Here is a 72,089-nt window from a genome sequence, read left to right as displayed (position 1 = left end):
GATCAGTGTCTCCTCAGCAAGCCTGAAGGTTGCCGTATCCCCAGCGGAGTTGTGATTGTTTTCCAAGTCTGAAGCTGTCTTCCCAGCAGAGGTTGTGTTGATGGTTTTTCCCCAGCAAAGGTTTGTCTTTCCCCAGCAGGATGGGAGTTGACATGGTTATAAGATCCCCAGTACAGTTCCTGGAGTTCCCCGGTGTTGTCTCTGGAGGAGACGTGTGTTTATGCATTCATCATTTAGATAAGCATAGCATATCGCATCATTAGTGCATAGCATTCCCATGATCATGGGGGCATTGTGTAAAAATAAAAAAAATAAAAAAACTCATGCATCAACATTGCAAACATATCCATTAGCCCTAGGCCGTGGTGATCAGCTGAGTTTGGGTTGTTGGAAAGAGTTTAGCATCGCGCCATTGGATCGGTTTCAGAATTGGGTTCATCAGCATGATTGAGAGGTTGGTGTTTTCCCAACAAGTGATTCCTCAGTCGAGTGGGTATCCCCAGCAGTGTTAATCCCCAATTGTTAGCGTCTTGCCAGCTTGGGTCTGTTTCCCTAGCGGAGGTGGGTGTGTCTGGTCTCTCCATATAGAGCCAACCCCTTAAGCAGAAAGTGTCAATCTTTTCCTGCCATTTCCCCACTGAGATACATCCTCGTGGATGACGGTTGCTTCCGTTCCCTCCCTAATGGGATGGGTTTTCCCTATTGAGTTCTTTCCTCATTAGGATGAGTCTTGATTCAGTCTGCCTTTTTGGATCGATCCTAAATTGGCTTCTTGTTGACTATCTCTTGTGCTGCCCTGGGGCATAAATGAATAGTCGCTCACTAACCGGCGCTCATTCATTTCATCCTCAGCGGAATTTGTTGGCTCCTACCTACGAACCGGTAGCTGTAAGTCCTTTCTTTACGGTCTTCTACCCACTACCCGGTGGTTGTAAATCCTTTTTCTCACTCTGTCTCTCAGCAGATCGTTTGTTGGCCTCTACCTACAACCCGGTAGTTGTAAGTTCTATCTTTGTGGTTTTCTACCTACTAGCTGGTAGTTGTAAAATCCCACTTTCATCCCCTTGGTGGAGTTAACCCTGTGTGTTCATCCTATGCATGACTGGTTACTTTTCCGTGGTTTTCTGCCTACTAACCGGTAGATGTAATCCCCTCTTTGCAGTTATCAGTATCCGGTTTGTGATATTGATATTCTTTCCCCTCTGGATACTTGCCTTGATCAAGCAGTATTGCCCCCATTGGGTCTTCCCTTTCTTTTTTGGATACTTGCTCCGAATAAGCAACTTTATCCTCTTTTGATTGGTCATCTTTTGCATACCTAGTCTGGTACCCAGATGCCTTTCTTTTCGGTCGATTATTCATTTAACAACCTACAACCCGGTTATGGATAATCTTCCATGCGAGTGTATTATCTACGTTTTGACGGCTATAGATAATATGTACTTATGTTTTTCCGGTATTCAGACCGAAGAAGTTTCCGACGATCAGGTCGATGTACTTATGTCTTTCCGGTATTCAGACCGAAGAAGTTTCCGACGATCAGGTCGATGTACTTATGTATTTCCGGTATTCAGACCGAAGAAGTTTCCGACGATCAGGTCGATGTACTTATGTCTTTCCGGTATTCAGACCGAAGGAGTTTCCGACGATCAGGTCGATGTACTTATGTTTTTCCGGTATTCAGACCGAAGGAGTTTCCGACGATCAGGTCGATGTACTCATGGCACTCAGGCCAATTTTCCGGTATTCAGACCGAAGGAGTTTCCGACGATCAGGTCGATGTACTTATGTTTTTCCGGTATTCAGACCGAAGGAGTTTCCGACGATCAGGTCGATGTACTCATGGCACTCAGGCCAATTTTCCGGTATTCAGACCGAAGGAGTTTCCGACGATCAGGTCGATGTACTCATGGCACTCAGGCCAATTTTCCGGTATTCAGACCGAAGGAGTTTCCGACGATCAGGTCGATGTACTCATGGCACTCAGGCCAATTTTCCGGTATTCAGACCGAAGTGGCGTTCAGGCCAATTTCCGATTCTCAGATCGAAGAAGTATTCCTCCTCTCCGTTGGTGTCGATAAACGTCGAGTTTTTCCCAATCATCCGTTGATGATTTGGTTGTGTTCACTCTCCCCAGTAGAGTTTCCTCCTCTCCGTTGGTGTCGATAAACGTCGAGTTTTTCCTATTCGTCCTATGACGCCTAGTTGTACCTGTCCCCATGTGGATTTACCTCTCCGTTGGTCTTGGTAAACGTTGAGTTTTTCCCATTTCGTCCGTTGACGTATGGTTGTATCCCTTCCAGTCATTCGATAACGTCTGGTTACCTCTCCGTTGGTCCCGATAAACGTTGAGTTTTTCCTAGTTGTCCGTTGGCATCTAGTTGTGATTGTTGTTCCCGTTCACCATCGTTGTGATGTCTGGATGTGGCCGTACCCTTTGAAAACAAAACCAAAAAATACATACCCGGCAATAAATATCAAATCCCAGTGGACGTTTCCATTGGTGGATCCCTGTATTGTGCAAATTCTACGGTTCTTGGTATTCAATCCCTGTTTACCCTGAAAGTCTGACAGCCGTTGCTCTCATCCATTCGGGTTCCCAGCTGATTGAATAGGGGCAGCTGTAGCACCTCAAATTTGCACCCATCATTGTACATACATTCTCATATTAGGTCATAGCATAACATGGTCCACTGCATAGCATTGCATTGTCCCAGTTGCCTCAAGTGCAAGCCAATCAAGAAATTAGGCCAAACTGGTCAGGAGATCAGTCAGTCAAGCAAGCAAGCACAAATTCCATTGAGCCAAGGCCTTAGGGTTGGTCCAACATGTTCACATGACTTGAGGATCCATTTGAAGTGTTTTGGTCAAGGATTGGATGTTCAGAAGTCATCAGTCAATGCACAGTCAGTCAAAAACCCTAAAAGTCAACTGTTGGTCAACTGCCCATTTAATCAGTGATTTGATGATGGAAATTGGTTTGAGAGGTCTCATTCATGTCCATATAGTCCTCATATATCATGTCAAACACCATCATGGAAGAATTTGAAGCCAGATCAGAAATTTCCAAAAAAACGGAAACTGGACCTGTAACTGAAACTTACCAAAAATGGAAAGTCTTGATCCTCAAACTTACATCATGATACAAGCTTCAAATGAATTTTTGCCCAACATGAAAGTTGAAGATCTTGTTCTCCCATTTCCAAAAAGTCCAAGAACACTCAATTCCCATGTATGGTTGGCAAGTTATGATCGAATCATTTTCAGAAATTCTTGAACTTCAAAAGGCCATATCTCCCAAACCATTTGGCCAATTTGGGTGGGGTTTTTTCCTACAAGTCACATTTGATCCCCTCTTTCCAAAAATGTAACTTTCATGTACCAAAACTTCACCAATCAAAATGGCATTTTTGAACCTACTTGAATTAATTTTAAGTAAGGTGAAAAAGTGAAGTTTTAAAATAATCATTTCCAATCAATTCTACCATTCAAATATGATCTGAAAATGCATTTGAGACTGGTTGGAAGCCCATTCTTGTGCAGTACATGTATCCATACCTAGTTGCTTGAAATTTGGAAAGAAAGTACACTTATTCAACAACTACATCCCACATATCCATGGACCTTGATGCAAGTACCACAAAAACAGCAGACACACATCATTTTCTGTCATGTTACAAACCCCTAGCAGCTGCAAAAAACCAGCAGAAAAACCTTGGTTCACTCACTCCCTAAAGAATTCATTTTTTGCATTTCTCAAAGTCTGTCCAAAACTCCAAAGAGACTAAGCCTTGCCTTGCCTAAAACAACCTCCAAGCAACATGGTGAACCTTTTTTAAACTCCATTCTTCAACTGTAAGAGCTCTTGGTGGACTGTTCTTTCCAAGCTCCATTAATGGCAAAGTGAGATTGAAACCAAACCAAGCTGTTTCAAGGCAAACCATCTTCATCATTCATCATTGCAAGCTTGGAGCTTCATCTGTTTTAGGCCAACAACATCAAAAAACCTCCAAATCACAACTGTACTTCAACCTTGGTGAGTTTTTCGAGTTCCACTATTCTTAAAACTATTACATGCTTTAGTTAGGTCTTTTCATGCTGAGCTTAACAGTGGTTGTGGTTTTAAAAATGATTGAGTATTTCCAAAGATATGTTGGTTTGAAGTTTGGTGATTGAAACTTGTTCTTGCTCGATACTCTTTGTTTAGCATGATTTAATGGTTATTGATGTTGGATTATGTATGTACATGGCTTGATGGTCACGATGGTATGCGCATTTCTTGTTTCTGAAAAAAATGTTCATCAATGGTGATGAACACCACTGTAGCAAACCCTAAGCTTCAGCCCAGAACGCGTTTTGCCTTGTTTTTCTGTTTTTGCAGGCCGTGTTACTGTACCCGCGCCTCAGCCAATAGGAACATTTCGTTCCAGCGTCCAAAACGGCGCGTTTTGATAAGTGGACGGCTTATTTACAAAAATGCCATGGCCGGACCACATGACCTATTAAATCCATGTTGTTTTTTCATTTTATTCCATTTTTGATCACCAACTTACAAAAATCATAACATCTCCAATTTTAATCCAAATTTAATGGGATTTTTTGCATTAGCTTCCTCATGATCTCTACTTTTTTATCACATTTTTTCCAGAATTTTTGGATGGTCGAATTATAAATGGTGCTAGGGTTTGTGACATGTGTTCCTTTTTTGCACACTTTGCCAAAACATTTGTGAAATGGTGATACTTTATCCAATGGCTCCCAATTGGTTTGTGCTTAAACTAGACACACTCATGGTGATTTTGGTATAGAGTTTGTGAATTTATCATTGATGGTTTGTGAGTTATGATTTTTTGAATTAGGGTGTGACAATTTGTGTCACACCATTGATGTCCAACTTGCTGATTTTTGTACCCATGCTTCTTGACCTCCAATTGATCTGATTTTTTGCATGAACCTACTCTTGTATGTCTAGTTTACATGTGAATTTTCTTGGAATTATTTGTGGCATTTCCTAATTGTTTGAGATTTTCTCCCTTTCTTGGTCATATGTTGACTTTTTGTGACACATGTTCCCATTTCATTTGTGAAATTCTCATACTTTATTAGATGGACATGAAATTTTACATGAGATAACTAGACATCTTAATCTTTGCCATGGTTTTGGTCCCATTCATTTATCATATGCCATCTCTGATTTATGAATTTTTCAAGTTGATGCATGTTTGGTTGACTTCTTTGAGCATGTTCAAAATTGCCTTGACTTTCTGATTTTCATTGACTACCTTCCACTTGTCCAAATGAGATGAAATTTTACATGCTTACCATGCTATGTGTTAGGATTGATCATGATTTATTTGGTGATTTTTGGGAAATGTTTGAGATTGCTTTTGAGTTAAGTCTTGCTGTTGACTTCTATGAGCTTCTAAATACCATGTTTTGACCTAATTTGTTCATGAAATGATGATGATGATTGATATGAAGGTGAACCCAATTGGTTGTGTTTCTTAATTGTTTGAACATGATTTTGGATACTTGCCCTTTGCTGTTTTGACTTTTTCATTCCTTTTTGACCCTAGGCTTGTCCTAGTGGTCCTGATACTCACCTTTGAGCTCATGTTTTCAGGTTGACCAACAAATGACCAATGAGGCCAATTCTTTTTTGATTGAGCTTGCTTAAATATCATTGTCTAACTTGTTTGTTTTGTAGGTGGCTTGGCTCACATGCCTTAAGCCTTGTGCCTTGCACATCCATTTGCTTCTGATTGACTGTTGATTCCTATTTCCTTTGTTTTAACTGGTGAACTGTGTACTGATCTGTTTGACTATTTCAGGTACCATTAGTTGCTTAGTTCTTTGAACTTGCTTTGCTTTGCTTTAATAGCAATTTGCATTGAGGTATATTTCTCATCTTCATGTAGTCTGGAAGACCTGGCCTGTTACTTGGCCAGGCAACTGTCTGAAGTCCTCCTTAAGAGGCAATGTTTGTGGATGTTTAATTTTGTCCTTGCATAGAGTCAAAGTCCTCCTAAGTGAAGAGGCAATTGGCAGAACCCAAGGGATATGCAACCTATCCCCTGCTATTCTGTGTGTCTTCTGCTTTGCTCACACCACTGTGTCGATGCATTGTAGATACAAACCCAAGATCTTGTACAATTGTACAGTTGAGTCAGTTTTAAATGTGTAGAAGGGTTCCCACTTTCTGAACCCACACATTCTTGTCTTAAGCTCTCCCAGGCCAGGGATAAGAGCTGTGAAGTCTTATCTTCACTCACCTTTCATCTGCTTCACCTTAGTCTCTCAATGGCAAGGTTAAGAGCACATTCACCCAGTTCCAGGGGTTTGTTTGTTGAGGTTGATATGACCCCTCGACTAAAACCTAACCTTTGTTTGAGCCACTTGCTTGTGCATAGTGTGTGCTATCTGTGCTTGTATGTTTGTTTGACTTGCTTCCTGTGCAAGTTAGGGTTAGTTTAGACTTGCTTCCTGTGCGAGTTAGGTTTTGCTTGACTTGCTTCCTGTGCAAGTTAAGTGTGTGTGTGGCTTGCTTCCTGTGCGAGTCATGACTAGGATAGGCTGGCTCCCTGTGCCAGTTAGCTAGAAACCTTAACTTAGGGATGATTTTGCATGATAACATCTAGGCTCGAGTCGTAGTCTCCCTAGTTGTGTCTCCCTTTGTTATCTGGTTAGGCTAGTCCCTTATCCCTCCGTAGGGGAACTACATCGCCCTGATCTTCATACCAGATGAAGTATGTAGGCAGGAGATTGAGCTGATCTCTCCGGGCGCCCTTTTTCTTTTGTGTGTGTTGTCTGACAATTGCTAGGCTCGAGTGCCTGGCTCCTTAGCAATTTGTTGTCTGTTTGTTTGAGTGTGTGCTTGACAGTTATAGGCTCGAGTCCCCGACTCCCTATTAACTTGTTGTGTTGTTGTGTGCTTGGAAGTTGATGTAAGTCCATCGAGTGACATTAGGGTTCCAGTGTGCGTGTGTTTGGTTCGGATGCTGATGTAAGTCCAACGATTGGCATTCAGGCTCCACGTTTGCCTTTGTGTGTTTGTTTGTGTGCGTGTCAGCCGAGCTACGAATGCTCTGATTCTTCTCTCGTCCGAGAAGATACGTATGCATAGGATGCGATATCCTAGCGAGCATGTGTCGTTTCCCCAGTCCGAACTACTTCGACTCTGATGTCTATGCCTGATAGACTAAGTAGGCCCAGGATGCGGTATCCTGCCGAGTCAGTTTCAGTCTTGTTTTCTTGTGTCTCTTTCAGCCAGTGTGTGTGTGAGTTTGAGCAGTGTTTTAGCAACCATTTTCCTTCCTTTAGTGCGTGGATCCCGTAGAGTACTACGGATGCGTAGGGGTGCTAATACCTTCCCTTCGCATAACCGACTCCCGAACCCATTCTCTTTGGTCGCGAGACCATGTCTTTTCCCAGGTTTACTCTGAGCGTTTCCTTTCCCTCTTTTGGGATAAATAACGCACGGTGGCGGCTCTGTTGTTCTTGTTTTCCCGCCGGTTTTTCGCGTGATGCGACACTTACAACTGTTGCCTTCAATGACCTATCGATGACCCTACAATGACCCTTTTACATCCAAAGGATAAAACTACTTACTTCTCAATAGTAAGGACAGTTTTACCCTCATAAGGATAGGAAATGCCCATAACGACCTTAGGAAGGTATAACTCTCAATTACTGGATCATAACCTAAAACATTTTCCACTCCTCACACTTTGCAAGTCCTAGAAAATCACCACTTGGTATACATTCATACTAGAATCATTACCAAGTTATATTTTTCTAAACTGTTTTTCAAAATCAAACGAGATAAATACTTTGTATACATTCATACGAGAATCATTACAAAGTTAAACTCTCTTTTCGAAACATTTTTAAACAATTCACCAACACTTTTCAGACAAAAATATAAGTGATCCAGCAATTAAGAGCCCATGGATAACCATGGATACAAAGGGTGCTAATACCTTCCCTTTGTATAATGTACCTCCCGAACCCAAAATCTATTGAGGTCTTTCCTGTTCTTTTCCACCTTTCCTTATTGGATAAAAGAAAAGTCGGTGGCGACTCTTGCTATCCGCGACATTGCGATAAAAAGCAAAATACCCCAAGTCAGTTCACCGTATGACAATAACATATTTATATTTTTGATATGGATTAACCATACTTTCTCGAAAATTAGATTTGTTGATAGCAAAAGTAATCTTGGGCTCAAGAGCCTTGTCAAATTTGGCTTTTAGGTTTCTTACTTCACCTTGCCAAATGTAACAAGTATCACACCCAAAGTTCATCATTCTACTTTTAAGGTCCTCATAACTTGTTTTTGTGCTTTCCACTATAGAAGCTTTAAGAGCCTCAAGTTTTTGTTCGAATTCTTGAATTTTATGTTCCAAATGAGAAAAAAATTTCTTATTTGAGGCAAGCCTTTTAAAGGCTTCTTTTGCTTCATAGTGTAAAGTATCAAAAGCAGTTTGCAATTCATTATGAGACATACTAGAGGATTTTTCATATTTAGCATGTCGTACCTGTTTCTTTTTGTTCTTTTGATGAGCAGAAAGACATAGATTTGCATTTTCATCTTCATCACTAGAGCTTTCATCATCAGAGGAGTCGCTATCGCTTTCCCAAGCGATGTATGCTCTCCTTGGCTTTGATGGTTTCTTGTGTGATTTGTATGAGTCTTTTTCTTTTGTCTTTTTGTTCATCGGACAGTCCGGTTTGTAGTGACCCGACTTTCCACACTTATAGCACGACCCTCTAGTTGTTTTTCCTTTTGAGTCATCATTTTTGGAGAACCTAGATTGCTTCCGGAAGTTTACTAAGTTCTTCTCGGAATGTTGGATGCCGTTCTTTCTCACGTAACGGTTGTAGCGTTTGACGAACAACCCCATATCTTCACTCTTGTCCTCTTCTTCTTCGTCACTTGATGAATAATCACTTTGCTCTTTTGCTTGAGACTTTGAGGAGGAAGTCTTTAGAGTTATTGATTTCTTTTCGCTCACCTTTGCTTTGTCTTTCTTGTCTTTCTTTTCGTGTTGTTCCAGGCTTAAGAGAACTTGTTCGTGCTCTTGTAGTTTACCGAACAATGTTGTCAAGTCCAATGTGGTAAGATCATTTGCCTCTTTTATGGCGGTCACTTTCGGCTGCCATTCCCTGTTAAGACATCTTAAGATCTTATTAGTAGCAATATCATTGGAAACAGACCTACCAAGTGAATGTAATCGATTGATGAGATGAGTGAATCTCTTTTGCATGTCGGCAATGGTTTCCCCTTGCTCCATGAAAAAGAGATCAAACTCTTGTGTTAGTGTATTGATTCTAGCCAATTTAACATCGTTTGTCCCCTCATGGGCAATTTGTAGTGAATCCCACATAGCCTTAGCAGTAGGACAATGGGATACACGATAGTATTCATCTACGCCTAATGAGGAGATTAGAATATTTTTGGCTTTCCAATCATAATTGTATTTCTTTTCATCATCATCGGTCCATTGTGCTTCGGGCTTAGGCACAACTTCGTTGTTCTCATTGGTCATGGTTATTTGAATTGGACCATTGAGAATAACATTCCATATTTTTCTATCTATGGAATTTATGTGCACCCGCATACAGTCTTTCCAATAACTATAATTTTCACCATTGAAAACGGGAGCTCTATTATAAGCCCCTTTAGGTTCGTTAGCCATTTTCTATCAACGTTGTATTTTGAAGCACGGAGTGAACCGGAGCTCCTGATACCACTTGTTAGACTATGGCACGGATCTAGAAGGGGGGGGGGGTGTTGAATAGATCCCAATTAAAAACTTGAGTCGGCGCTACCAATTTAAAAGAAAATTGGTTTTAAAAAATTGTTTTAAGTGCGGAAGCAGCCGAGGAAAATTTTAGTCTAAAACGAACCGTTATTGAAAAACCGGATATGCGTTAAGCTAATGGAGTAGAGATAAAATGAAATACTAATTACTACATGTTTGCACACTCAATTGATATATTTCACTAACTAGCAAGCCTAGTTCCAATGATCCAAAATACCAAATTAAACGGGATGTAAACTTAAGACAACTTTGGCTTATGCAAATTCACAAACACTTGGTGTGCATACACTCCAAGAGATATTTGAGTTGAGTAAGTAATTCAAATTTATCTAGTATAATGCACTATTGTACTTTGTATTCAAACAACAGTTTCAATCTCTTACTCAACTTATATCAACGTTTGGTAAAATTGCTTAAACTAAAATCACTTAATTTTTAAGCTGAAAAACAGATTATGCAGAAAATTAAAGAAGACAGAGATTTGATGAGGCAGTTCCCCCGCCGTCCTCGCTTCGGGGTACGTCTGCCCTCAATTCTAAAACTAGAATTGAGATGATTAATTAGATATCACCTGTGAAATTTAATCGTTTATACAAGGGTTGCAAAGCATGTAAACAACAGAACTTCCAATGTGTTGAACGATGCTTCCTATCCTTGCTCCTTGATTCAAGATGAATCAAGACCTTCGATCGTTGATGCTAGACCTCCGATTCCAGCCCCTTTGTTGAAGAATCTTCCGTTCTTCAAACCCTCGGCCCGGCTGATCTCAAACACAACGAGTCGAACCCGAATCCTTCATTTCAATGCCACCGAATCCGCTACTAGACTGATGAAGACTTTCCTCTTCTCAATCACCTTCGCTCGGCTGAATATTGAAGAACGATTCGTCCAAAAACCCCCAAACACAAACCCGTATTGGAGGACAAAACCCTAACGGTTTTATTCAAGAAAGAACCTGCCACAAGATTCAACCCGAACTGGATTCTTCGATCACAGCTTCGAACCTTATCACCTTTGCTCGATCACGAACCACATCAAAAGTAATTGTTTGCAGATGATGAGTTGTGAAATGTTGAAGATGAAGATGATGAGTCTTGGACACCTTTTTCACACTTTCTTGTTTCCTTGAACACTTGAACTCAATTAGCAAATGTTGGTTAATAAAAGTGTTTTAACTTCTATATATAGTAACAGACAAAACCAATTAAAAATAACAGAATTTCAAATATTGGAAATAACTCAGAAAACTGAGTTTACGCACGAGCGGTCGACCATAGGTCGGCGTGCGCTGAGCCGTGAGTGATGCGCCGACCCCTATGGTCGACCCATGGTTCTATGCGCTGACCCAGGATTACTTCATTAAGCCATGCGCTGACTTCTGGTCGACGCAAGGAGTTTTTGCGCTGACCCGTGAGTTATGCGCCGACCCTTATGGTCGACGCAAAGGAGCATGCGCTGACCAATCTCAGTTCTGCTGAGCTTTGCGCTGACCCGTGAGCTTTGAGCTGACCCCTATGGTCGACTCAAGGCCTTCAAATTTGCATAAAACTGTGTTTTGTGATTTTCATGCATTTCGTCATGATTACACTTTGTCCACATATGTTTTTGATCATTATAATAGGTTTAGACAAACGTAGAAAAGGATATGGTGGATAATGTGTTTCATTTGTTTGTAGACGTGCATGATGGTCTTTTGTCATCATCGAAACTTGCGATCGTATGTTGTCTGACTCTTTGTCTTTACAAGATCATCGTCAATGGAGTTACACAATTAGGGACAGAGGCTACCGATATTCAAAGAGCTACACACAAAGAAGAGAAGAAGAAGGATTACAAAGCCCTATTCTTGATTCATTCGTGTGTTGATAACGATAATTTGAGAGAATTGATCGGTGATGGAAAACTTAGATTGAGTTATTGCCGAAGCGAAGACCAAGTCGCGGATTTGTTGACAAAGGGTGTGACAAATGATGTGTTCAAGAGGCTGAAGAAGTGCTTGAGCATGACGGACTTGGAGCAACTAAAGTGAGGTGATGTGTTAAATGCAATTAAATTTCTGTTATTACCGGCTAGTTTTCCAAAAATAACAAAATTTAACTGTTGGGTCACTTTAGTTATATTTTGAGTTGTATTTTGTTATTCTCTCAATGTATAAATACTCTGGTAATATTTCCAATTCCAATTAATGCCAAATTTACTATTCATCCAATATCATTATGTTCTCTCTATTTCTCTCTCAACTTCATCTTCCCCAATTTCTTATCTTCCACCATTGTCAAACCTTCAATTTGAGTTTTTATGTTCTAACAGAATGTTCCCTAATTTTAATCGCTTTAACTCAGCTTATTTGTTAATTCGCGTCATCGCTAACCAAATGCTTAATTTGGAAAACAAGAACATAATTCATACAATATCGTTAACGCTTGATTGATTGTTACTCTAATCAAATGCGAATGATAATCCGTTTAGGGAATTGAAATTATAATAGCCAATGATAAGTTAGGAATCTGAATCAGTAAGATCAACTTATTTTCTAATCACTTTTTATAATCAATTATTCTCAATCGAATCAAAATCTCCTATTTCATTTTCTTATTTGATTAATTTTGTCAAGAGTAAGTGCGATATGACTCGAGGTATCCGTTTATTAAATTTTTTTCTAAACTCGTTTTTGACCCATATGTATTACCGGATCACCAAAATATATAAATATTTACAAGTGAATTATGACACTTTAATTATTAAAATTATCTTTTAACACAACACTATATTATTTTCTCCCAAGAATAATAGTATAATAATATTATACTAATCCTTATGCATTTTAGAATTAACTTACAAAATAATAAAACCAAGAAAAAAAACTATATTAATAACTAAAATAGTACTCCACATTGTATTCTGTATTAAGTATTTGTATGACGAGTAAAATAAAGTAAAATAAAATAATAAAGAAAAACTAAAGGCGAAGAAAAGGAAGAAGAAGCGAGAAAGGAAAGGTATTGAGATACAGTAAATGAAAGAGTAATTCCGAATCAAGTAGTGATTAACAAGAATCAACAATGGAGTGTAGCACTCATGTCTCACTCACACTGTAAAATTAATTTTTAACATCTCTCTTATTTCTGTATGAAATTCCATTTCCGAAGCATTTCCGATCCAGAGAAAGAGAACCCTTTGTGACAGCTGTATCCAGAGAAAGAGATTTATAGATTAGATTTTTCGTGTGGTAATTGGTTTCTCTCTTCGCAAGTGGCGAGATCCATCTCGCTCCCACTCGCTAGGGTTTTTGATTTCGCGAGATGGCGACTTCATCTTCTTCTTCTTCAGCGTCGACGTTGTCTACGAGTTCAAGCTGGCGCGAAGGAATGTCCTCCGATAACGTTAAAGGTTTAGTTCTTGCTCTTTCTTCGAGTTTCTTCATCGGTGCTAGTTTCATTGTTAAAAAGAAAGGTTTGAAAAAGGCCGGTGCAAGTGGTGTTAGGGCAGGTATAATTTGTTCTTTCTTCGAATCTTACTTTAATTTCAGTTTTCAGTCTTCGATCCGGTGAATTGTGGTGTTGTAGTTTTGTTTTTATGGCTTTGAACTTTACTTGTTTCGTGTTTTTAGCATGAGTTGCTAGTCATGTTACTTCATTTTCGTAGTTTTGGATTGTGTAGAAACGGATTATTAATTTTTCTTAAGATCTGGAATCTTGGAGGTTTTACTGTTTGAAACTGGATGAGTTGCAATGCCAAGATATTCAGGTGTTTGTATTTATTTTAGAACATGGATGGATGTAGTCCGTTTGGTAGATTAGGTGTTGTCTTTGAATATGAGTTCCGGTTTTGGAGCTCTTTACAATTGTTTTCTTGTGCTCTTTGACATGGAGTAATGAGTGATCTGATTATTTTAGAGTGTCTCAATTGTCATGGGGATAATGTAGTTCGTTGTGGTCTGATCTTGGTGCTAATGTTATAATACAGTGAAAATAGAGTTTATTGTGGCCTAAAATGTGAGGGGTTTTATGTTGGCAGATTTGGGTTTATAGGGGTTGGATTGAGAAACTGCCTAATTTTAGCCTTGTCTCAATTGCCATGGAGAAAATGGAGTTTGTTGTGGCCTGATCTCGATGCTAATGTTAACATATAGTGGAAATGGAGTTTGTTGTGGCCTAAAATGCAGTGGGTTTCCTATTGACATATTTGAGCATATAGGGGTCGAATTGATAAACTGCCTAATTTTAGCGCTGTCTCAATTGTCATGGAGAAAATGGAGTTTGTTGTGGCCTGATCTCGATGCTAATGTTAACATATGGTGGAAATGGAGTTTATCGTGGCCTAAAACGCGGGGGGTTTCCTGTTGACATATTTGAGCATATAGGGGTTGGATTGATAAACTGCCTAATTTTAGCTCTGTCTCAATTGTCATGGAGAAATTGGAGTGTGGCCTGATCTCGATGTTAGTGTTAAAATATGGTGAAAAGCTGTCTACAAGTTGAACAGTTTTCATGTCATTTGTTGCTACTCATCAGTATAGACATCTTTTATGTTCCACAGATTAAGTATATTATGTTCAAATGAATTGGATGCCTGTCATTTCTATTGGCTAAGCCTGGTTTATATATAGACTGGTATTCGTTATTTGCCTCATTTGTGTTTCTAGTTTATACCCAATCAAATCATGTGCAGTGGTAGCTAACTCTCAAAGTGATTATCTTTCGCAGGAAGTGGAGGCTACTCATACCTGTATGAACCACTTTGGTGGGTGGGCATGATAACAAGTGAGTCATTCACTATTCTGTTTATTGTGGATTGATTGCTAAACTAGATGTTGGTCTTTATTTTCGTTAACAACTGTCTGTGCAACATCTTATTGTCCGACCTGATGACCTCAATTTATTATTTTTCTGTCATCCCCATAATTCCTTTTTCAGATTATAGTCATTTTACTTAGGCAGAAAGTAATGTAGCTGTGGATCTAAACTTGCTTAATGTTAGCTCCACGTAGAACCCTAAGAACTCCAAATAGGGTGTTCTTCTGTGTTTTTTTTTCTCATCCCTGTATGATTTATTAACTCTTAGCAAAAAGTCACAAGTTTAGGTTAAGTTGTATTACTTTTTGTAATATGCTGTCCAGATTTGTTGTATAAGTAAAAAATTTGCCAAAGCCTGCACCATTTCAGCTTTTCCATATAATGCTTTTACTTTATTTTTGCTTTCACACGGTTCCCCAGGGAATATTTCTACATTCCAATCCAGGGATACCAACAAAACATCTGCATACAATTTATTGACCTGATTTGGTTACAACTGATGATACTGAAAATGGATTAAAATGCCTGTTCTAACAAATGTCTATTTCAACAGTGATTGTTGGAGAGATTGCCAATTTTGCAGCATATGCATTTGCTCCTGCTATATTGGTCACTCCTCTTGGCGCTCTTAGCATTATTATCAGGCATGATAAAATATAAGCTTCATACTTATGCACTACTCTTGATAAATTCTGATTTTTGATGTTGTCCTGCAGTGCTGCTCTTGCCCATATTATCTTACGGGAGAGACTACATATCTTTGGAGTTCTTGGTTGCGCTTTGTGTGTTGTGGGGTCTACAACAATTGTTCTACATGCTCCTCAAGAAAGGGTAATTGAATCAGTGCCAGAAGTGTGGGGTCTTGCTATGGATCCAGGTAGCCATGTTTCAGCCTTGAAATAATATCATATTGTAATCCTATTACTAACCAAACACCAATCTTTCTTTTGCAGCCTTTCTCTTTTATGCAGCATTGGTTATAACAGCTACTTTTATTCTTATCTTCCACTTCATTCCTCTATATGGCCAGACACACATAATGGTTTATGTTGGTGTCTGTTCCCTTGTGGGTTCCCTATCGGTATGTCTCATCATCTCGTTGTTGACGAATAGTCCTTGTTTACCCCTAGCTCTCTGTTTTTGTTTTTCCTTTTCTGTACTTATGTTGTCAGGTTCTCTTTTAATAGGTTATGAGTGTTAAGGCTCTTGGAATTGCCATAAAGTTAACTCTGTCTGGGATGAATCAGCTAATTTACCCTCAAACTTGGGTATTCGTGTTAGTTGTAACTGTTTGTATTCTTACACAAATGAATTATTTAAATAAGGTATGATAGTTTTCTTGTTTCTTGGTGCTTATGTTAATTTGAAGTATTATCTTATATTTCCACAATGCACTTATTTGGTTTAGTTAACTCTATTATTCCATTGAAATTGGTGGAAGTATCACGTGTTTTACACTTTATTTTGGTGAATGCCTTTTGATTTTAAAACACTTTACATGTGTACTATTTCGTTGATAGTATTGATAAGAATATTAAATTGTTCAAGCGGTGATTGCTATTACTCTCATCTGGCTTATGCGTGATATTTTTCTTGAACATTATTCTCTTTCTTCTCTCCCTCTCTCACTTATCACTCTATGTCTTTGAGCACATTACTGCCACATACGACCTCAAGATCTTTTAACTAATTTCTGCAATTGTTTGAGAATTTTATGTGATGATTTAAAAATGAAGAAATGCTTTGTCATATCATATCCACTGCTTAGTGAATAAAAGTATAAAACATGTTAAAAGTAGTGAAATGTAAAGCATTTGTTTTCAAGTGATAAAGCCACAAAATTTTGATGGAAGAGTTAACAAAAAGGTTAGGAAGAGGTTTTATCAACAAGGAAAGTTTGAAACCCTTCAACAAGGAAGACAAGAAGAGTTTCATACTCTTAAAATATGTTTCAAGGTTTCACCGATGTGGCATGCCAACGGGTGAAAACCTGGGGAATTTTTAATGTTGTTTGGTTTGAAAATTTGTGGCTTCATGAGTGAGAATATGTGAGTTAACTAAAGTAACTTCTGATTCATAGGAAATATTGTTGAAATGAAAAGAAATTGCTAATTCATAAAGTAACATAATGAAGAACAATACATAAAAATGAGTTTTTTAGTAAAAATATGAAAGCATGAAAAACACAGAACCAAAGAGGAGAAATAATGAATACATTATCTATTTCACATTGTGGTGAAGTTATTTTGCAGTTTGCTGTGGCAGTTCTGCTATAATAAAGATAATGTTTTTCCTTGAAACACTTCATGCTTTATGCCATTATTTATGAAAGAGAATTAGTGCATTGAAGTTGACGCCTTATATTCAAATGGATTGCAGGTGGAAAATTAATAGGAAGATGTGATGACACAAGTGTAACGAATGGTTTAATAATTTAAATGCATATAAATGCAGGTTTAGGTATCTGATTTGTCTATGTGAAAAAGCTCATCATTTTCTCTAGCTTAAAACTTAAATGTGTGGGATTAGAATGGAACTTCAATATACAGTTCCCAAATCCTGGATGTTGTTTTGGACCTGATCCTGCTACAAATTACTATTGTGTAGTAACTTTTACACATTGATACATCTATTTTGGGTGGCTAGTTAATTTATGCTATAATTTTCTTCTTCATCAGGCGCTGGATACTTTCAATACGGCAGTGGTATCTCCCATTTATTATGTTATGTTCACAACATTAACCATTGTGGCTAGTGTTATCATGTTTAAGGTAAGTTTTGTTATGAGACGGATATCGTTTGCCATTACTTTGTTGCTTTATTTTAGTTTTTATCGCTAAATTTTTTCACATAATCCAGACTGGCTGCATAATTTATAACGTGTGTTTCTGAAACCTATTGTTGAATGTTGATCTGGTTTATTTAAAGCATAAAACATCTTTCTGTACATTGCATTATGCATTAATGCATATTGACATACTGCTTGCTTTTAGTGTAATGGCAAGATAGAAAGCGGAATATAAATTATTGCAACAGAGAAGTTTAGATATAAGATTTCATTTATGCATTTCACTCTTGCTCCAAATTACTTCTTTAGTCACTCCTAGAAAGTTGGAGACATTGTTGCCGTGGTTTAGATTTTTGTATACCTGTTAAGATGATATCTTATGTCATCTTGTTTTATTATCATTGCAATATCTTTAAAGGTACAGGTTGTCGGCTAGAACTACAATAGAAAACAATCAAGGCCTTTTTCTAATTATAATTTAATAGTTATCACTTAAGATGTATTTCATAACTACAGATTTTTAAAATGAAGTCTTTTATGTAGTTACTTTGAAAATCAATCTCCCCATAAAGAGGGTAGTGTGACAATATCAATGGAGTATATTTATTTGAATGAAATTTGTGTTACAATATCAATTGAGTATCTTTATTTGAATGAAATTTGTGTTTTTGTAGCATGCGTAAAACCATGACATTCTGTGTCTATTTTAAGAAATGATATTTTATACCCTATTCGAGGAAGACTACTCTAGTCTCTAGAATCATTATACTTTCTTAGTATTGATATTAGAATTTTAGGATGTCGCACAAGACCCAGACACATTTGTCAGGAGCAATAAATGTCCCTGCAAAAACAAGTTGCTTTTTTTCGTGCCACACATAAAGTAGGCTAGTATAACCGTTTAGTCACATATGTATTGAACTTAGTATTAACACATAAAGAATTGATTTTAACCTTCATTTTGATTGTTTTCGTGTTCCAGGTGCAGATTCGATAGTTTAGATATTTTTATCATATCAAATATCTGTCTGTCCATTGTTTTGCTATTTGAAGGCTGATCTTTGATTGTGTATTAAACTTGATACCAGGACTGGGATCGGCAAAGTCCAACTCAAGTTATCACAGAAATATGTGGATTTGTGACAATACTTTCAGGAACTTTTCTTCTGCACAGAACTAAGGATATGGTGACTGATGGTATGTGAAAATTTCACATGACTTAAATTTCCCTCTCTCGGGCTTGCAATGCACTTCTGGGTGTAAGGTCTTGCCATGTCAAACCATGATTATTAATATTATCTTCTTTTAATGTTTACAAGGTTCATCTATCATTAAACTTAATAAGCACTCAGAAGAAGATGTCTTTGATGACGTTGAAGGGATTCCCCTTAGAAGGCAAGATTCGATGAGAGCAGCCCCATGATATATTCTTTGCTTCACATGTTGAATATCTCAACAGCTTCAGGTGTTGGGGAGGGGCTTTACCTAGTGTTTCATGTATTTTACCGATTATTTCCCTCCCCATAATATTTTTTCCTGATACAGTTTGGAGTGGATGGATGAGAGCTTTCTGATCTTGTCTTGTACACTTCTCTACACTCCATACTGAAGACAAACACCAATGTAATTTTCTGCACGCTGATTATATATAGTGTACCCCAGTTAAATGAAAGTATTGACCATCAAGTTTTGAACTGGACAGCGTAGCAATGTTTTTTATCAGTCCTTTCAATGTAACTCACCCTATTCCTCTCCGCACTTGTTGGTGAAAAATATGGAAGTTTTTATATGTAGATTTTAGAGTCTAATGAACGAATTGTTTAATACATGACAGTGCCTGGAAGTATTGTTTTAAATATGAACATTATAATTAACAAGATGCACAGGCACATTGCTTATCTTCTGGTCACAAGGTTTTTATATGTAGATTTTAGAGTCTAATGAACGAATTGTTTAATACATGACAGGGCCTGGAAGTATTGTTTTAAATATGAACATTATAATTAACAAGATGCACAGGCACATTGCTTATCTTCTGGTCACAAGGTCATACTTTGGCGATGAGGTTGTTTTATAACTTAAAAATCATTTGGAAAAGTCAGTTCAGCTGAACCTGAGACACGGATTATGCTTCCATCGGAGTATTCTATGCTGATTCTAAATTCAAAATGATTATTTTCATATTTAACAAGTTATTATGCTCATGCCTTGTGCAACTGTAAACTGTACGGACTAATAAAGTATTTGAAAATTGAAATTGGACTAATCTATTATAGGTGGGAATACCAAGGATTTAACCTTTTCTTCATGTTTTGGACTGATTATGGAAACTGGGACGAGTGCATGTAAAACTTCACAATAAATAGTGATTGTTTCATTTAATATATATGTTTAAATTCATAATACTTATTCATACATGATTTCTATAATATAAATAAAATAAAGTGAAATAATTTTTTATAATAATAAATAAACAGTCCTTTCAAGTCAGAATTAGTTTGATTAGCTTATGTAACAAATTTATGATTTAAGCTAATGAATATGAGATTTTTTGTGGATATAGTTCAAATTTTTGTGTTGGATTTATAAGTGTTAATTCATTCAAATGTTTTACAAGAATTTAATTCTAGTATTAAAAAAAAAATTAGTCTAATTAATTTTTCATTGGCATAATATATATAAAAAATATTTTTAAGATTACATATTTTATGATTCAAAATAAATATTCAAAATAACTCATTTCTTTTATCTATTTTTCAAAGGAATCCATTTTAAAAAAAGAATCGTCAATTCAATTCGCCTGTGTACAACTCATAAAAGGAGGAAATGTCAATCCAATTGACGTCAGTCTACAAACATATAAGAGGGAGACCGTAGTATCTCCTATATGTTTGTAAGCTGTCGTAAATTGGATTGACGTCTCAATTGGATTGACGTCTCAATTAGATTGATGTTTCTTTTATATTAAAATATTTTTTAAATTTAAAAGTGGATTATTTTAGAAATAGATAAAAAAACGGTTAGTTTGAATATTTATTTTAAAAAAAAACAAATAAAAATTTCAATCTATTTATCATGGAATTTAGTTAGTTTGAATTTGATTAAAAAGTATTTTTTTATATCAAATACAAACATTTTGATAATGATTTATAAAAAAATAATGTTTTGAGCTTTTAAGTCTTTGTTAAAAATTTTAAGAAAATGAAAGTTTTAAAATAAATTAAAAAACTGTTTAAAAATAAGAAATTATTTGGAATAACTTATTTTTAAAGCTATTATTAATAATTGTTTTTTTACTAAAAACAGATTTTCTAAATTATTTACTAAAAAAATATTTTGTAGTTATCTAAATTATTATTATTATTTTATAAAATTTGTTACAAATGGGTTTAAGTGTAAAAACATTTTTTTCTAAAAAATGTATAATAATAGTATAATATACAAAAAGAGATTAAAGGAAGTGTTCTATCAATGTAAATTATTTTTAAACGATCATCCAATATAATTTTAACATTTTACCATCTCATACTAATATTTTAAAATTAAATATGTAATTTTGATGGAATATACGTCTTTTTTTCATACTAATATTTTAAAATTAAATATGTGATTTTGACGAAATATACATTTTTTTTTGGTGTAGGGATTGTTAATGGGTAAATTCATTTGATACTTCACATTAAAATATTGTTAACAAATGTGATATATGATTGTGGAGGCGCTAGGAAGTCTCTCCAAATAAAATGGCGTCTTCTTATACTTGGAATTTATCATCGTAAATTATACTCATATGATTTCTCAAGTGTAATTTGTCCCATCCATCCAACGTGAACAATTATGAAAAATGCATATAAAGATATAACAAAATTTTATATAAAGATATAACATAATTTTGAATATTGATGACAGTTGCCTATGGAATCTTGACGTATTTCGGATTTTGAGCCTAAGGAATCTTGACGTATCGGATTTTGGTGAATTGATTCAAAAATATTAATAATGTTTGAGTTCAAACATCTTTTATTTTATGTTGAATTAATTATATTATATCTTAAATTGTGTATTATCCGAAAAAGTCTGATGTGTTCGTCTGATTTATCTCCGTTAATATGAACTTGAGAATGGTGTGTTGTAAGAACCTCCGTACTCTTCTGCTAGTTGAATTGTATTTTTTAAATTGTATTTTTTAAATATTTTCCTGATTTTTCTTTTTTTAATTGTAACAAAAACAAAACATAAACATGTGATAGTACCCATGATGTATTTTTATGTTATATAGTAATATGGGTTCACAAAATAAAATTTCAAAATCTTTTTAGTTGATAATTATTTTAACAATATTTCATATACATAAATTAAGTATAAAAATTCATACTGTATGTTACAATATTTTTTGACGTATTTATAATTATTAGAAAAGACATAATCTACATAATTATTATTTTTAGTTAGAAATCGCGAAAAATGATCATCAATATTTTTTTTTAGGATTGCAAGTTAAAAATTGAAAAGCAAATGTTTTTTTGTTTAAAAAACTAATAAATAGAAAAGAATTTTTAAACACAGTCTTGTTAAATTGGCCTAGCAAGCAAAAGTATGGGAGTGGATTGTCTAGAAGTGTGATCTCCACCTTTAAAATTCAATCTATCCATTATTTCCATGTTTTTTTAATATTTTATTTCTCTATCTATAATCAACTTGTGGCTTTAGTTGAGAAAAAATTGAGAAGAAAAAACGGGAGAGAATCTCCTCCCCAAATGTATATAATTTTAAGAACAAAAATAACAGTTTTTACCCATATCCATATCTTAAACACCACAAGATGCTAACATCCAGAAAGATTTAACATTGAAATTTTAGAGCCTACTTGCTTTACTGCCAAATACCTCACCAACATCTCATATCTCATTCTTCTTCCAACTTGGCCAGTTCTTTAACATCACCTCTACCTCTTTTTTATCAGTCAATTCCTCACTCACCATATTGGATCCTATATTATCCCTTTATCCCTTAATTTTGACTGAATCTTGAATGCTTTTTGACACTTTATACATCCAAATTTCTCCATTATCCCTTTCTTGTCAAGTCACCTCTAAATAATTGGCCCTGCTAAATAATTTGCTGAATTATACACATAATTCCTAACGGCAAGGTCAAAAACACTCCCTCCCCATGAAAATTGACATCATTTCCTACGCCACGCTTCAAATTTCAGCTATTCTACTTTACATAAACAGAATTGTACTATATATTTTTCAGTTTCAGAAACTTGTGACATAAGTCAATTGTCTAAACAAAGAAAACTTTTCTTTATCTAATAGCAAATCTTCACTCTTCACTTTACACTGGTTTTGCTTACTCTACACCTTACTTTCAAATTTCAATAGCCTAATCCACACTTTATATATACATAAATAGTTAATTTGTTTTTCAGTAAGAGCTTATGTAAGCTCATAAGCAATTTTTTAAATCTAAATTCAAATTCAGAAACCCTAATTCAAAAGCTAAATCTAAAAACATCGCCATTTTATCATCATCATCATATATAAACATAAAAAAGCACAGTAGTTAATTGACAAACAAAACTGAAATAATACAATAGTATATCTTAACAATACAATTCAAAATCCAACAAAAGAGAACAACAACAACACATCAACATACAAAAAAAGTACCGAATCAATCAGAAGGAGTGGGAGGCGGAGGAGTAAAATCAACCGTCGATGCATCAGCAGGAATCACAATCGTAAAATCAGGAGGTAGCGGAGGCAACGGAGCATACACAGTCGGCTTCCGATTCCTATCGGACAGTCGTGATTTTCTCGGCCTCGTCTTCATGTGATGTGCAGTTGATTTCTTCTGTGGCCTTGATGAACACTCAATCAACAATCCTCCACACGCATTTCTTCTTTCAGTTCGAATTGCTTTGTTTCTCAGTGAAGAATTTGGTGCCATCGATACACCACACCCAAATATGCTCGACACTGACGCCATTTTTCTATCTCTTTTCTCTCCTATGCGGTTTCTCCTTTCTCAGACTCTTATCCCTTATCGTTTTATCTCATGGATTTGTATAATTCCCAAATTAGCCTTTTATATTACACAGGCCCAAATATATCTTTTAACCTATAGGAACGGTTATAGGACAAATTAGTAAGTAGCATATCATTTTTAAATTTGGTCAAAAACAAAGTCGATTTTATGCAAGGCCAATCGGGTAATTTATGATACAAAATCAATATTTGATTTATTGATATCCGGAGAACTTTTCTATCTATCACAAAAAAATTGAGTAATTTACATTCAACGATATATCATTTTATAGATTAATTATTATGCACTGTCAGTGTAAAAAGTTTTACACAATCGATTCATCACTATCATCCGTTTGCATTACTTTATAAATTTTTAAAATAAAAGTCAAACTTGTTTCAATATCCAACTACTATGATTAACTGACGGTGTAAAATCCTTTTACACTGTCAGTGTACTTCAATTAAATCCATCATTTTATTGTATTTAATTATTTAAAATTTGAAAATTATCAATACGGTATATAACTCAATTCTTATTTTTAAAAAATTAAAAAATTGATTTCTTTTTCAGTCCAGAAGAATCTAAAATAATTGGTTGGAATATTGATTATGCATTTTTTATCTCGTTTTTTCTTATCCTTTACCCTCCCTCCAAACATTCTCCTATTTATATATCTCAACCTCATTTTCTCTTCCCCGTTTTTACTCTCCATATTCCTCATAAATACATTTGTCAATAACGTTCGCCGCCCCTATAATCGTTATGTAACGTCTGTCTCCTCAATAAATATAACTCTCATGTTTTAATGTACCATTCCGTAACTGTTTCATACGACCCTTCAAATGTCATTCTAACCTTGTCATTGGATTCGACTAGTATGAACTAGATCATTCCCGACTTATATGAGGTGGGCTCCATCTTACTTATTTTGATACCCTAATCAGATTTTGTTTAGTAGATGGCAACATGACTATCTGACTTGTTAGCCTTATCATACTCGGTTGTCACAAACTCGACTTTAAAGAATTCATGTACACAAAAGTCTTTGTCGATCTTATACCTCGGTTGATCAAACTAATTTTCTGGGATGTACATAAATTCCCCGAGCATAAGATCTAAAAGGTTGAAATATTCAGACAAAGAAAACCCCGAAATTTCCTTTCTACATAGAGTCGTGGTTTTCCTCGATCTCCTTATGTTGTGATACTCGATTTTCATCAGCTACTTTAATGATGACAAGTTTTTCTCCCTTCTATTCATGATGACTTTTACGAGAACTCCCATTTCATCATTACCCTTTGATACAAACTTTTGATAGTTACAACTTTATTTCTTTTAAAAGGCTTAGTTTTTATTCAAATATATTTCCCAAACAACTTTTCCCCTGGGCATCTACCAACTGATCTTCCTTCCTTCAGACTTCAAGTATCTTTACTTTTCTGCTTATTTTTTCTTTGTTATTATTATGTCTTCATACTCGATCGTTTTTACTGTTAGTGATAGGAATATGATTTGGAATGTATGTATGCGATAATGTGATGATTATTTGAATATAGTGGATTTTGACCGAATTATTAGAGAAGTTTATGGAGAAATCCCTTCACCCACTAGTAACGCTAACTTTGAGTATTCCTCCTCAGGTTTTTCAGATATTCAGATGGAAGCATCAGGATCTTTGATCGACAAAAAGGTTTTGAGTAACGATCACAATATTGTCAATGAAAGCTAGATCTCGAAGCTTCGTTCCACTACTTTAATCTTTTCTACTAGAAAGAAAGATGACATTATACTGGAACCTTGTGTAATTGGTGAAAGGGTGTGCACCATTCGTCTCAAAGAAGTGTTGGATGAATATTTTTATTTTTATTCAGGAGTCATTGAAGACTTTAAAGTCCGCTTTCCATTTACTAACTTCGAATCTGATCTTCTCAAAACCCTAAACATATCCCCCCTCACAATTACACCCTAATGGGCGGGGCTTTATTAAGGCTTTTGAGATTGTTTTTGACACAACATACATAACACATACATTAGGTTTATTCTTCTTATTCTTAGAGTTAATGGGTGGAGAAAAAGGAGGTTGGGTTTCCCTTAGTGGAATTCTGGGAAAGAGCTTCCTGCAAGCTTACACTACTAACTATAAGGGTTTTAAAGACAAATTCCTTCGGGTTAAAAGTGGGACAAGATGTCCCCAAGTTATGTATGATTTAAATGGGAACTATCATTTCCTGATCCATTGGTCAGAAAACCCTTGGCTTATCTCTAGTTTTGACTATAACAAATTAAATGATTTGGAAATTCGATTTTTAGCCGTTTTGGATGTTTTCTGGGTAGTGAAAGTCAAATATCTTTTACAGATGATTGATGATCCCGGACAAATTTCCAACTTTTTGGGTAACGTTGACTTTTTTACTTATCACTCTAATATGATGTCATTAGTCATCCTTTTTAATGTTCCTGGCTCTTTTATTTATGCTAACATGACAAATCTCAAACTCTCCGAACAGAAGAAGCTGATGGTTGAGGCTAGGGTGAGGCGTGAAGATCAATCAGTTTCCAATAGTGACCTTACAAGCATTCCAACCCGAGCCCATAAATAAAATAAGTTGGATGTTTCTAAAGTGGCTATTGTCATATCGGAGCCCCAACCGACTTCTGTCTCTACTTCCGAGGATCCAAAGCCCAATTCTCCAAAGAAAATGAAGACCATGATCAGTGAGGACGTCGGTCAAGCTGGCTTGACAATTACCATTCTAATGCAAGATTCAAGTAGTTGTCATCAATCTAAACCTTCTTCCGATTTTAAGTTTTGGTCCAATAGTTTTTCTGGGTTAAGGATCCTCTATGATCATTTGAATGCAATTGAGAATGTCAAAAAGATAAAGTCTATTGATGCTCAACAATTGACCTAAAATTTTGGGGCATACTTGATAAAATATGTCGTTATGAACATAATGAGATTCACCTTAACAAAGAGCTAAACCAGTCAAAGGATGATTTGAAAGCCCAAATTACTCATGTAGATGAATTGACCAAGCGACTCTTGGAGATGAAGAAGCAAAAATAGATATCAGAATCTCAATTATTGGAAACAACTAATCAGAAGGAGATTGTGGCAACCAGGTGCTCAAAACTGGAGGTAACTAATGTTAGCTTAACTCAAGAAATAGAGCAATCTTGGACTCTTAACGAGACTTTAAAGAAATCGATGCAAGATGCTCAGGTTGATTTGCTTTCTGTCAGTGACGGGGCCTTTGAGAGGGCCAAAGCCCAAGCTATATGCATCGCACCAGACCTGGATGTGTGAAGGATGGATTTCTTCAAACCTGTGGTGGACGGGCAACTAGTCGACATGGAAGAAGCTTCTCCTAAAGCAGAAGGCTTGAAGGACATGACAAATGATAATCCAATACCAGAAGCTCGGGTGGACGAGCATGAAATTTGAATTTAATTAAGTTTTTTTGTTGGCCATCAATGGTGATGTGCATTTTGTACCTTTTAAACAATATTTTTCTTTCCTACCAGAAAATTAAACATTTTAAAGGCTTTTGTAATGAAGTTATTTCTTTTCCCTTATGTGTGTTCTCTTTGACTTCACCTATCTTGTTTGTCTTATTATTTGAGTTACAGATTTATGACCAACCCCGTGGGTCAACACGATTATATTATCTTGATCACAGAGTCCAGGAGGTTCTGGACCAAGATAAGTTGGATATTTTGCCGGTGATAAATTGTCCATACCGCTTAAATTCACAGGTGTGTTAATTTTACAAGATCGACATTCAGAGCCTCATGGGGTTGATGTTTAAATGAAGATCATAGGCTTTTATTAAGCATTTCCCATCCATAACCGATAATGCTAGGGGCTTGAAGTTGCTTGAACTTCGGTTAGGCCAAAGGTTTTATTAAACGTTACCCGACCGCAACTGATTATGCCAAAGGCTTCAAGTTGCTTTGACTTTAGTTAGGCTAGAGATTTTATTATACATTACTCGGCCACAACTAATTATGTCAGAGGCTTCAGTTTGCTTAGACTTCAGTTAGGCCAAAGGTTTTATTAAATGTTACCCGACCGCAACCGATTTTTCCAGAGGCTTTAAGTTGCTTGGACTTCAGTTAGGTCAGATGTTTTATTAAACGTTACCTGCCATAGCTGATTATGCTAGAGGTATCAAGTTGCTTGGACTTTAGTTAGGCCAGAGATTTTATTAAACGTTACTCAGCCGCAGTCGATTATGCCAAAGGCTTCAAGTTGTTTGGACTTCATTTAGGCTAGAGGTTTTATTAAATGTTACCCGACCGCAACCGATTATGCCAGAGGCTTCAAGTTGCTTGGACATTTTCCTGGATCATGCCTTAGTACTTGCTTTATAAAGACATTTGTTTTAACTATGGGTGTCTCATTAAAAATCATTGCTCTTGCAAGGGAAAAGAGTGCATCCCCATAATTTTTATTCAATACATTTATTACATAGTCTAACTAAGATAAAGTTTAAGACTAGTTACATTCCAAGTTCTGGGTATTTCAACACCCTATAAACTTTCTAACTTATAAGCCCCATTATTTAGCCTCTGACGAACACATTAGGGTCTTTCCTAATTCGGAGCCAATTTGACTTTCTTTGTAGGACCAATAACTCTTTTTACCACTAAGTCTCCTTCGGGAAATCCCCTTTGCCTTACTTTAATATTGAACCTCCGAGCAATTCTTTGTTTAGCTGCAAATTCTTTGATATGGGTTGTTTCCCTGATTTTATCCAACAAGTCCAATAAACTGTCCAAACCTTCCTAGTTGACGCTTTCATCAAAATCTAGACGTGTCCATGTCGACGTATTGATCTCAACCGATATCATTGCATCAACACCGTAAACCATCCTGATAGGAGTCACTCGAGTAGTTGAATGCGGCGTAGTGAGGTAAGATCATAAAATTTCATATAGGTACTCGACCCATAATCCTTTGGCTTCATCCAACTTCTTCTTCATCCCGGACAAAATGATTTTTTTTGCTGCTTTTGTCCGACCGTTTGCTTGAGGATGATCTACCGAATGAACTGGTTTTGTATTCCCAGGTCTTTACAAAACTAAATAACTGATGTGCTAGCTAATTGCACACCATTATCAGATACAATAACTCCAGGCAGACCAAAACGACATATTATGTTTCTCTAGTAGAACCAACATGCCTTTGCCGTTGTGATTCATGCCATGGCTTTTGCCTTCACCCATTTAATGAAGTAATCTACAACTACTATTAAGATTTTTAGCTGTCCGGCTACCATAGGAAATAGACCTAGGATATATGCCCCCATTGATAAAATGACCATTATGAAAACATTGAATGCAACACTTCTGCGGAAGAGTGAATAAAAGGAGCAAACACCTGGAAATTTTCACACTGACTTACAAATTATGCACAATCCTGCAACATGCTTGGCCAGTAATATCCTGCTATAAGTATTTTTCCTGATAGTGCCCTTCCTCCAATGTGACTGCCATAAATTCCTTCATGACAAAAACCGAGTTTTCTTCCGAGATGCACCTCAATACCGGATCGATCTACTCATCTTTACAAGTGGTCGTCCATGATGAGGTACCTCGCATATATCCTTTTAATACAATTGGCTTCTATTTCTTCTTCAAGTAGTTCGTTTTAAGTCAAATACCGAATGATAGGCGCTATCCAGCGCCTAGCCTTATTCAGTGTCATGACCTCATACACTTATGTACTTGCCATTTCCAAGGTTTCTTGAATTATTGTTTTATTTAACCCAGTGCCCTTGGTACTTGCTAACCGTGCCAAGAGATCGACTCTGGTGCTCTCTCCCTTAGGGATGTGAGTTATCTCAAACACTTCAAATGTTTGGGACATCTTGAGAGCTTTTCGCAAATATTTGACCAACGACAGATCCTTTGTTTGACATTCTTCCTTAACTTGACTGGTGATCAACTGAGAATTAGTTAGGACCAGTAAATGCATCACTCCGACCTCTCTCGCTAACTTCATTCCTGCAATTAAGCATCGTATTCTGCTTGGTTATTGTTAGCCTGGAAATTAAAACACAAAGAGTATTCAAACATTAGGTCAATCGGTCCTTTTAGCACTATCCTAGATCCAATTCCTTTGAGATTAGAGGACCCATCAGCAGATAAAGTCCATTTGCACGACGATTCTTCTAAAACTGGAGCACTAAATCGTTTAAGAAATCAATGAGGATTTGAGACTTAATGCTACTTCTAGGCACAAATTTTATATCATATTCTGACAACTCTATCGTCCAGGCAACCATTCTTCCCGCCAAATCCGAGTTTTTCAAGACTTGTTTAATAAGATAATTGGTTCTGACGATAATGGGGTGTCCTTGAAAATAATATCTCAACTTTTGGGTTGTAATCACTACTACCAACGTGAGACGTTCAATCTTATGGTAATGTAATTCTGCTTCTTTCAGCATCTTACTAACAAAATATACCGGTTTTTCTCCTTCCTCGGTTTCCCAAACTAATATCGAACTCATAAATTTGTTTGATACTTCTAAGTATATGATAAGTGGTTGATTCTCTCTGGGTCGTACCAAAATGGAGGTGCAGGTAAGAAACACTTTACCTCTTTAAAATCCTCTTCACATTCCTCCATCCACTGGAATTTCATTGATTTTCTTACACCAATGAAGAAATGGATCGACTTATCTCCTACACAGGATAAAAAATAAGATAAGACAGCCAAATGCCTTGTTAATTCTTGTACCTCTTTTATTGTTGAAGGACTCCTCATGTTAATGATTGCCTGACATTTATCCGGGTTTGCTTCTATTCCTTTGCTGGTTAACATAAATCCAAGGAATTTCCCTGTTTGTACTCCAAACGTACATTTGTTCAGGTTTAGCCTCATATTGTAATCTCAATTGATGTAAATGTTTCTTCTAAGTCTTCGACATGCTTATTATCTTCTGGGATTTTTACCATCATATCATCCACATACACCTCCAGATTTCGTCCTATATGTGAATTAAACTTCATATCCATCAGTCTCAGGTAGGTAGCCCTTGCGTTTTTTAGCCCAAAGGGTATCACCTCGTAATAGTAATTGTTCATGTTGGCCATAAATTCCATTTTAGGGGAATCTAATGGATTCATTCAAATCTGATTGTATCCTGAGTAGGCATCTAAAAAGTTAAGAAAATGAAAACCGGAAGCCTCGTTGATGAGTCGATCAATATGAGGAAACGGGTAGGGATCTTTTGGACATGCTTTATTCAAGTCGGTGAAATCTACACACATTCACCATTTTACTGATTTCTTCTTCACCATAACTATGTTAGCTAACCAAGTCGGGTACCTGATATCCTTAATAATGCTGACCTTCATGAGCTTTCTGACTTCGTCTTCTACAACCTTTCTCTTTTCTTTGCCCTCCTTCCTTTTTCACTACGCTCTTGGTTTGATGGCCGAATCTAGTGTTAGATGGTGACACACTATGTTGGGGTTCTATGAACAATGCCAAGAGAGGTATGGATTCCGATGCTTCCTATATTTGAAAGTCCGAGTAAGAGGTTCATGCTATTTAATTCTTCTCCCGCGGGACTCACTTTTCTTGGCACAAGGACTCCCTATACTCTCTTTAAGTTTCTCGATGTCCTCCAATATCCGATACCCCTCACTTTATAGGAGGCACAAACTTATGTGGCCGGGATTGACCTTGCTTTCCTCCAAAGTCTTCTTGATGTCAAGAAGATGAAGTTAATTTCTGAGAACACCTTCCATAAATTCCATAATGTTGTTTTGGTGTCCATTGCAGCTGCTAGTAAAAGGGATGTTCTTACTATCAGAAATCCTTCTAAGGAGAGATATATCTAGAATGGGAAATATTTTCATGCCAAGGATCAAGAGATTCATACTAAAAATCTGACGGCGATTCACAAGAAAGTCAATGAAGCTATTGATGAGGTTCTTAAGGTCATCTTTGGTGCTTTTAAGGATTAGACCGATCAGGTGAAGTTTTTATGTCCAAGCATTCATATTCCTTATTTGGAATTGGACTCAAAGAAATTGGCCTGGGATGAAGCCATTATAGAAGATAACAAAGACCCCAAAAGAGGTCCTGATGTATAGTATTTTGTCTTGGCCCGACTTGCGTGATGTCATTTCCACTCCAAGCTTTGTATAACTTGTTTTTATTGTGTTAATTAGCCTTGTTCCATATTGTTGGGTTGCTTTAATGGTTTAATCTCTTTGATTTGTTTTCTTTTTTCATTGACCTGTTCGCCTTTGGATTCAACATTGTTCGAGTTGGTTGCTCCCGTGCTTCCTCATTGTCGGGAGTATGGGTAACTTACTATATTTTGGTTTGACCGTCCTGCTTTTTAGGAATCAACATGACTTTTAGAGTTCTGTTATCACCCGTCCTACATGTTGGGAACTGACGTGGTTCTTACATGTCTCCTTTGTCGGGAGCTGACGTAATCCTTACAGTCCCGTTATTTTGGAACTAGCGTAATTTTCCAGCGTTGTTGAGAACTGTCCCTCACCAAGAGAGGCGTCCCGTTACCTTTCCCCAAGTTTGAGCCTGGTTTTAGGTTGACATGTATAAGCTTAATTACCTACATATTTGGAATGGATAACTCTCAAGGGGGGCGTGGTACATCCTCTCCAACTTAATGAGCTTTATTTCTTTGACCCTGTTTTTAAAAGAAATGGGAAAATTTATACCATTTTGATAGATTCAAGGCCTATAATTAGTTGGAACAAGGTAGTTTTGTGTCTAGAATAGTAGGCCACAGTCCATCCGACGATGTTGATGACTACTTTTAAAAAGTATAACGATGAAAAACACCTATCCTTTTTCTTATCTATTTGCTCTGAGACCGACTTCGATATGTGTATACTCTTTGTGGATCTACGTGCTTGCAGGTAAAAAGTTGATAGTCCCGCAAAGGATCCTTTCTAATCTTTTGATGATGATAACACTAGTTAAATGGTGAACTACAAAAGAAACATCTCACACCTCATTAATAGAAAAAGACTCAAGATTAAAGTGCTTATATGATCAGGAGCAATCCAACAAAGAATCTTGAAGCCTCAAATAAAGTGTGAAAGTTTGCCAGGTCATGTCTGTCTGTCTGTCTATCTGAGTGACCCGAGTATTGTAAAGTAAGGGAGTAACTTAGAAGCACTAAGGAATTTCTCTCTCTCTCTCTCTCTCTCTCTCTCTCTCTCTCTCTCTCTCTCTCTCACACACACACACACACACACACACACACACACACACACACACATGACAACATAACCCGTACCCGCGGGTACCCACCTTTGACTAGGTTTGGGTTTTCCCCGATTATAAAATATGGGGACGAGTCGGCTAATGGGGACACTAGTACCCACCCCGAACCTGCCCCGTTTATTTCATTATGTACATTATTATCTATTTTTGATAATTTAGAATATTAAATATGTGGTCAATATTTTGATATTTTAATTTGAATTTATTATTTAAAATTTTTGAAATGTATGTATGTCATCTTTTTAGAATGTTTTATTTTATTATTTGTAATGTAATTTTATTTTGTTTTGGTTAGTGAGATAAACCATAAATCTCTAAATGGCTTGTCATCTTAGTCTGGGATAAAAGCTGTCAATGGTTGGGGATAAGCCTGTAAAAATCTCAAGATCAAATAGTATTAAGGTTCGTGAGCATAACCTTCAAAAGCTCAAAGTTTATGGTTAAACTCTATAGAAGATCTGTTGGGGACACGACTAAGCCAACGTTTGACCAAAACTGTATAAATCTCTGGTGCAATCTCTATAACCCTACTCTTTTAATTTCTTCAATTTACCTTCATTATATTTCTATTGCATTTTACTCAAACAAAACTACAAATATGATCTTAATCGAGAAAAGTATAAAATTAATCACGAAATTTACCATAATTCATCCCCCCTCTTGTGCTTAAAGTCACTTGTCCAACACTTTCATGCTTATGAGTGGTAAGACTGACATGTGCCATATCGAATCACCCTTTCATGTCGATCCACACTACATGTTTATATTCTCACATCTCATCCATCTCGAGGTATGCCGAGCAAGCTATCAGGATTTCTGTTGCTGCCAAGGTCGTGGCTCTGAAGGAGTTATATTGAAGATTTTGTCGATCCTTTCATAACATCAGGGTCCTCGACTCCATTTCACATTCTGTTAATGTAGATAGAATGGAATTCAACTACGAAAACTTCCCATGGCTCGATGATTCCTTTTGCCATCATCGATGCCAAAAATTGGAAGGGGTGTCCGATTGAAAGGGTACAAAAGATCTCTAAACGTATGTCATTCTCCTTTATCCTGGCCTTTCATCACGACGAACTAGATTTCACATCAAATAATATTTGATTGTGAAAATTCATGAGAATCAATAGTCGATTCCCATAAACGGCGCCAATGTTTTGTATCAGAACCATGATAAAGCTTGAATTATGATGTTGGACTCTTGATTCAGTGTTACAAGTCTTTCATGCAGTGGAACACATGAGTGAACCTGCAAAATTAACACTCTAACATTCAACTCACTTGATGAATCCAAAAAGAATAAATGATGGATAAAAAATATAAATGCATCTTAAATCTTACGCACACACAAAAGTACTTTTTAGCTCTGAATTGAATAATCATTGGACTATTTTAAAAGTTGAAATGGACTTCTCCTTAAAGTGTCTTTACCAATCCAAAATTTATATTAAGAAAAATAAAAATAACAATTTAAAAGATAAAAAATGAAAGTATTAATTTAGTCTATACTATTATATATATATATATATATATATATATATATATATATATATATATATATATATATATAATAATAATAATAATAATAATGATGATGATGATGATGATGATGATGATGATGATGATGATGATGATGATGATGCGTAAATTTTTATTTCCTTTTTGAATTGATTTTTTTTAATTGTCTTAATATTTTTTTAAAGAACATTTTTTTGTTTTACAATAGATGTGTGTATGAGTTGTCAAATCACGGTTAAAAAATAAGAAGAAAAATAAAAACCAAACAAGTTAAAGTAATTGACAGCTAACATTGTTTTTAGGCTATTTTTAAAAATCTTTAACTTTATCAAAGTGCTTTATTTTTAGGTTATTTTTTCAAATCCTTATATTCATCAAAGTTTGTTACTACTATGTTTCAAATAAAAACAAAACAATTTACTTTTGTTCTATAAATTTTTGTTTATCGGTCCTTATTAATAAAAAAAAGAAAATAAACATTGATTTGATGATCATGAATATGCGAATTTTGAAGCTGAAGTAAAAGTAAAGCGTTGATCATGAAGCAGATAATGGAAAAGGTGAAGTCTTGCGGTGTTCTATGGCTGGAAGGTTTGAGAGAAGCATGTTGCCTTCACCGCGTTGTTATTCTCTGTCTCAGGTGAGTTTTCATGTTCATCTTTCACTTCACCAATTTCAATTTGAATTGAATTTGATTTTTTTTTGTGTTTTGTAGGTCAAAGAATCTTTTGATGCGAACAGGCCAGTGTTTTCTCTTCAATGGTTTCATTTTCTTAGGAAGGTTACTATTAATCCAATTTCAATTTACTACTTTTACTTACTATTTTTGTTTTTACCAATCAATTTCTAACCCTATCTTTTCCTGGTATGGATTGCCCTTAAGGTATTTGTTAGAATAACCCTTGTATTTTTGTCATGTTTTTTTGTTTCTTTTGTTGCTAGTTGTTTGTTAGTGTTACTAGTGTATCTTGTATACTATTCACTGGTTTTGACTGTTCTCAGAACAGATGAGTAGGCTGATCAGTGAAGATCGGTTTTGACTAGCTTGAATTTATTTCAATGGAATGAATGAGAGTTTGTGACATAAAAAGAAATTAATCCTGTTTGACATAATTGGTTGATACATGCATAATGGATGTGTTTGATGAATTGAATATCTTCAAATTTTTGTGCAGTATATTCGTCCTAAACTCGGTTGTGATCCCTGCTTTGTGGTGGATATTACCTGATCAATGCTCGCAGCTTGTTTCTCATAAACTGTGTGCCTTAGGTGGAACTTTGAAATTTTATTCTTTCTTACGTCTTGCACTCATTCAGCTCTTTTATGTAAGTATATAATATACTATTTTTGAAGTGTACACTGACCTCAAAAATCGCTCTGTTGCTTGTTCTTATTCTTCTTCCTTTGTTTACAAGTAGATATTCATTTGCCTTTACAACTTGCATGGATTTTCAGCATTTTTATTTGTATATAAAAAAATTGTTTATATTGAGCTGATATGACTGTGGAAGCAGATCTGATCATGTACTTTCTGCATCAGAGCTTTTGGGTTTTTTTGTTATCTTATACAATGTGCTTAAGATAGCAATACGGTCCAAATATTTGCGCTGAATCAGATTTTCACCAATAAGTTGATCTACATACTAAGTTACAGGCAGGTTAAACAGACTCGTTGACCCATACGTTGATTTAGAAAAACATGGCACGCATACGAAAAATGTAAATTTCAAAAGCTAGTATCCGTCGAGATAATTACATAATTGCTCTTGAGAATTTTCTCAGTTTTCATTGTTAAATGTATTCCAAATATCTTTCAATATCTAGACTGTCGTGCAAAGGTTTTGAGTGAATTTGGTTTCCCAACTAATCTATCTTTTTGTTATTGTCTCCCTGCAGGCACTTTGGTTTTACCCATTATATGTGTTTAGCATAGTTCTAAGCACCTTATGGTAATTTTCACTTCCTAATTTATTCTGCCCATCTTTTTTGTCATGCTTGATGCACTGTGCTGGCCTTTGTTGTCATGTTTTACATATTTCTTTAAGTCTTCATTACTAAGAAATAAAAATTCATAAATCAGGGAAGTGCTTTTAAGAGAATAAGATACATTCTCCGAAAGATCATAAAACACCACAAAGTAGAGACATGCATTGTATAGCAGTCCAATCTCTTTTTGCATCCATGTGTCATGTGTGCAATCTTATTGAATGAATATTTTGGACTGCTTTTTCCACCAAAACAATGCTGAATTGAAATTCCTGTTGGAAGTTCTAGCTTACAAATCCCAACACAGGTGTAAAAAACACATCAATATTGCCAAATAGTGTTTGGCTCCATAGGCTAGTGTTTCAGTTGATTGTCATGTTCTCATTGCAATCACAAACAAAGTATTGTCGATTGGATTTCCATATCTAATTTACTTTTCATAAAGTGGTCATGAACTAGTATATTGTTTTGTTTTTGTTATCTAAATGAGAATTTGTGGTAGCAATAGCAAGGATCCAAAAGCTAAGGTCCTAAGGGTTTATTCTGTAGGCTTACCAAATTAGCAAGACTTCTGAGAGTAGTAATATCGGGGCACATGCTATCAGGTTTTCGTTATCGGGCCACCTACCATTAATTTCCACAGTCCAGATGTTTAGTCCTGGGCGTGAGGAAGTGTGTGAAGAGTCCCACATCGGACAATATATGGCCTGAGCACGTGCTTATAAAGGGGTCAATCCTCAGCCTAAAATTTGGTTTTGTAGAGTTAGACCAAACGACATTTTTTATTATTGAGGAAATAGAAAATGAATCTGGTGTAAGGAGGGTGAATCACAAAGAAAGAAGGATGGCACATTTTCTTTCTTTTCTAGCTGAAAGCTTGGGGCTGTTGGGAAATCTGTCCACTTCTAGGAATTCTTTCTTTTATTTTTTGTATTTTGTTTTCTTGCCGAATATATCAGTACCACTCTCCCATTGTAAGATAGGATTTATCCCTATAAAAAGTGCTAAGGGTGTGTATATAGGTACAATGACATTGCCAAGTATGGGTATGCTGCAATGGGAAGATCTAAGTTTACTGTGGACAAAGTCTCCAGCCAAAACAACACACCAATTATGCAAAATGCTATTCAAGCAAAAAGACCATCTGGCCTTGAAGGGTAAAGTTTTAATTAGTAGTTATTGATTCTTACCGAGTTAATCAATACTAAAAGGTTCAGCTACTTTGTTTGCTTAACTCAGGGTCATGATTGGAATTGGAGAACAGGTGTATTCGATACTACTTTTGAGTGTTTTCTTTCTCGAGGTAATAAATCGTTATAATATTTGTTCTCATATTGATAAATATGTTATATATGCCTTATATTCAGTAGGGGGGGTGGGGGTGGGTTTTTTTTTTATCCTTTGTAGTTGTTTAAAATCATGTAATTTCTAATGTTATTTGCAGGTTTATGCAACTGGTTTCATACCATTCATAGGGAAGGTGCTCAATTTTTTACTCCTTTCCTGGATGTATGCATATTACTGCTTCGAGTATGTGGTCCTAATACACCTTTGCTTAATGATCTCCTTCACCAATTGGATACATGTTTTAAAGTATGCTTTTTGATTAGGTATAAATGGAATTTCAATGAAGTGGCTCTTGACAGAAGGCTGGACTACTTTCAATCTTACTGGCCATTTTTTGCTGGTTTTGGTAAGATTTTTTAAAGATAATTTTTTTTTGCGATTAAGTTTATTAAGAAAACTTGTTTGTTTCACTAAAGAAAAATATATGTTCAAAATCCCTGTGTGTTTGATCTCTTCTTTTGATGCCTCTCAGATAAAACATCTTATTTTACAAACCTTAGGAACAAGGACAGTTCTTTTTTCTCTGTATATTTGATTATAAGAAATAAAATATAACAGTCCTCAACATGTCTGCTTAGAGGCTATATTAGAGGTTGTTTGTGAAAGGATAGATTGGGTGTATGGGAATGGGAACTGAGGTTCTTCAACTTTGGGAGTTGTGCAATTAAAAAGCAGAATGCCAGTAATTCGACATATGTTGTTGCCTACAAAATTTAGTCTAGCAGCATTTTCTTGTAGGAGAGTGTTGAACTATGGAATACATTTTTCTTTCATGTATAATACTCTATCCTATGATTTCCTTCATATTTGAGATTAAGAAGTGATTTTTGCATCATTACAGGAAGTCCATGCGTTTTGGCTATATTCTTTTTCTCTCCTCTTGTGAGTTATGGGATTATGGCTATACTTTTTCCACTGGTATGTGACTGTGTTGGTTGTGAGTGTGACCCTTGTGTTTGACTTATGCATTTTTCACATTTTCGTTTTGTTAATCAATACTGAAATATCATGTTATAGTTGTGAGTGATAGTAAATTGATATGTTACTTCGAACATTTCAGTTTGTTCTAACTGCAACTGGGTCGGAGGCTGACCAAGAAATATCTTTCGAAAGATCTAAATGGAGAGCTGCAGGAGTGGAAAAGCTTCCAATATTTTATGTTTCAAATAATGTGTCGTAAGCTCTTCATTACCTATTCCTTCACATTGCATTAAAATCGCTGAGTGGGCTGGCTTGATTATATTATAAAGACCTATTGAGATATTATCATTGTAGCCACATACTTCAATTTTGGTTTATGTAGGATGTGGATTTTATCTCTTTTACCCCTGGAGAAACAGGACCGGACGCAAGACAGAAAAACACAATAAGATTATTGTACTCAAAGAATATTGTATAACTGATGATTGGTACGGTATAAGAACACGAACTGTGATTTTTTTTACTGGATTCGGCATGTACAAACAACCCTCCACTACTTTTATCTTTTACTGAAAGTTGGTTAATTTGTTTTGTTTAATGCTGCAGAATAAATTTATCAGACGTGCTGATGCGGTCTGAACTACACACTGCGCGACTTCAGAATTCAGGTGCAGAAGGTTGAAGGCCACCTTCAAACTACTGCCAGAAGTGATGTGACCACCTTATAGAGAAATTCTACTTTGTGTAGGGTTGACCCTAACTCGGGTTTGTGTTTTAGGATTCCTGCTTGTATAGATTATGCTGAATTTGGTTGTAAATTGCAAGCCTCAATTTGTGCATAATATTTATAATCCTCTCCAATACTTTATCCAAAACTACTCATCATGTGATGTCCTCTAACTTATTTTAATGCGTCACTTTTTCTTCTTCTTTCAAGTTAAACATTTTAGTTTATAATGTAAATGTTGTCGACCTTTAACTTATTTAATGCGTCACTTTTTCTTCTTCTTTCAAGTTACACATCTTATTGGAGAAAAACTCTATCTTGCTACCAAATAGATGATTACAAAATCCCATACATAATAAGGTCCACAATATACACACAAAAGGATCTTTCTGGTAGGAAGTGTTGAATATGACTCATATTAGTGAGATATCTATAAGTTGTTGAGATAACTATAAGTTGTTAAGAATATAATTCATATTGTTGAGATAATTATGGATAGAGATAATGATTTGTTGAGGGAAACTAAGGTTAATTCACAAGATATAAGTAAAAGTGAATTGTAGCTAATCTATAGTCGTAGACGTATGCAATTTGGCCGAACTGCGTGAACAAAACTTTCGTGTGTTTTTCTCTACTCTGATTTGTATTCTCGTTACTGTTCTAACAATTAGTATCAAATGACACTTAATCATGTAGGTGCGAAATTCGAAGTGACTCGGTTCAACGGAACATGCAGTTTCAGTTTATGGCAAGGAGGGTTAATGATTTGTTGGCTCAACAAGGTTTATAGAAGACGTTTCGTGATGAGAAACTGACAGGCATTGCAATCGTTGATTGGAACGTGAGGAAGGAGAATGCTGCATGTTTGATAAAACTTTGTGTTTCTGATGACGTGATGAATGATATCTTAGACCTCACAACTCCGAAGGATGTTTGGAAAAAATCGAAAAATCAGTACGTGTCCAAGACCCTTAGGAACAAATTGTTCGAGAAACAACATCTCTATAGCCTGAAGTTGTAGGAAGGATGCGATTTGCAGCCTCATGTCAACGCTTTCAACAACATCCTTGCTGATTTGACACGGCTTGGTGTGAAGGTAGACGATGGGGATAAAACTATTATTCTGTTGTGCTATTTACCAAGCTCCTATGATCACTTGGTGACCACTCTAACAAACGGGAAGGAACCAATCATGATGAATTCTATTTATTCTATCCTTTTGCAACACACACAACGTCGCCAAAGTGTAGAGGAAGGTGGAAGAAGTTCAGGTGAAAGTTTGTTTGTGAAGGGAGGTCAAGACAATGTCAGAGACAAGGGTAAAGTAGTGGGTTATAGAAAGAAAAGGAGGTTCAAGTCCAAGGATTGAAAAAAATAGAATGTTTTGGTTGGAAGCAAATTGACCATTAGAAGAGGGATTGTCATAACAAGCCAGGCAACAATAGTTCATCAAATGTAGTTTAGACTGATGGTTCCTGTAGTGAAGAGGATTTGCTTTATGTTTCATCTGTAAAGTGCACTGATGTATAAATCCTTGATTCAGGGTGCTCCTACCATATGACGCCACACTGGAAGTGGTTCAACTCTTTTAAATCAGGTGATTTTAGTTTTGTCTATTTAGGTGATGATAAAACTTGTACCATCACTGAAAAAGAGCAAATTAAATTTGCTTTGAATGATGATGGCGTGCACACGTTGAGTGATGTGTGTTATGTTCTAGAATTGAGGAAGAATTTGATTTCTCTGGGTACTCTTCTAGCAAATGGTTATTCATTTCGGTCAGACGGAGATAGAGACATCATGAGGGTTAGCAAGGGTGCAATGACAGTGATGTCGACAAGGAGGAATGCATGCAACATTTATAAGTTGTTAGGGGGCATAATTATGGGTGATATAACATTTGTTGAAAATGATAATGATGCAACCAAACTATGGCACATGCGCTTGGGTCATCTCAATGAACGTGGGATGATGAAACTACATAGGAGTAATTTTTTGAAGGATGTTCGTAGTTGGACAATTTGTTTGTGTAAGTATTGTATTTTTGTGAAATAATGTATAATTCGTTTCAAGACCGGGCAATACAAGACAAATGGAATCTTAGACTATGTCGATTCTGATGTCTAGGGCCTACAAAAGAGCTCTCGGTTGGAGGTTCCAAGTATTTTGTGTTATTCATTGATGATTTTTCTCGTAAGGTATGTGTTTATTTCATGAAATATAAATATGAGTTCTTCGCCATGTTCAAATATGAAAGGCAGAGGTTGAGAACCATATAGGAAGAAAAATAAAGTAATTGCGATCTAATGATGGAACTGAATACATTGACAAGAAGTTCATGCATTTATGTGAGAGGAATGGAATCCATAGACACTTTTCTGCGAGGAAGACACCACAATTGAATCGTATTGCAGAGTGGATGGACATGACTCTGACGGAGAAGGCAAGGTGCATTCAATTGGATGTTGGTATTTCAAAAGGTTTCTGGGCAACAAGACTCGATATGGCATGCTATATAGTTAACAAATCACCACTTACTTCATTGGAAGGAAAATTTGCAGAGGAGGTGTGGACAGGTAACCCCATTGATCTGAGCAATTTGAGGATTTTTGGATGTCCAACATATGTGCATATTTCCAGTAAGGAGTGGTCTAAACTTGACCCTAAGTCAAAATAATGCATATTTATTGGCTACAATAAAGGTGTGAAGGTGTACAAGTTATGGGATCCTGTTATGAGGAAGGTAGTTATCAGCAAAGATGTTGTATTTGTTAAGCATTGAATGTTGAAATAGTTAGATGTAACAGTTGTGCCAGATATTGAGGTAGAGCATTCCAGTAAAGACAAGATTTAGGTAGACATTGAGGAGCCACCCAGTGAGACCAAGGAAGATTGTAGACCAACAACAGGAAGAACCAGGCTCAAATTCAGGTGGAGTGCAAGATTCAGATGGAGTACAAGATTATACGCTTGTGCATGATAGGGAGCCTCGTTGTATTACACCTCCAGTGAGATATGAGTTTGAAGACTTAGCAACATATGCTCTTCTTACCAACTCAGGCGACCCTTCTACCTTTCAAGAGGCCATGGCTATCCAGGAGAAAGAAAGATAAGTGGATGGGTGCTATGGTGGAGGAGATGAAGTCCTTGAAAAAGAATGAGATATAAGATCTTGTTCCGCTGTCACACAAAAAGGGAGATATTGGTTGCAAGTGGATGTACAAGAAAAATCCAACAGGGATATACATTTAAAGCAGATGCATGTGAAATCAACTTTTCTCCATGGTAATCTAGATAAATAAATCTATATGGGAGCAGTTATAGGGATTCACTAATACTCGACATGGCAGACTTGTTTACAAATTGAAGAGGTTTTTATATGACTTGAAGCAATCTCCAAGGCAGTGATACAAGCACTTTAATTCATACATGCTCCATATTGGATGTAAAAGGTGTGTTTATGATTGTTGTGTTTATGTGAGGAGCCTTGGTGATAGCTCTTTTATTGTCATGTTACTTTATGTTGATGATATATTGATTGCTGCCAACCGTTTACATAATGTAAATGAGTTGAAGACTAAGTTGGGTAAGGAGTTTGATATGAAAGATATAGGTGTTGCAAAGAAGATTCTTGGGATGGAAATTCACATGGACATAGGAGCTAATAAATTATGGTTGTCTCAGAAAAGCTATGTTGAAGGTGTTTTGAGAAAATTTGACATGAGCAAAGCAAAGCCTGTGAGTATTCCATTGGAGAATCATTTTAAAATCTCTTTGGAACAATGTCTAAAGACAGACTCATAGATTGAAGGTATGTTTAAGATTCCTTATGCTAGTGCAATTGGTTGTTTGATGTATGCTATGGTTTACACTAGACCGAATTTGGCACAAGCGATTAGTAAAGTGTGCAAGTTCATGTCCAAGTCAGGGAAGCAATCAAGTGGATCCTAAGGTACTTGAAAGGTACAACGAATCATGGTATCATGTTCGACATGGAGCAAGGTATTCCATTAGTTGTGGGATATGTGGATTATGACCATGCAGATGATCTGGATGATAGGAGGTCTACAACAAGGTGTGTCTTTACTCTTGTGGGGGACCTATATGCTAGAAATCATCAATTCAATCTTAGTAGCTATGTCTACAACTGAGGCAAAATACATGGCAGTAGCTGAAGCTGCCAAGGGAGGATTGTGACTTACATGGTTAGTGGAAGAGTTGGGTGTTGAGTAAGGTGAAGTTCAGTTGCATTGTGATAGTCAGAGTGCTATCTATTTGGAGAACAATCAGAGTTGCATTGTAATTCACAGGACATAAATAAAAGGGAACTATAGCTACTCTATAATTGCAGACCTAGGTAATTTGACTGAACTGCGTGAATAAAACTTTGTGTTATTGTTTAAAAGGAAAAGAAGTCGAGTACGTAATGCATGAGATCTACAAAGCATAAGTGGAAACAATTATAAAGTCATAAACTTTACTTTCAAAATTTCTTATATCTAGAAAGTATTGGTGGCTAAGAGAGAATATTGCGTGGAAATTGTACAAAAGTGAGACAAGATCCAAAGAAGGTTTACAAGCTGATGAGAGTCTATTTAGAAGCTGATGGGAGTCTGCCATAAGATGTTCTTAACATTAAATTCCCTACATTTAGGTTTTTGTAGGTTTTTAATAAAGATTCTAAATGACTGTGGAAAATGATTAATTCAAGTTAAAATCACCATAATCAGACAAATTTTATAGTATTTTATTGTGAAAGTTACAACGACAAAGAAATGAGAGACTAACACACGAGAAACAAAATAAAAATGAAGAAGAAATACAAAATACAGTCAATAGCGATACACATATATCTTGCAACAACACACTCTAAGTATTTTGCCATAATTATAAAACATAATAATCATCTAATTGTGGTGCACCTACCACTACTATAAAATATACAGTTTCTATTATCATATTACTACGATAATTTAGTCAACACCATAGTAATAATTCATTTTTAGGGTCTTTTTTGTTATTTACTAAAAGAAATTTCACAGCGGTCAAACCTAACAACCGTAGTGAAAAGTACCAGGAGTGACATGCTTCAAATCTCAACACTAGCATTTTTCATTTTTTTTACAAAATAGGTGTGTTACTTATGATCTTATACTTATATTAAAATACCTTTCACCACGGTCTAAAATAGAAACCGGTGTGAAGTGTACCTGCATTTCATCACAACCATTTTTATCAATCGTTATGAAAAGTATAACCTATATATAAGCAAAAGTTCTCTCGTCCAAGATAGAACAATCATATCTCTCATAAAACAAAACACAAACATCTCTCTCACACCTTATCCTAATCAGCATGAACGATTGCATACTATCTATTAACCAAACTCCAACATATTTTCTTTAACTCTTATGGATCAAGGAAAGATGTTACACAAACTCATTTTTTTCATTTCCTCTTCACATTTCAGGAACGTGAGACATTTCCACCTTTTATGTTATGAGTTGTGATATTTTTTATGTTTTTGTTAGGATATGTTAATGTTTTTGTTGAACTATGTTGTATATTATTTTTGTATAAATTATTTGTTGGTGTTTGTGTTATTATGAATGGTATTGTTTATGTATATTGATGTTTTTGTTTAGCTCATATGTGTTGTTTGTGTTATTGTGAATGTTATTGTGAATGTTATTGTTTAAGTATATTGATGATTTTGTTTAACTCATATATATGATAAAAGTTGTATGTTGCTGTTATTGTTGATAAAAGTTGTATGTTGTTGATGATTTTGTTTTTGTTGATAAAATTCAGTTGTATGTTGTTGTTGATAAAATTTATTTGTTATTGATGATTTTGTTTTTGTTGATAAAAGTTGTATGTTGTTGATAAATATTGTATGCTGTTATTAAGGTATGTTGTTGATAAAAGTTGTATGTTGTTGATAAAAATTGTATTTGTTGATAAAAGTTGTATCATGTTGTTTAAGATAAATTATTGTGATTGTTGTATTGTTGATGTTTTTGTTGAGGTATATTGTGATTGATTATGTTATTATTAATGTTTGTTATTTTTAATGATATACCTTATACATTGCAGCTTTCATTACGTTCGGTCAACATGTCATAGAAGATGAGTTTACTATATCGTATGTGGTTTGAGTGTTTTTCCAACCCCTTACTGAATATATATATATATATATATATATATATATATATATATATATATATATATATATATATATATATATATATATATATATATATATATATATATATATATATATATATATATATAACCTTTCAAATTGAATTAGAAAACTATAATATAAAATATTAAGTTATATTAGAAAATAACTTACACTTATCAATGTTTTACGAGCTTTTTGCATCATATATATATATATATATATATATATATATATATATATATATATATATATATATATATATATATATATATATATATATATATATATATATATATATATAACCTTTCAAATTAATTTAGAAAAATATAATATGAAATATTAAGTTATATTAGAAAATAACCTACACTTATCAATGTTTTACGAGCTTTTTGCATCATATTATTCGTATCTTTCTCTTTAATTGTTAATACTTGATTCAATGCTTATAGTTCTTTAACTATCACTTCCTTTACCTCTAATTTTGATTACAAAGTAAATAATATTTTGAAAATTAATCTAGATACAAAGGAAGTGTTGGCAGAAGAATTAGAAGCATTGAAACAAATTTTAATCGTTATAGAGAAAAATATGGAAAATGAGTTGTATGAAACTTGTACAACATTTATTAGTGTAATTTTTTTTCTAATATAACTTAATTTGTCATTATTGATTTTAAAATTAGATTTAAAGGTTATATGTGTGAACAATTGGTGAAATAAGTATTTCACATAAGTTATAATAAATTCAATTAAGCATACCACCATGGTTATAATCTAGGATCGTGACGAAATGTTGTGCGATAAGTCTTTCACCACATGAAATGTTTTGAAATATGCAAAAATTCAAGCGATGGATATCAAACCCTTAACCTCAACATTTTACTATGGTTGCTTTATACAACTGAGTGGTATGTTATACGCTAGTGTGTTTTTACCACGACTAGTAGCCTATGGTGGTAAATAAGGCACATACAACCATACACTTATTTATCATGGGCCACAATTTATGGTGGAATCCTTCTCCCCACCATTGTGAAATGTGTATTCCGTAATAGTGTATTGAGCACAATGACATAATCCAAACATTTTTCCAAGCAATAACTCTTCTTCCCAAGGAAGGTGCATCGTGATTCTCACCATGCCAGACTTCCACGTTAGATTAAACACAAAATAACAGCCTAGTTCACGTAAATAGCAATACGTTGTTTCAAATTCAATTTTACCTATGTGTAGTATGTTGATCATATATGGAGTTTTGTAACTCTGATTGAGGTAAAACTAGAAGAGCTAACTTCTAGAGATACACTTTTCATGAAGAAGTCAAAGACTAATTTGGACTATAAAATAATATAAAATAACGAGTAAAATTTATGACATTGTTACAACGTTGATGGATATAATTATGTTATTCTCTAAACCCTAAAAGCTTATTACAATGCATATTTAATGAGAAAAAAGAAAAGGGTTTCAAATGTCCATTTTTTTTACAATCTTGATACATAGAAGAAGGGGAAAGGAAGATTAACATTAGAAAATTCATAGCTAATCTTGGGATTGTTGTTGTTGCTGGTTATCATTTTGGTACCTCTGTTGTATTTGACGAGGTTGTTGATAGTATTGTTGTGATGGTTATTGTTGATTTGGATACAATTATGTTGATTAAAGTATGTTTGTTGTTGGTTTGAGTATTTATGTTGTTGATTTAAGCATTATTGTTGTTGGTTTGGATACTTATGCTGTTGTTTTGAGTATTATTGATGCGATGATTTTGGATTTTGATATTTGTTTTGATACTCCCACCTTTGATTGACCCTTCATTCACCAGGATTGTCACTCCATTTGAAATTTGGATGATTGCTCCAACAAGTTTATAGGTGCTTAAGAATGAGCTATTTATTTTAAAATTTTCCATGAAATTGACTTCTTCTTCTTCTTCAATATATCCACCTAATTTAAACTAGCAACTTTCACAATCTTCACCATAGTAATCAAATGCAGAAGTTTGTTACACATATTTTACTTAATGATACCCCTTAGGGGATCCACCATTTTCTTAATTACCAAATCCTATTGTGCCTTCATCTATTTGTGATAGTGTTGTTCTTTTGATTGACTGATTTTGATAAAATAACATGGCTAATACAAGATGTTAATTGTGAACATGCATCATGTGAGACCAGATGTTCCATCATGAGGTGCAACATTTAGTCTCAGTCTATTACCTAGATTTTGCGAGTAAATTTGAGCGTGATTGTGTTTGTTTCTAAAAGTTTTGTTCAGTCCAAGTGTCATACTGTCATACGGTGAACTGGACCTTCTTGGATTTTTATCGCAATGTCGCGGTTAGCAAGAGTCGCCACCGACTTTTCTTTTATCCCATAAGGAAAGGTGGAAAAGAACAGGAAAGACCTTAATTTTAAATTCTTAGGTTCGGGAGGTACTTTATACAAAGGGAAGGTATTAGCACCCTTTGTATCCATGGTTATCCATGGGCTCTTAATTGCTCAATCATTTATGTTTTCCTTGTTTGAAAAAAGGTGGTTGAGAAATGTGTGAAAAATGTTTTGAAAACGAGAATTTAACTTTGTAATGATTCTTGCATGAATGTATACAAAGTGGTTCTCTCGTATAGTTTTTTGAAAGTAATTTAGAAAAATATAACTCGGCAATGATCCTAGTACGGATGTATGCTAAGTGGTGATTTTCCAAAAGATGTTTGAAAGGTGTGAGGTGTGAAAAGTATTTTTTAGATTATGAATGAGCAATTAAGGTTATACCTGTCCGAGGTCTTTCCGGGCATTTCCTATCCTTATGAGGGTAAAACTGTCCTTACTATTGAGAAGTAAGTAGTTTTATCCTTGGGATGTAGAAGGGTCATCGTAGGGTCATCGATAGGTCATTGAAGGCAACAGTTGTGAGGATACCTTAGCATTCGAAGGGACTATCATCATTTAACCGTAGGCTATACCGAAGGGTCATCGAGGGACAAAATTGTATTTTCGAAGGCAACGTCCGAGGGACTATGATGATTTTACCGAAGGGTCTTTGCTAAGGATATCCCCATATTCGCGGGACATGACCGTAATATTGTAATCGTGGGGTAATAAAGAGAGGTCCGATATCATTTATTTAAAGTCCATGTTTTAAGTTCATTAGGTAATTATGGTGATACCGCATTAAATCGATACATTAAAATCAACACATTAAGGATCACTACATTAACATTAATTAGGCAATCAATATGAATCTTCACATTAAAGTGAAATAATTTAGAATCCCTCTTCATGAAGGCTTCCCATGCATAAAGCGGAGTACCTAGCCGGCTATTTCTTCGGAAGTATGCTAGCCTTTACACCATGAACACACGGATTAAAGCATCGAGGTAAAATACAATTGGAAATTGCACCATAAAATAAATATCACAGCCAGGAATTTAAGCCAAATAATGCAGAATCATCATTAGGTAAACATAAAATGGGCAGCAAAAAGGCAAAGCAGCCCCTGACCCGGTCGCCTCTGCTTCGCCTAGCGAAGGCCCAGCGAAGGCTCGCTGCGGGCTCGCCTAGCGATGAGCTAGCGAGCGGCCACGGGTTTGAAATTATGACCTCAACCTGCAACATGGCTTATGGCATCCAACACATAATTATATGGTTCAGTTTCACAATATTCAAGCACATTTAAATTCTCATGCAAAACTTCAAAATGTTTATGAATTCAATTATAATATCCTCCACAAATTAAGAACATGAAGTGGTACCATATGCCAAATGAGAGTACAAAACGATATCACATGCAAATTAAGACACTAAAGCGGTACCACATGCAAAATAAGAATACAAAGTGATAATCATATGTAGATTAAGACCCTAAAGTGATATCCTATGCCAATTAAGAAACTAAAGCGATAATAGTGATGCAAACCTGTTTGCAAATCGAGTTGCAACCTTGAATTGGCGAGCCGGATTGAGTTGGGCGGCGGTAGCTTCGGAGCGGGTAAGCGGCCTTCAGGGTTTCCGCCTTCTGAACTCTTTGGATCAGCAGGGTTTCGGTGCTAGGGTTTCCTCCGGGCCTCTGTGTGAGTGTCTCCGTGTGGGTGAGTCCGTCTCTGTGTGTCATTTTTCGTGGCAGAGGAGCAGGTATTTATAATAGTGGTAATGGTGACCTAATGGGCTTAAAATGAGGTCCAAAACCTCAAATTCTCGCAAGCTTCGCTAGGCGAAGGAATTGCTCGCCTAGCGAGCAAACTAGGTCTGGGCTTTTTCCTGGATCCAACGCTTCGCTGGGCGAGTGGCATGATGCAATGTTCGCTAGGCGAAGGAGCTACTCGCCTAGCGAGCCAGCTGTTTTGGGCCGCCTGTGGATTGGGCCTGTTGTGAGTGGGCTTTTGTCCATTTGATATCAGTGCCTTGCAGAACAAGTCAGAGGGTCTTGGAAAATGCTTGGTAATGCCAACGGGCAAATTTTGGGGTATGACAGCTGCCCCTGTTCAATATTCTCGAACCGAGAGAGTAGAATGGCATGTGTCGTTCGTGGTCTGGAGGTGAAAGATTATTGAACACTAGAATGCCCCGAAAATTTGCGCTTGTCCATCAGTCTTGACGGAGATGGGCTTAAAGATGCCATCCAAGAAACTTGCTGAGGAGATTTCCAGATTGTGTCGTACGTTAGACGATATCTAGAGACATGGGTGTCACACCGGGTCATACATCAGACCGTATAGTGAGTCATCCATTATGCCGTCGACTTCGCTGGGGAGTCAGAGTATGCTATATACTGCTGGGGATATGGGATCAGCATGGATCGTATGTTAGACCGTGTCTGAATACCAGAGTGAGTTGTTCGTTAGGCGGATGACTTTGATGGGGATGAAAGATCAGAATGGATCGTATGCTAGATCGTCTCTGAGTTGCAGAATGGGCCGTCCGTTAGGCTGAATCTGCTGAAAAGGGAGTAGTCGTATGCCAGACCACCATTCAGAAATGTACCTGTCCGAAGGTAGCATCTGAGTAAGGGAGTAGCCATATACTAAACTACCATTCAGGAATGTACCTGTCCGAAGGTAGCACCTGAGAAAGGGAGTAGCCGTATACTAGACTACCATTCAGGAATGTACCTGTCCGAAGGTAGCACCTGAGAAAGGGAGTAGCCGTATACTAGACTACCATTCAGGAATGTACCTGTCCGAAGGTAGCACCTGAGAAAGGGAGTAGCCGTATACTAGACTACCATTCAGGAATGTACCTGTCCGAAGGTAGCACCTGAGAAAGGGAGTAGCCGTATACTAGACTACCATTCAGGAATGTACCTGTCCGAAGGTAGCACCTGAGAAAGGGAGTAGCCGTATACTAGACCACCATTCAGGAATGTACCTGTCCGAAGGTAGCACCTGAGAAAGGGAGTAGCCGTATACTAGACTACCATTCAGGAATGTACCTGTCCGAAGGTAGCACCTGAGAAAGGGAGATAAAGGTCTAACTTGGTCGTACATTAGACTGTATTTGCAAAATCTGACTTGAAGGTCTAACTTGGTCGTACATTAGACTGTATTTGCAAAATTTGACTTGAAGGTCTAACTTGGTCGTACATTAGACTGTATTTGCAAAATCGGACTTGAAGGTCTAACTTGGTCGTACATTAGACTGTATTTGCAGAATCTGACTTGAAGGTCTAACTTGGTCGTACATTAGACTGTATTTGAGTGGTATGAAGGTCAGAATGGATCGTACGCTAGATCGTATCTGAGTTGAAGGAGTCATGTGTTGGGCTGAATCAGAATGAACCGTACGTTGGGCTGTATCTGATAATATTTGTTGTATTGGCGATAAATGTCTGGGATGGGCTTATAGATGCCATCGTTGGGAGGATGTCAGAATGAATGTTGACACGGAGTATATCTGAGAGCTGTACTCGAACCTTGAATGTGATCAGGGGGATAATTAGCCTGAAAAATAAAGTTAGCTTCATGCGATGTCATGATGCATGAGATGCAAATGTTGCATGCATGCGGACCTGGTATACATGTGTATGCATGTATATGTTATGAAATGATGTAAAGTGTATGATGCGGAATGAAGTAAATGTGAGCGTTGTATGCAGGTATGTAGTATGAAATGATGTAATGAATGCATTAGGCGTCTGAAACATTCTTCCAGGGGACACTACTGGGGAGATAAATCTCAGTCTGCTGGTCGGAGACATTGGTATTGATGGCCCTTCCTTAGCTGGGGATTTGGGTTCTGTCCAACGGGGCCTGGCTGGGGATGGAAGGGATGACCTTTCGGTAGGGCGGTGCCGACCTCTTCTGGGGAATAATTGGCGTTGCCGGGGAATCGAATTAGTAACAGCCTCCTTGGAAAGCGTGGTTAGACCTTTTCCTCGATCCTGAAGTCGTGTAGTAATTGCTATTGCTATTTTAGGCATGCATTTTTGTAAACATTGGTCATATCCAAGTGCATAAGTCAGTTCAAATGAAACCACTAGACGTTTACGCAAACAAAACAGAGAACGTAAAACAGAAGCATCTTTTTGGAAATGAAATTGTATTGATGTTGAAAGAGGGCCTATAAACAGGCAATTTATGTACAAGGAGACAGAAATCCTAGTAAGAGGAAATTGTCAAGAAAAAGAGAAAGCTATGCAGAAGAAGTCCTATTGATTTTAATTCCAATACTGTCATCATGTCTTCAAGCATCTTGTCTCCTGCTGTCGGATAAAGGTGATTGGCTTGTTCGGTCCCTTGAACTTGGTTGAAGCTGACAGGGAACGGGACATAGTCATACGCTTTAATCCCTAATTTTTGCCTGGACCGCCTTTTCAGGTTTTCAGTCCACCGGGATACCCTTTTTTGCTCAAGCCGCCTTTTCAGGTTTTCGACTTGCCGGGTGTACATTTTTATATGTTTATCCCTAATTTTTGCCCGAACCCTTTTGGTTCGCCGGGATGCCCTTACTTTTGCCTAGGTACGTCGACCTAGCGGGTCTCTGTTATGCGTAGTATTTTTTAACTATGTCCGCGTTCACAGGATGCGGGAGGTCCTCGCCATCCATTGTAGCAAGTATCATGGCTCCACCGGAGAATACCTTCTTAACCACAAATGGCCCTTCGTATGTGGGAGTCCACTTGCCTCTGGGATCTCCTTGTGGTAGGATGACACGCTTGATCACCAGGTCGCCAACTTGATACACCTGTCTCTTGACTCTTTTGTTAAATGCCTGGGTCATGCGCTTCTGATATATCTGCCCGTGACAAACAGCCGCAAGTCTCTTCTCATCAATCAAATTTATCTGATCGAGTCGAGTCTGAATCCATTCATCTTCATCTAAGCCCGCCTCTTTCATGATTCTTAGAGAGGGAATCTGGACTTCCACTGGTAAAACAGCTTCCGTTCCGTAGACTAAAGAGAAAGGAGTTGCCCCTGTCGAAGTGCGTACTGAAGTGCGATAACCATGGAGAGCAAATGGTAACATCTCATGCCAGTCTTTGTACGTTACCGTCATCTTTTGTATGATCTTCTTAATGTTCTTATTAGCAGCCTCCACGGCGCCATTCATCTTTGGCCGGTACGGGGAAGAGTTATGGTGCTTAATTTTGAATTGCGTGCAGAGTTCGGTAATCATCTTGTTGTTCAAGTTAGTACCATTGTCAGTGATAATCCTTTCAGGGATGCCATACCGACAAATAAGGCTATTCTTGATGAACCGTACCACCACATTCTTGGTGACAGAAGCGAATGAGGCTGCCTCTACCCACTTCGTAAAGTAATCAATAGCGACAAGAATGAAGCGATGTCCATTAGAAGTCGTAGGTTTAATCTCTCCAATCATATCGATGCCCCACATTGCAAAGGGCCAAGGAGCTGTTAACACGTTCAATGGAGCAGGGGGCATATGTACTTTGTCCGCATAGATCTGGCACTTGTGACAGGTCCTGGAGTGATGGTGGCAATCAGTTTCCATGGTAGACCAATAATACCCTGATCTCAGAATCTTCTTGGCCATTGTATGTCCATTAGAATGAGTCCCAAAAATACCGTCATGCATGTCTTCCATAATCTTTTCTGCTTCCGTTTTATCCACACAGCGAAGCAGAGTCGAGTCATGATTACGTTTGTATAACACTCCATTACTCAGAAAGAATTTAGCGGAGAACTTCCTCAGGAATTTTCTGTCATTGATGGATGCCCCTTCAGGGTATTCCTGAGCTTCTAAATATCTTTTCACATCGTGGAACCAAGGTTTCCCTTGTACCTTTTCAGTGTGAAGTTCATAACAGTATGCCGGTTCATCCAATCGTTCAATAGTAATCCTGGGAGCTTCACCGTCCCATCTGACTCTGAACATAGATGACATGGTAGCTAATGCGTCTGCCAACTGATTCTCCTCTCGTGGAATATGTTCAAATGTAATCTCTTCAAAGTATGGGATTAATGTCATCACCCGCTCTCGATAAGGGATGAGATTTGGATGTTTAGTCTCCCATTCTCCGTTGATCTGACTGATTACCAAGGCCGAATCTCCGTACACACTCAAAAACTTGATTCGCCAATCTATAGCAGCTTTGAGTCCAAAAATACAAGCTTCGTACTCAGCCATATTATTGGTACAATGAAAACATAGTCTAGCAGTGAGAGGCGTATGGTAACCCTCGGGAGAAATGAGTACAACCCCAACACCATGGCCCAATGCATTAGAAGATCCATCAAAGATCATAGTCCATCGGGATCCCAATTCGGGTCCTTCATCTGGTCTAGGTTTTTCCTCATCAGTAACAAGCATGACATCCTCATCTGGGAACTCAAAATTCATAGATTGATAATCGTCCACCGCTTGATAAGCCAAATGATCAGCGAGCACGCTTCCTTTGATGGCTTTCTGGGTAGTATACTGGATGTCGTACTCTGTTAAGATCATCTGCCATCTCGCTATTCTTCCGGAGAGGGCAGGCTTCTCGAACATGTATTTGATGGGATCCATCCTAGAAATCAACAAAGTGGTGTGATTCAACATATACTGTCTTAGTCGGCGAGCAGCCCAGGCCAAAGCACAGCAAGTTCTCTCGAGCAGTGAGTATCTTGTTTCACAGTCGGTAAACTTTTTGCTCAGGTAGTATATGGCATGCTCTTTTCGACCAGACTCGTCATGTTGCCCTAACACGCACCCCATTGAACCTTCTAACACGGTCAAATACATGATTAGAGGTCTTCCTTCAACTGGTGGTATCAGAATTGGAGGTTCCTGGAGATATTTCTTGATTTTGTCAAAAGCTTCTTGGCATTCGTCATTCCATATCATCTCTTGATTCTTCCTCAGTAATTTGAAGATGGGTTTACAGGTAGCGGTCAAGTGGGAGATGAATCGGGCAATGTAGTTCAAGCGTCCCAAGAAACCTCTGACCTCTTTCTCCGTACGGGGGACTGGCATTTCTTGAATAGCTCTCACTTTAGCTGGGTCAACCTCAATTCCTTTACCACTGACAATAAAGCCCAAGAGTTTACCGGATCTTACTCCAAAAGTGCATTTGTTCGGATTCAATCTCAACTTGTACTTCTTCAACCTCTCGAACAGTTTGTATAAATGATCGAGATGTTCCTCTTCAGTATGAGATCTAGCTATCATGTCATCCACATATACTTCTATCTCATGATGAATCATATCGTGGAACAAAACCACCATAGCACGCTGGTACGTTGCCCCGGCGTTCTTTAGGCCGAATGGCATTACTTTGTAACAGAAAGTGCCCCATTGCGTCACAAACGTAGTTTTTTCCATGTCCTCAGGTGCCATCTTAATCTGGTTATAACCTGAGAATCCATCCATGAAGGAGAATACTTTGTGTTGAGCGGTATTGTCTACCAGAACATCGATGTGTGGGAGCGGAAAGTCATCTTTGGGACTCGCTTTATTCAAATCCCTGTAATCTACGCACATTCGCACCTTACCATCTTTCTTCGGTACTGGTACCACATTTGCAACCCATTGAGGATAAGAAGTAACGGCTAGGAAACCGGCATTGAATTGTTTCATAACCTCGGCCTTGATTTTCTCAGACATTTCAGGACGCATGCGGCGAACCTTTTGTTTGACGGGACGACAGTCTTCCTTCGTAGGCAGCCGATGCACCACTATATCAGTATCCAGCCCGGGCATATCTTCATAAGACCAGGCGAAAACCTCTACATAGTCATGTAACATCTGAATCAATCTTTCTTTGACACGGTTTTCCAAACCTGCTCCTATCTTGACTTCTTTTCTATCCACTTCAGTACCTAGATTTATGACTTCGAGTGACTCTTCATGCGGCTGTATAGTCCTTTCCTCTTGCAGTAATAGTCTGGCAAGCTCTCCAGGGACTTCACAATCTTCCTCACTTCCATCTTCGGCTTGGTAGATTGGATTTTCAAAGTCATAATGAACAGTAGCAGAATTATTATCAATAGGATCCAGAGTGGATACGGATCTGCAATTTGTTACGTGAGTGTGTGTAAGAAAGCATAGCTTGTTTGAAAGACGACAGGAAAAAAAAATAATAAAAATAAAGAGCGCAATATTTGAATGCGAAAAGGTCCATTGATTTATTGAATATGAATATGCTTATGAAATGACAAAACCCTTAACAAATTAGCTATTGTGCCCCGGGCATAGACACAATGCTTTAAGGAGTTCACTTGAAAAATTAAAATTTGCAATACTAAATGGACAATAACAATTACTCCTGACTAAAGGAGATCGGGATAGTGTCTTCAGCCTTCCAATTATTGAGTCCGTCGCCAATTGTTGGGTAGATCTAGCTATCCAGGTCGCAATCACTGTCGGCATCTTCTACAGCATTGATTTGATCTTTGACCATCTTTTCAGAGCTAAATCCCAGACCAGGTTTATCAGACTTGTAGGGTATGTTGATCAGTTGACCCCAGCCGGTACGGCCACCATCTTCAACCACAGCTTGAGCGTCCTTCAGGGAAACCATGGCAGGAGGAGCTCGAATAACCTCGGGCACAAGGGGAGTTGGCTTAAGGACAGGACTAGGCGGAGGAACCACTTCAAATGACTGAGACGGAGTCTCGAAGAATTCACCATCCATCTCGACATATCTGAAGGTATGCACACTACTGACAATGTATTCTTCTTCCCCACACACAGTGACAATCTTTCCCTCTATTGGATATCTCAGCTTTTGATGGAGAGACGAAGCTACAGCACCTGCCCCATGAATCCAGGGGCGTCCCAGTAAGCAGGAGTAGGCAGGACGAATGTTCATTACAAAAAAGGTAGTATTGAAGACTTGAGGTCCTATCTTGATAGGGAGAACAACTTCACCGTGGACAACACTCTTTGCACCATCGTAAGCACGCACCACAATGTCACTAGGCTTCAATTCAACGCTCTTGTAGTCAAGTTTATCGAGCACGGCTTTCGGTAACACATTCAACGAAGAGCCATTATCGATCAACACATGAGACAGGGTGATCCCTTTACACTCAATGGAGATATGCAGGGCTTTATTGTGGTTCTTTCCCGCTGGCGTCAGGTCAGCATCAGAAAAGCCTAGGCCATTGTCAACAGCCAAGTGAGCAACATAGTTTTCGAACTGATCGACAGATGTTTCCTGAGGCACGTGAGCAGTCTTCAAGAATTTTACCAATGCATTGGCATGAGATTCAGAAGATAACAACAAGGACAACATCGAGATCTTAGACGGGGTATGCCCCAACTGTTCTACCACGTCAAAATCACTCTTGCGAATGATTTTCATCACTTCTTCCATTTCTTGTTTGGCAACATCTTCAGGAGTAACTTCGACTGATGTCTCTGACTGAGAAGGATTGGCTGGTTCCTTTCCTCGAGTCTCAGGAGCTGGAGGTGAGATCTCTGGAGAGAAGATCCTTCCGCTTCGAGTAACTTTACTAGTCCCAACGATGTCATTAGGATTAGCAGAATCACCGACTTGCTTTACGCCATGGATGTAAACATCACCTCCATAGTTCCACGGAATGGCTTTGCTTGAAGAGTACGGTACTGGGCCAGGCGCAGTAATGATTAGGGGGGCTACCCTGGGCTCAGCAGTAATCCTCACTGGTACCCTGGGAGCAGTAATCTTCACTGGAACCTTGGACCTTGCAATCATAGATACTTCTTCCATAGGGTTTTCCGTCTTAGAAACCCTTTCAAAGAGAATTGTACGATCGTCCATCAGCTGTTGAATACCATTCTTCAATTTCAAACAGTCCTCGGGCCTAAGTACGTAGAGATTGCAATCTTCAGTACAACCTGGAAATAAACCAGCTTGCAATAAATTCCTCTTTATGATCGGGAGAGGAGATGTCAAGTCCGCTACAGTAGTAATGAGAGAATCGTCATCGAGAGCGTTAACAGCCTTGTCATGATTAGGCATAGGAGCAGTGATGACATTAGGAGTCTCCGGAGGCTCGAACTCAATTTCCCCAGCGTCGATCATGTCCTGAATTTTATTCTTCAACAGCCAACAATCGTTTGTATCATGCCCGGGGCTATCGGAGTGATATGCACACCTGGCATTGGGATTATAACGAGGCGAAGCAGTGTTGACATTTGCAGGGGGACCTCTGAGAGTGATCAGGTTTACCTTCAGCATGCTTTGCAGTGCTTGTGCTAAAGTCATATTGAGCTTGGTAAACTGTCTTCTTGGTCTGTCTTGTCTTTGCTGGAAGTTTTGAGCTGGCGGGGCTGCAATCGTAACTGCTCCAACGGCATGGTCACCATTTTTCTTGTTATGATTCTTTTGACCATACACAGCATTCGATTCATTCTTCCCATGATAGGACTTTTTACTGCCTGTAGAAGTAGCTGCCTGTAACTTTCCACTTCGAATACCGCTCTCCACCCGTTCACCTGTCAGTATAAGTTCAGTGAAACCTGATGAAGAACTCCCCAGTAGGTGGCTGTAGAATGGGCCAGTCAGGGTACCCATGAACAGGTCTACTAATTCTCGGTCAGTCATAGGGGGTTTGACCCTGCCGGCCAAATCTCTCCATTTCTGAGCATACTCCTTGAAGCTTTCTTTAGATCCCATAGCCATATTCTGCAACTGTAGCCGAGTAGGCGCTAGCTCAGAATTATATTGGTACTATTTATAGAAGGCTGTTGCTAGATCAGTCCAGGTGCGGATGTCAGAGCTCTCGAGCTGATAATACCATTCCAATTGAGTGCCAGACAGACTTTCTTGGAAGAAATGGATCCACAGTTTCTTATCAGTGGTGTGCGGCTGGATCTTTCTCACATAAGCCCTTAAATGCATCTGAGGACAAGACGCACCATCGTACTTAGTGAAAGTGGGGATTTTGAATTTGCGAGGAATGGTCACATCGGAGACCAGACCCAAACTTTCGAAATCCAGACCAGGCGCCTTCTGACCCTCCATGGCTAGCATGCGTTCTTCCAGCAATTTGTACTTATCATCTCTTGGAGAGTACTGTTCATTTTCATAGTTCTCATCGTCATCCTCAGGGTTAGAGAAATCAGCATCCTCTTCCTCTGAATCATTCTCCGCCCCCTCTTCTGGACCATTCGGGATTCCAAATTTGATTCCCGTAGCCTGTCCTTTACGCCTTCTGCCCGGGTTAATGAAGCTCACAGCTTTCTTATCCTTCTTCTTTTCGGCCAAAAGAGCCTTCAGTTCCTCCTGCCCCTTGGACAAGCTTAGCATCATCTCCTTGAATTGAGCATTCTGAGTCTGGAGATCTTTGACAGTCTGTTCGAGATCCATTTTTCTGTTTAAGAGGCAGACCGTGAGAATATGGTCCTTTAGAATACCTGTTATGCAATGTTATGTTATGCGATGCAATGTATGAAATGTTTTCAAGGACTTTTGGAATTTAACTTTGCATAAATTCCCAACAAGAGAGAAATGTTTATTGCTACTTTTTTTTCTTTTTTTTTTTTTTGACCAAGGTTCATTACAAAAGGAATAATAGTAAAATACAATGAAAGCTCAAGTCTCCCAGGGGCGACTTCTTTTCGGGCGAAGATATGCATTGAGTCTTCGTTCCTCATTAAGCTGACTGGTGAGCTCTAGTACTTTCTTCCTTTCTGCATTGAACTGAGCTTCGAAAGTATCTCTCTCCTCTCTCAACTGGGTCCAGGATTTTTTCAATTCCTCAACATCAGCAGGCATATCTGGATAAGGAATGATCTGGGAAATACCTCCTTCGACCTCTGATTCAACAATCAATGGTCCGATTGTAAGATATGGCATGACGAGTTCACGAGCTCTGGCGCGTACCCATCTGAGATAAGGCTCCATAGGAATAGAATTTTTCTTTCCTAAAGTGCTTCTTTTCACCATGCCCCAAGCTCGTACAAACTTCTGACGGAGATCTTGAGGGTCATTGTCATAGTCAAACACTATACCTTGAATAATCATTTCATGTGGACCATCCCTTCGAGCATACCCAAACTGACGTAGGGCTAAGGCAGGATTATAAGTAATACCTCCTCTTATCCCCATGAGTGGTACATTAGGGAATTCTCCATAACGATCGATGATGATAACATTTTCTCTGAGGTTAGAACACCACCGGATGTCTGAATGGGAGAGTGCCATTATCCTTTGAGACCATTTCAGATGTTGATCATTCTTCAAGATTGATTGAGGAAGGTGCGAAATAAACCACCTAGACAACAAAGGTACGCAACACATGAGAGTCCCTTGTCTCTTCATAGTACGAGTGTGAAGGGAATGCAAGACATCTCCAAGCAAGGTAGGCACAGGGTTATGAGTGAGGAATATCTTAATAGCATTCATGTCTATGAACTGGTATGAATTAGGAAATAAGACCAACCCATAGATTAGCAATGCTAGAACATCTTCAAAAGCATGGACCTTCATAACTTTTAGGAATTCTCGGGCCTTACTTATCAGGAATTTGGCAAGTAAACCTTTCATTCCACTCCTTGTTACCCAATTAGTTTCAATGGCGGACTTTGTCATGTGTAAAGCTGCGGCAACTTCTTCAGATTTTGGCATCTTTTCTAAACCACTGAAAGGTATTTGATCCAGGATAGGTATCCCAAGCAGCTGGGAGAATTCTTCTAATGTGGGTACCAACTGATAATCTGGGAAAGTGAAGCAATGATGCTTAGGATCGAAGAACTGGAATAGGACTCTCATCATATCTTCCTTGAAACCATGTTTCTTCCTTGGTAACTAAGTTGAGAAGATGACCATGTTTCTTGCTGAACTGAGCATGATCGGGAAGTTCTGACATTAATTCCCTGAGTTGAGGAGAGATTGCTACAAGATTGATCCGGATAGTCTTCCTGGAAGCCATAACCTGCTCACCTGTTCAAAGCTAAATTCCTAAGTCCTTGAAATGGTTAGTATGATGATGTTATGATGTTATGATATGCAAGCACAATCATGTCACACAACAATTATTCCTAGGTTTTAGGGCTTGCATGAGTTCCACAGGTAAATACCCTCCCCACTGAAGTTTGGTTGGTTCAACCTGTCCTAGAATAGCAACCGGGTTCTAGAAGGATCTCAGATCATCGACCTTTCCTTAAGTCCACTTCAGTGCAACACCAGGTGGTTGACCAAAGCTTCCCTAAAGTCCAATCTCAAAGAGTGTAGCATCGAGTATCAACCAACCTCAGTCGGAACCGAAGTCAGTTATCTCACTACTTTCTAATGGCTAGGATGAGTCAATTAGGGTTCTAAAGGTCTGGTTAATGCTTTGATGACACCACGCGGAAGCCAAATTTTTCCTCAAGTAACATGAGGAACATCAGGACAACCAAAGTGTCACATTAACCGTAGCTATCATTTTAACCATTCCAGTATACGCCGGATAGTCGCGATGATCTATTGCTACTTACCTAAGATACACTAGATCCGGGTGTAGGATCTTTCACTCAAACAATCCCTTAAACGAAGGAACAATTCAAACATAAATGATTTTTTTTTAAGATGGACCTCTCTTCTATGTCCCCAGCAGAGTCGCCAGTTCTGTCATACGGTGAACTGGACCTTCTTGGATTTTTATCGCAATGTCGCGGTTAGCAAGAGTCGCCACCGACTTTTCTTTTATCCCATAAGGAAAGGTGGAAAAGAACAGGAAAGACCTTAATTTTAAATTCTTAGGTTCGGGAGGTACTTTATACAAAGGGAAGGTATTAGCACCCTTTGTATCCATGGTTATCCATGGGCTCTTAATTGCTCAATCATTTATGTTTTCCTTGTTTGAAAAAAGGTGGTTGAGAAATGTGTGAAAAATGTTTTGAAAACGAGAATTTAACTTTGTAATGATTCTTGCATGAATGTATACAAAGTGGTTCTCTCGTATAGTTTTTTGAAAGTAATTTAGAAAAATATAACTCGGCAATGATCCTAGTACGGATGTATGCTAAGTGGTGATTTTCCAAAAGATGTTTGAAAGGTGTGAGGTGTGAAAAGTATTTTTTAGATTATGAATGAGCAATTAAGGTTATACCTGTCCGAGGTCTTTCCGGGCATTTCCTATCCTTATGAGGGTAAAACTGTCCTTACTATTGAGAAGTAAGTAGTTTTATCCTTGGGATGTAGAAGGGTCATCGTAGGGTCATCGATAGGTCATTGAAGGCAACAGTTGTGAGGATACCTTAGCATTCGAAGGGACTATCATCATTTAACCGTAGGCTATACCGAAGGGTCATCGAGGGACAAAATTGTATTTTCGAAGGCAACGTCCGAGGGACTATGATGATTTTACCGAAGGGTCTTTGCTAAGGATATCCCCATATTCGCGGGACATGACCGTAATATTGTAATCGTGGGGTAATAAAGAGAGGTCCGATATCATTTATTTAAAGTCCATGTTTTAAGTTCATTAGGTAATTATGGTGATACCGCATTAAATCGATACATTAAAATCAACACATTAAGGATCACTACATTAACATTAATTAGGCAATCAATATGAATCTTCACATTAAAGTGAAATAATTTAGAATCCCTCTTCATGAAGGCTTCCCATGCATAAAGCGGAGTACCTAGCCGGCTATTTCTTCGGAAGTATGCTAGCCTTTACACCATGAACACACGGATTAAAGCATCGAGGTAAAATACAATTGGAAATTGCACCATAAAATAAATATCACAGCCAGGAATTTAAGCCAAATAATGCAGAATCATCATTAGGTAAACATAAAATGGGCAGCAAAAAGGCAAAGCAGCCCCTGGCCCGGTCGCCTCTGCTTCGCCTAGCGAAGGCCCAGCGAAGGCTCGCTGCGGGCTCGCCTAGCGATGAGCTAGCGAGCGGCCACGGGTTTGAAATTATGACCTCAACCTGCAGCATGGCTTATGGCATCCAACACATAATTATATGGTTCAGTTTCACAATATTCAAGCACATTTAAATTCTCATGCAAAACTTCAAAATGTTTATGAATTCAATTATAATATCCTCCACAAATTAAGAACATGAAGTGGTACCATATGCCAAATGAGAGTACAAAACGATATCACATGCAAATTAAGACACTAAAGCGGTACCACATGCAAAATAAGAATACAAAGTGATAATCATATGTAGATTAAGACCCTAAAGTGATATCCTATGCCAATTAAGAAACTAAAGCGATAATAGTGATGCAAACCTGTTTGCAAATCGAGTTGCAACCTTGAATTGGCGAGCCGGATTGAGTTGGGCGGCGGTAGCTTCGGAGCGGGTAAGCGGCCTTCAGGGTTTCCGCCTTCTGAACTCTTTGGATCAGCAGGGTTTCGGTGCTAGGGTTTCCTCCGGGCCTCTGTGTGAGTGTCTCCGTGTGGGTGAGTCCGTCTCTGTGTGTCCTTTTTCGTGGCAGAGGAGCAGGTATTTATAATAGTGGTAATGGTGACCTAATGGGCTTAAAATGAGGTCCAAAACCTCAAATTCTCGCAAGCTTCGCTAGGCGAAGGAATTGCTCGCCTAGCGAGCAAACTAGGTCTGGGCTTTTTCCTGGATCCAACGCTTCGCTGGGCGAGTGGCATGATGCAATGTTCGCTAGGCGAAGGAGCTACTCGCCTAGCGAGCCAGCTGTTTTGGGCCGCCTGTGGATTGGGCCTGTTGTGAGTGGGCTTTTGTCCATTTGATATCAGTGCCTTGCAGAACAAGTCAGAGGGTCTTGGAAAATGCTTGGTAATGCCAACGGGCAAATTTTGGGGTATGACACATACCCAATTTTGTTTGAGCATTTCAAACTTTCATGCATCGAACTTCATTTTATTTTGTTTATAATAAAATTTCGGTTTTACAGAAAGGATAGTTGAATCGAATTTCTATTGCGTGTAAAATTAGCAGACAAAAATTTTCGAGTTCGGGATTGTAACTATGTGTTTTGTTGAATTGTGGTTCACTTAGTTTAATCCAGCATGCTAATTTGATTTTTCTAGATCCCATTTGCGGTCGCATTTTGATCAATCTGAGTCTTTTCAACCTGACATTTTTTATTATAAAATTTGATCTTTATCTGTTTGTTTTACGGAAGTATATTTCATGTAGATTATTCTAATACATCCATTTTATTTTTTCGCGCCCAATTTTTATTCATTTTTGTTCCTTTTATTTTAGTTTTTTTAGTCAAAACGTCAATAAAAAGAGATAAACAAAAAATCATTTGATTTTTATTTGCTTTATTAAAAAAGATTTGAATTTTATTTCATTAATCATTTAAAATTCATTTTTTATCATCTAAAACTATCTGAGGCTTTTCTGACAATGCATTTAATTGTGAAAAATCTAATTATTACCAAATGTTAATTACTAGCCAATTGATTAAATTAATCAATGACTCATAATTGTTTCAATCAATTCACATATATCAATATCCACATCTATCATTATCCACCCTTTAAAATAAGAGAAAACCAAAAAAAGAGAAAAAAGAATAAGCTTAAGCGTGGCGCCCTTTTGTGGATCCACTTATCCCTCAACTAGAAGAAAACCAAAAACGAAAATTACATAAAGAGGCTAAACACAACCTTAAGTCTCTCCCTCACATAATTTTGAGAGACTACCTCTTCTCTCTCATTGAGCTTTTAAAATAGAAAAAGTGGAAATTTTGGAAGGAGAAAAACATTCATCCACATGCTATTTCACACAAGAAAAACTCAATCACTTTTTTACTATCCATCTACACCCTTATCTTCTACCCGCACCACTCCTATTCTCCTAGTGCTACCGCCACCTTTCACCATAACAACTTCCGCTGCACCGTCATTTCCAACCTTCCGCTAACACTTAAAACTGCGTCGACCGTTTTCCAAATCCTCTTCGACCTCACCATCCCATTGCTTCCTTCCTAAACATCTCATTCTCTCCGGTCACTAACATCAAACCATCAACAACTTGCAATCAATCCACCACACTGGTCATTCTCCCTCCGCTGAAATCGATCAACACCAGCCCTCCTTCCTACATTCACCACTATCCAAATAATAAAACACCACCGATGCTTTTCTGACCGACCAGCGAACTCCCTCCTCCATTCATCGTTACACAAACAATGACAAAATCGTTATGGAATCTTGATTATAGTGGTTGTTTGTTCTTTCAATTTTTGTTTCCAAGCTGATTAATTCTTTTGACAGGATTCACGTTTCCGAATTTGTTTGACCAAGCTGAAGTGTTTCGACAAGAATCAATTTATGTTCTTTTAAGTCATCGAAGGATTGAGCATTATGAAGGAGACCGAGAAGATTAAATTTTCTCTGACGACCACGTGTGGATTCCTCATCAAAGCATCAACATCAGTAATACGGCATCAGTAACATTTCAATATCAAATACCTTTTTGTGTTGTTGTTAAGTTTGTATTTCGATAACATATTATTTATGTTGCTCTTAAGACTGTGCTGGATTTTTATCATTCTGTAATAAACTTGTATCAATGTAAATATATACTGTGTTGCTGCTTTGATTTACTTTTGTGTTACGTAAATCGAATATTAATCGGCAGATTTGACATCATTTATATGTTGTTATGTCGGTGGATTTTCTTTCGATATATTAATGTAACATTGTCGATGCGTTGCGTTTGGTTTTGATAGCGTTCGTCGTTATGTTATGCATGATTAGTTGCGTTGCATTATAATTTGCGTGCGTTAGCATTCGATTATGTTGCGTTATGTCTTTGTGTATGTTAAGTTTCTTTTCGTTACAACTTCATCTCCTTACGTTATGTTTCATTTACATTTCATTTCATTTCTGATGATGCGTTTCGCGTTAGCAATCCATTTTCAATTCACATGTTAACAATTAGTAGCCTTACGTTGCTTCTCGTTACGTTAATTTTCTTGGCCTTATGAAAGAACTCGCGTCCTCACGTTCTCGTTAGAGAATTCGTGTCCATACGAGAGAATTCGTGGCTTTACGAAAGAATTCATGGCCTTACGAATGAAGTCACAGCCATACGAAAGAATTTGTGACCTTACGAAAGAAATTGCGACCTTACGAAACAACTTGCGACTTTGCAAAAGAAATCTCGACCTTGTGAAAGAACTAGCGACCTTACGACAGAATTTGTGGCCTTACAAAATAATCCGCGACCATACGAGAGAATTCATGACCTTGCATTATCAATACACGTCAGGTCCGAACTAGGTCCGTGACCAGATCCATCTTGCGACCTCACGTTACAACTCGCAACTTTGCATTATGATTCGCATCTTGCGTTTTTCTCTCGTGTGTTAACTCTTTGATTATTTTGCACTACTTTTCTTCGAACTTATTCTCACAACTTGATTAAAGCATTTTCACAATAAATTGGACGAAAAAGGAATGGTCTAGTGCCTGCTATTCTTTCCTCGAATACTTGAATACTTGTTGCCCATCTCAACCATTCGAGTATTCATCATCCATTTAAAATACCTAACCATTTTAAAATATCTTTAACAAAGGATGAAAAAGGAATTGGTTTAGTGTATACTATTCTTTTCCCTGATTGTTTGGATATGAATTGCCTAACCCAACCATTCGAGCAATCATCATCCGTTTAAAACTCTCAACCTGATTAATTTCTAACCATTTTCGTAATCAAACTTAAGCAAACTTATCTTCGCAATAACTCCGGTGAAAAAGGAAATGGTCTAGAAGTACTGGAATACGAGTTGTCTAACTCAATAATTCAAGAATTCATCGTCTATTCAAAGCACATTAATGATATCTAATCCTATCGCAATTAAAAGGATGAAAAAGGAAATGGCCTAATGCTTACTATTATTTTCCCTGATTGTTTGGATATGAGTTCCTAACTCGACCATTCAAGCAATCATCATCCTCTCATCAAACTTAACCAATCAAACATATCTTTCTCTCACCCTCTCGCGATCGAAAATCTTTTCACAAACAAATAATATTTTATCCATTCTACTGCGATACAAACAAGCATTAAAACATCCCATGCATGAGCATACAAGCAACATTTAACCGCTGGAATGTGATCTAAACATTTGTTCATCAAAATCAATTAACTAACACTCATTTTCTACCAAGAACTACGTAGTTTTGAGTTCCCATTGCACCTTGGGATACGTAGGAGCGAGATTCAGCGTCTCGTCAAGCACTATAGCAAAAAACCCAAAAATATATTTCGTCTTGCATAGAACTACGTCCCTTTGAATTCCTCATTGCACCTGAGGATACCTAAGAGCAAGACCCGCAATATTGTCAATCACCCTAACAAAAAACCTTTTTGCGAACCTTATCTTTTCCTTTTTCACTTTTGATCATTCGAAGAAAACAATTCACATAAGCTAACATTCAATTGCAAGTTTAACTAAAAGATTCATGTTGAGTATAACAGGCGTGAGGGGTGCTAATACCTTATGTCATACCCCAAATTTTCTCCTCGATCATAAATCAATGTGTTCATGAAGACATTTGCATCATCTGCATATTATATCATGCATTTCTTTTAGCATAATGCTTAAAATGTCACCCATAATAAAATTTTGGTTCTATAGACAAATCGGCTGAATCAATTTTCAAATGTGCGTAGAATTAGCGGGCGAAAAATATAAAGACCGAGCTTGCAGCTGTCAGCTTTGTTGATCCACGGTTTGCATACTTTAATCCGGCCTGCTCATTTAATTTTTCGATTCCATTTGCGGACGCATTTTGGTCAGCCTGAGCCTTTTCAATCGAGCATTTTTTATTGCAAAATTTGATCTTTATCTGTCTATTTTTTAGAAGTTTATTTTGCATATATCATTTCAACGCGTTCAGTTTATTTTGTCGCGCATTTTCACGCCCGATTTTTATTCGATTTTATTCTTTTTATTTTTGTTTTTTAGTCAAAATGTCAATAAAAAATTAGAATTAAGTAAATAATTAGTTTGAGTTTATTTTGTTTTATTAAAAGTATTTGATTTTTATTTCTATTTAACTATTAAGCTCATTTTTAATCAAAGTTAATTTAAAAGGATGATTGGGTAATTGTGTTAAATTTTGAAAACCATAAGTATCCCCTCTATAACTCACACATGGCATTGATGAAGGAGACCACACAAAAAAACACTCAGCTAATGACACCGAGAAAAAACCACACACCCATCCCAATTAATTATCTCTCAAATTTATGAGATGTACTCATAGCTGACAAATCACAACCAGCTAGTACACAAGACCAAAATGCCACGTGCCTCATTCCAACTTGTTGCTCTATCTCACAAATAGCAATGAAAAAAGTTTACGAAATAAAGACCAAACATCAAACCCTCAAAAAATGTATCCTAACTCACACTCTCAAAAACTTGTTTTTTCTCTTTCTTTCCATTTTCTTTTTTCTTATTTCCTTTCTAATCATCTTTATCATCCTTATAAACTTCCTCTCTTCTCCATCAACTTCACATAAATCATATTGCTGCAAAAAAAAATCACCATCTCAAAATCACATCCATCTTCTACAACACCATACACCAACATATAGCTCTTTCCAACTCCATTATTGAAACTAAACACAACCTCTCTACACATCAAAAACTTCACAACATAAACTACCTTCTTCATTATTACCATTATCCATCACTCAAACAACTCATCACATAGTTTCAAATACCTCTCACTCTCTATAAATATCTGTGAGATATTGGATCAAACTCTAGTATGGTCAAAGGGTAGCTTCCTGGCTCGACAATTCGACAAAATCATTAACATATCGTTGAAGTATGTTCACATGATGTAGTCTAAGTATGCTAGGATTATTAGCATGTCGACTTGAGATTATTTGTTATACCCAATTGTTTAAGTTAGCTTGTGTAATGGGCATGTGTGTAAAATCTTATTAGTTTATATGCTAGTTTTCTTATAAATAGCATACCAGTCTCTCATCATTATATAGTACAAATCCTAATTATGTTAAGAGATTTTATTTGGTATTCTGTAACACTTGTAATCTTGTTTCAAAGAGAAAGTAAATAATAACAGTTTATAACCAACTTGTTGTGTTCTTATTGCTTCCCTTTTTTCCACCTTTTTGGATTTCTTGTCAATCAATAAATCGATTATACTTTGTTACTCCGATATCGTTTTCACAACAAATTAGTGTGGTGTACATGGAAAAGATGTCGTTAACAAAGTATGAGATTGAAAACTTCACCGGAGTGAACGGTTTTGGTATGTGGTGCTTGAAGATGAAAGCCTTATTGGTTTAACAGGGTTATTTAGAAGTGTTAAAGGGAGCCAAAGTCATGGACGTTGCATTAACGGATAATGAAAAAACGACTATGGTAGAGAAAGCCCACAACGCCATGTTATTGAGTAGTGGTTAGTGAGTTATTTTGTGAGGGATCAGCTATAACGGTTTTGTTAATTCACCGTGACATTATAAGGATAAGACCATTCATACAAGGCATCATACATCAAAAAGGGAGGATACGAGGATTCTAATACACAACCTAACCGTCTTCATTATGGCAGAGTTTGCTTGTGAAGCTTAAAAGTATGAAGAGGGATTGTCCATGCGGTATCTTATAGTTGCCCCAGTCTGTTGGGTCTTTGAAGAGATTCGCCTCAATATGAGTTTTGAAACAGCTTGGAGATACCATGCATTTGAGACTGTCTGCCATTATATGAGCCTTGGAGAGATTCATTCTCAACTAATCGACTCTTTGAATGATCTTCCTCTACTAAACTGTTTTTTGAAGCGGTTTATTTTGATCAAGCCTTACAGCGGTCTGCCCCATATTGATTGAGCTTTGGAAGTTATTACCCTTATTTGTAGGTCTTTTGGAAGAATTGCCTGAAAAGAAACTTGGATCCCACCATGATTTGATACGAACTTGATATGAACCGCCCTAGTATATGGATCTTGAAAGGTCTTCCCCTAATTACTAGAGTCTGGAGGAGTTGCATGAAAAAGGGGCTTGGGTCCCACAATGTTGCGATATGACCTTTATATGAATTCTCTAGTATTCAGATCTTAGAAAAGTATAACTCTGGCTAACCGACTCTCGGAGTGGTTGGCTTCACTGTGCTCTTGAGGTGGCTTGCCCCAGTATGAGAGTCTTGGAAAAGTGTGCCCCTGATCATTAGGGTCATGAAGGTGATTTAACATAAGTGTGTCAAATCTTGAAATTTTTCACCCCCTAATTAGTAGGATCATCAGATGATCTGCCAATGATTATAAGGATTTACCCCTGATTGGAAGGACTCCTTGGTAATTTTACCCTAGTCAGAAGTGTCCTGAACCGATATGCCCCTGATCAAACCTTTGTTGAAATTTCCCCAATGCCAAGTATTAATTTGCAATTAAAACCGTTCCTTTTGAAAAGTAATTATAATGGAATTGCATATGCAAGTTTTTGAAATCGAGAATTATTATAGAAAAGGGGTATGGTGTATACAAATGATATATAGGCATGAGGTTGACAAAAATAAAGATGTGAAAATTTAGCGATAATTTAACAAACATTCGGAGTCAGTTTAACAGTAATTTTGTCGAGTATGCTTTTATAGTGAATCTAGCTTCAATTAGGACTTTTAAAGGTTATCACATGGCATGGTTCACGATTTATGAAACAAAAGGATTATAAGGCTCAAATTTTGATTAAGATCCACCGCTTCTTCTTGATGATCTCCATTCCTAAATCCAGTTAGTTCAACAAATGCATTTAGACTGTAAGAGAATTTTGCTAGATGATGATGGAGGTAGATGGAATGGTTCAAGTAGTGATGATATTCTTAAGGTGGCGGTCACCTACTTTCACTTACAAGCTTGTTTCCGTTTTTTTTTTTTAATTTTTAATCCGTATTTTGCATGGACCAATTCTTTTGAAGTTGTGGTCCATCAGGATCCCTATTTTTAAAACACGATGCCCTAACTTTTGCCAAAGTCAAATTTTTAGGTTTTTTCTTTTTGAATTAGTAGACTCTTTTTTTTTTAAACAACTCTTGTGATATTCGTTTTTTATTTAGAAGTTCGTGACTGCCATACTAACAGTGCGAGAGAACAACTATTGTAAGCTTTATTTTTTCACTGCTTCCTCGAAGTTGGATGGTGTGGGCGAGGAAGAAGATGTGCTTGAACCTCTTACTGTGGTGATTATATGGAATAATTCTCTTGAGATTAGAATGTGTCATTTACTTAATTGAAAAACTAGTATGCCCCTGGTTAAGATTAAGGGTTTTTATGAATAGAAAAAGAAATACTGACTTCTGGTTTGAGGGGGTTGACTACACATTATCTCCTTATTTATCCAGTGTTTGGAAAGTGAAACAATGTCTTATATCGCCAACATGGTCTTACTAATAAAAGCATACGTCAGCAAATTTAGTTATTTTATTTACACCATTCTCCTCCTAAGTTTGTTAATAGGTGAGAAGTGAAAATAAAAAGTGTTGATTTTTTATTTTTTATTTTACTTTTTTATGATGTCATAAGAAAGAGTGGAAACGAATGGATTAATTCCAAAAACATGCATGCTTGTTTTATTAGAATTATTGATCAAAGAGTACAACTTTAAGAAATAAATTACAAATGGAAATGATAAAGTCTATTAATCCTAGGGGAAACTTCATCGTTGATCCATCGGCTTTAGGAGATATTTCTTAAAGTTCTTGCACTTTATGAAAGTAGGGGTGACCTCTTACTAATGGGACTCCTTCTTTGAAAGGCAACTGCTTGTTCATTAGGTCTTGAACTTTCTGCTCACATCGGGTATTCTTGTCATGACTTGTAGGATATGGATGAGGATGAAGATCAAGTGATTGTAGCTTCACTAAGGAATCTCTGAGAAAGTGTTGAGGTAGTTAGACCTAAGAAATTGGTATAGTATCCATCTTCATTCTAAGCTTCCTTTGTTGTGATTGATGAAGCGTATGAGGCTGATGTTGAAGCAGATATTGTTGCAGACTTTATTGCGGAGGCATCATCTAGGGTTGTTAAATTTGAGGCTTTGGGTAGGTCTGAGGCTGGCATGGTAAAGGCTCGCCTTCTCTTTTCAGTGGTACTTGCCCCTCTTTAGTCCCTCCATAGTTTCTTAAGACATCCTTCGAGTTTGTTCGCGAGTATCAGGAAGTCTGCTAATTGGATGACAGTTGGAGGTTCCAAAAGTGGAAGAGGTATGGTTTCTAAGTGCATGTATGCAGATGCATGAAAATTCGTGGGGTATGCAAAAAGGATTTTTTATTTATTTTGGGGTATGCTAAAAGTTTTTTTCAAAGTATGCGGGTGTCACATTAGGATAATGA

The 72,089-nt window shown here is 37.1% G+C and overlaps 3 protein-coding genes across 4 annotated transcripts; 2 read left to right on the top strand and 1 right to left on the bottom strand.

The window, feature by feature from the left end:
• Positions 1–12,795: 12,795 nt before the first annotated feature.
• On the top strand, positions 12,796–19,102 carry LOC127085843 (probable magnesium transporter NIPA4). 2 transcript variants are annotated; one of them, XM_051026397.1, is made up of 10 exons: positions 12,798–13,313; positions 14,531–14,587; positions 15,174–15,264; positions 15,337–15,497; positions 15,574–15,701; positions 15,808–15,945; positions 17,299–17,391; positions 18,497–18,605; positions 18,728–18,873; positions 18,954–19,102. In XM_051026397.1, the coding sequence occupies exons 1-9, from the start codon at positions 13,127–13,129 to the stop codon at positions 18,829–18,831; spliced, it is 1,068 nt and encodes a 355-aa protein (XP_050882354.1). In that variant the 5' UTR covers positions 12,798–13,126; the 3' UTR covers positions 18,832–18,873; positions 18,954–19,102. The 2 variants fall into 2 exon arrangements, with proteins under 2 accessions (XP_050882361.1, XP_050882354.1); XM_051026404.1 differs by having other exon boundaries at positions 12,796–13,214; positions 18,728–19,102.
• A 3,813-nt stretch (positions 19,103–22,915) lies between these two features.
• On the bottom strand, positions 22,916–23,473 carry LOC127085858 (50S ribosomal protein 6, chloroplastic). Its single transcript, NM_001426906.1, has one exon. The coding sequence runs from the start codon at positions 23,400–23,402 to the stop codon at positions 23,088–23,090; it is 315 nt and encodes a 104-aa protein (NP_001413835.1). The 5' UTR covers positions 23,403–23,473; the 3' UTR covers positions 22,916–23,087.
• Positions 23,474–34,568: 11,095 nt separating this feature from the next.
• On the top strand, positions 34,569–39,433 carry LOC127085832 (protein EI24 homolog). The gene is made up of 12 exons (XM_051026386.1): positions 34,569–34,882; positions 34,958–35,023; positions 35,418–35,568; positions 36,140–36,192; positions 37,252–37,386; positions 37,469–37,532; positions 37,674–37,759; positions 37,840–37,922; positions 38,418–38,494; positions 38,637–38,752; positions 38,880–38,985; positions 39,104–39,433. Exons 1-11 carry the CDS (start codon positions 34,782–34,784, stop codon positions 38,944–38,946), a joined length of 999 nt encoding a protein of 332 aa, XP_050882343.1. The 5' UTR covers positions 34,569–34,781; the 3' UTR covers positions 38,947–38,985; positions 39,104–39,433.
• Positions 39,434–72,089: the final 32,656 nt, after the last annotated feature.

Source organism: Lathyrus oleraceus, chromosome 1 (assembly GCF_024323335.1).
Source record: "Lathyrus oleraceus cultivar Zhongwan6 chromosome 1, CAAS_Psat_ZW6_1.0, whole genome shotgun sequence".
NCBI classification, from domain to species: Eukaryota; Viridiplantae; Streptophyta; class Magnoliopsida; order Fabales; family Fabaceae; genus Lathyrus; species Lathyrus oleraceus.
The sequence above is the reverse complement of the archived record's forward strand: the minus strand, read 5'-3'. Positions and strand labels throughout refer to the sequence as shown.

Coding starts and splice junctions, on each gene's coding strand:
- LOC127085843 (XM_051026397.1), top strand. CDS start 13,127: ATGGCGACTTCATCTTCTTCTTCTTCAGCGTCGACGTTGTCTACGAGT. Junction 13,314..14,530: donor TGCAAGTGGTGTTAGGGCAG/GTATAATTTGTT, acceptor TATCTTTCGCAG/GAAGTGGAGGCTACTCATAC. Junction 14,588..15,173: donor GTGGGTGGGCATGATAACAA/GTGAGTCATTCA, acceptor CTATTTCAACAG/TGATTGTTGGAGAGATTGCC.
- LOC127085858 (NM_001426906.1), bottom strand. CDS start 23,402: ATGGCGTCAGTGTCGAGCATATTTGGGTGTGGTGTATCGATGGCACCA.
- LOC127085832 (XM_051026386.1), top strand. CDS start 34,782: ATGAAGCAGATAATGGAAAAGGTGAAGTCTTGCGGTGTTCTATGGCTG. Junction 37,760..37,839: donor TATGCATATTACTGCTTCGA/GTATGTGGTCCT, acceptor CTTTTTGATTAG/GTATAAATGGAATTTCAATG. Junction 38,495..38,636: donor TGGCTATACTTTTTCCACTG/GTATGTGACTGT, acceptor CGAACATTTCAG/TTTGTTCTAACTGCAACTGG.